Source organism: Salmo salar, chromosome 26 (genome assembly GCF_965601325.2).
Source record: "Salmo salar chromosome 26, fSalSal1, whole genome shotgun sequence".
In the NCBI taxonomy this organism is placed as follows: domain Eukaryota; kingdom Metazoa; phylum Chordata; class Actinopteri; order Salmoniformes; family Salmonidae; genus Salmo; species Salmo salar.
In genome coordinates this window covers 1,035,721-1,107,809 of record NC_138316.1, presented here as the reverse complement: position 1 = coordinate 1,107,809, position 72,089 = coordinate 1,035,721, and the positions used below count along the sequence as shown (strand labels likewise).

General features: G+C 42.0%; 1 protein-coding gene across 1 annotated transcript; it reads right to left on the bottom strand.

Moving 5' to 3' along the window:
- Positions 1-20,284: 20,284 nt before the first annotated feature.
- surf4l (surfeit 4, like) lies at positions 20,285-49,428 on the bottom strand. The gene is made up of 6 exons (XM_014174788.3): positions 49,210-49,428; positions 43,061-43,247; positions 32,270-32,346; positions 32,075-32,118; positions 22,386-22,572; positions 20,285-21,698 (listed from the first exon to the last, which is right to left on the bottom strand). Exons 1-6 carry the CDS (start codon positions 49,255-49,257, stop codon positions 21,432-21,434), a joined length of 810 nt encoding a protein of 269 aa, XP_014030263.1. The 5' UTR covers positions 49,258-49,428; the 3' UTR covers positions 20,285-21,431.
- Positions 49,429-72,089: the final 22,661 nt, after the last annotated feature.

The window sequence follows — 72,089 nt, the reverse complement described above, 5'->3', positions numbered from 1 at the left end:
GGCGACAAATATGAAGCGAGGGCCAGCCAACGAGAGCATACACGTCGTAGTGGTGGGTAGTATATGGGGGGCTTTGGTGACAAAATGGATGGCACTGTGATAGACTGCATCCAATTGGCTTAGTAGTGTTGGAGGCTATTTTGTAAATGACATCGCCGAAGTCAAGGATCGGTAGGATAGTCAATTTTACGAGGGTATGTTTGGCAACATGAGTGAAGGATGCTTTGTTGCGAAATAGGAAGCCGATAGGATATGAAATAGGAAGCTTTAAAAAAGCATTTTTAAAGCACATTTCCTGTAAATCTACACATAATGCCATTGGGCAGAGTGAAAGAGTTGGAGTTTTATAACTAATCTCATGCTATTCTACGCATTTTGCTATTCTACACAACCTACATGTTTTATTTTTGGGGGTCAAGTAAATGTGTCTGAGATACAAAGAATAAGGTCATACACATAACGTTAGCTAGTGACCCAGCCAGCTAATGTTAGCTAGCTAAAAGTACACTTGAAATGAAACCACTTTGTGAAAATTAGAAATATGTAATATCTGAAAATGTAGCTAGCTAGACCATCTTACGAGTATACATCATGGTTGGACGCGTCTCCTGTCTGGTGCCATGCACGATGTAATCCAGTGTGGAAGGACCACCAGAGGGCAGGCTGGGCTCACGGATAGTAGCCCAGCCAGGCATGTAAGTCAAGGTGATCAGAGGCAATTAAGCACAGCTGACAGTACTAACGACCTATTCTCTTTCCCCTACAAGAGAGAGGAGGGAACTGGCAGTGAGGGAGGGGAAAAGAAAGAAAAGAGTGTTTGCTCATCCAAAGGAGAAAACGAACCTTTCGGAAGGCGAAAAGAAGGAGAAGACAAACTACCTCTGGGGATGGCCAGCACGAGAGAGGAGCTATCTACAAACTAACCATTAAGACGGTGACAAATCCGTGATTTTTGTTATAGTTTAAAGATACTCGTCTTGTGTTCCTTTTTTGTGTAAAGAAGAAGATTTATGTTTTCCTTGGGAGATCATCATTGATTGTGTTGGAGTGTTTGAGTTGAAAGAAATCCCTCAGAGAACTTTGTTCAATTAAGAAAACCTACTCCTGACTCGTTTATTCCACCTTTCCAGTTTAGAGTAACACCAAATTACTTGGTCCGCTCACACCAGACTGGTGTTTTATCCATCTCCTTAGCTATCATATTCGAATTCCACTGATTTCAAAACTCGGTCCTCCAGAAAGTGGAGAGCACACATAACGTTAGCTAGTGAGGCAGCTAACATTAGCTAGCTAACAGTACTGTACACTTTAACTTGACATTAGGTTTATGCAGTTTTACTACACGATACATTTTTTTAAAAGCACCTAGACATTCTGACCACCTCCAATAGACAGACACGTGCTATATGGCAGACCAATCCAAACTCATCTCTCGGCATGTCCAGCCAACTCATTATCTTTGCCAATTATGGCAAGCGGGAATATTGCTCTCTTTTTTTGTAGCTAAACCAACTACGCTCGTAACTTAATAATTGTATTCGTATTTACAGATGGCATACAAGTTTGATATTAATAAGGCACATGAAAGTTCACTTGTTCGAGAAGGCATTTCTTCCAACGAAACACATTTTGATATAAAAAATATTTTTCAAACTGCTCTCCTGTGAAGTCGTGACTTATGCCTAGTTTCCTCAATCGGGTCACAAATGTGGAAAAAGTCAAAGGGTCTGAATACTTTGCGAATGCACTGTATGACTGCTTGTGTTTTTTCCTCAGTGTTAAGACTAATTGTGTTATGCTGTTGCCAGTGGCGTACTGCAGTTTCTCACTGCAGTTACTCGGGGGGCCCACAAGTTCTGAGGAATGGCCCCACCCCCTAAACCCATGGTGCAAAGAGATAAAATGTGCTATTTTAAAATAAAAAAAAATTTTAGATTAAAATGCTATTTTACACATTTTTGCCAATGAGGCTGAGAGAGAATTTAGCATTTTTAACTTCTTATGGAACAGCGAGACGCTAGCGTCCCACCTCGACAACATCCGGTGAAATTGCAGAGCGCCAAATTAAAATTAAATTACTATAAATATTTAACTTTCATACAATCACAAGTGAAATACAACAAAATAAAGCTTATCTTGTTGTTAATTTAGCTGCCGTGTGAGATTTCAATAATACTTTACGGCGAAAGCATACCATGCGATTATCTGAGGACAGCGCTCAGCACACAAAACATTAAACAGTAGGAGGAGTAACAAAAGTCAGAAATAGCAATAAAATGAATCACTTACCTTTCATGATCTTCATATGGTTGCACTCACAACATTTCAGTCATTTAGCAGACGCTCTTATCCAGAGCAACTTACAGTAGTGAAGGCATACATTTCATTTTTTTTTAATTATTTTTTATTTTTCTCCCCGTACTGGTCCCCCGTGGGAATCGAACCCACAACCCTGGTGTTGCAAACACCATGCTCTACCAACTGAGCCACCCAGTTGCCCAATAAATGTTTGTTTTGTTCGATAAAGTCCCTCTTTATATCCCAAAACCTCCGTTTTGTTAACGCGTTTTGTTCAGTAATCCACTGTCTCAAACAACATCCGGTGAAATTGCAGAGCGTGAAACTCAACAAAACATAAATTCTCATAATTAACATACATAAAAGATACGAGTGTTATACATCAGCTTAAAGATAAACTTCTTGTTAATCCAACCGCTGTGTCAGATTTCAAAAAGGCTTTACGGCGAAAGCACACCATGCTATTATCTGAGAACAGCGCCCAGCAGACAAATCATTACAAACAATAACCAGCCAAGTAGAGGAGTAACAAAAGTCAGACAATAACCAGCCAAGTAGAGGAGTAACAAAAGTCAGAAATAGCGATAAAATGTATCACTTACCTTTGATGATCTTCATATGGTTGCACTTCCAAGACTCCATGTTACACAATAAATGTTCATTTTGTTCGATAAATTCCCTCTCTATGTCCAAAAACCGCCATTTTGTTGGTGCATTTTGTTCAGTAATCCATTGGAACAAAGCGCGGTCACAGCAGGCAGACGAAAAGTGAAAAAAGTACCATAAAAGTTCGTAGAAACATGTCAAACGATGTTTATAATCAATCCTCAGGTTGTTTTTGTCATAAATAATCGATCATATTTCAACTGGACAATAGCTTTGTCAATAGAAAAGGAAAAACAAGAAAGGTGCGCTCCCGGTCATGCGCAGGACTCATGTCTGGTAATTTCCACTGTCCTCTCATTGAAAGTGGTGTTTCTCCCTCATTTTTCAGAGTAAAAGCCTGAAACAATGTCTAAAGACTGGCCACATGAAGTGGAAGCCATAGGGATCGTGAACTGGGTCATAAGTGTTTATATGGTGGATAGGCTTTCAATGGAAAAACAGCCATTTCAAAATAATAGCACTTCCTGGATGGATTTTCCTCCGGTTTTCGCCTGCCATATCAGTTCTGTTATACTCACAGACCCCAGAGCTACTTCTGTGAATGTCTGAACATTGCACCCAAAAATAAACTGCTCACATTGAGGACACAATTTGTAAACACTGTTTGAGCAAAATGCTTCTGTGAAAAAAAAACTGTGGCCAGCTCAAACACTGACTTTGGCGTCAATCAAAAGTAGACGTTCTAAATAAGTGTTCTAATCACACCAGTTTGAGTCTATGCTGCAAGGACCACTGTAGAACATTCACACCCACTCAGCATGCGACTTCCATGGGCTTTGAATTATGGACGATATGGACAATATCAGGTCCCTCTGTCGTGGCCATTATTTCACTCAATATAGCCTATGATTATTTTTGTGGACGCGTCTCCTGTCTGTACTAAACAGCTAGGTTGCTGCGGTCAGGCTGATCTTTGGCAAAAAGTAATTTTGATTAAATTATGGTGGCTTCATGAAAATATCAACAATAAAAATTCATACAATATATTTAAAAAATAGTAGTTATAGTTTGCCTGTAATTTAACAACTGATTTTATTACAAATGTATTTTAACCGCTATTTACTTTGTGACATTATCTCCTCTCACTACCACACATAAGCCACACAGCGATGACTTTCAAAAAGTTGAAGACAAGCGAGAGAGGGGACTGTAATTACACATTTTTGTCTGAATAATTGTTTTTAACATTGTCATTTGTAATCTGTTCAAGTTAAAAAATATTATTTTTCTCTAGACTCTAGGCTAATGTTAGTTACTCTGGATAACTGCAGATGCTAGCTAGCTAATTTTAGCTAGCTATGTGGGAAAGCATAACTAACTGATTTACTAACTAACTAGCTTGCTGTATGAGTTAACTACCTATCTAACTAGCTATCATTGCTTGTGAGAGAGGGGCATTAATAAGCTACTAAGAAGGGGGTTGAGGAAAATGAGTTGGCAAAATTTTGCTAGCTACTGCTGGTGATTAGTTATTGGTGAGTATGTGCGTTTAACTAGCTAATGTTAGCTATGTAGCTAGCTAGCTAACATTAGCAAAACATGTTTATCTCAAGCAGCTAACATCAGGAAACATAAGGAACGTATCATTCATATCAGCAAGAAATCATTTTCAAAAACCAAATTGCTACACACTTTTATAGGGTGTTATAGCCGTCACATTTATGGGCATGTTACAGCAGTGTTTAGGAGGACATAGGACAGAGGAATGTGTAGTTTAGCTGGAAAAAGTTGTGTGTGTCAACTGCCCATGTTGCTGGGGATCGGAGGTATCCGATGCGAGAGAGGCAGGTTGAGGTGGCCAGGGTCAGAGTAGTGCAGAAGATGTCGTATGCTGAGGCAGTGAAGAAAGTAGAAGAGGGTTGATCAAGGGTGGGAGATTCTGAGAGGATTCCTTTGAGTAGCAGATCTCTGCCAGCACAGAGGGATAGGCCAACGAATGATATATGCTTCAGTAAGGTTGGCTTCTTAGCATTCATAAAAATGATTATCTCACGGTGACCGCGAATGCGTGAAAGTTGGTAGCTCTGTGCTCCATATAAGAGCAGGACTGCACAAACAAAATAAGTAGTGAAGGCAGCCAAAAACATTCTGGGGATTTCTGAAGTTACGGTAGAAATGATAAATCGGATGCTGAACCAAAATTCTAATGATGATCAGGATAATAAATAGTATCATTAGCTCATTGTTATGCATGTATCCACTAGAAAACAGCTCAAACAAATGCAAATGCAACTACTCTGCGTTTTTTCTGGGTGCACTTTTTGATTTTGAAGTGACTAAGTTAGCCGTAGTTGGCTAGCTAGCAAGCAAGAGATAAGAACGTAGCCAGCCAGTATGGCAGTGGAACATTTAAAATGAACGACTGGGTCGCGTCCATAGATACAGAAAAAAAAGACTGAAAGACTGGGTCACGTCTCTAGCAACCGAACCGATAGAACGAACGACCAGCCGGCTTGGGTAGCAACCCTAGATTTGTTTCGGGACTATATCTTGTGGAAGGATGAAATAGTATGAATAAATTAATCCAAATAATGTTTTTATTGAAAATATGTCAATCGTTATTTTAATATGTTGGTAACCCGTTGTATAAAAGTGATAATGCCCTCTAAGCCTGTGTTTGGAGGATATATTGGCACGTTTAGCAGGCTCTCGACTTCATCTCGGGCCTAACAACACCCATGCAAATATTTCCTCCAAATACCGGCTATTCAGGCATTATCACTTAATTATAAAATGGGTGGGTCTAATCCTGAATGTTGATTGGGTAAAACTGCATTCCAGCCAATGTCTATTCCACAAGTTACCACCGGCTAAATCTATGACGTTAAAATGCCGACTTACTCTGTTCCATCTGACTGCGCAATCCACTCTCTCATCAGCCCAGCCAAGCAATTTATAAATATCCACTATAAAAAGCATCAAGACATTATCTCACATTTCTTTTAGACTAACATTTAGTTTTCAACAATGGAGATTTGTATAAACCTTGCTGTCTGTCTTTCCTGACATTTGCAACATTGTTTCAATATTCAAATTGGATCTCCAGCTGTCCCATAGTAATGAACATGTCGGGAGTCGGGACAAGACAGACAGACGTTTCTCAGCCAGTCTAAATCATGAATCAGCTGGCATCAAATTTATAGATATATTCAAAGAAATGTCAACTGAAAAAAAAGGAAACGAAGTGCAGCTAGTTTGCAGTCTTTCCAGCTTCAGTTTGAAGTGATTGTGTTAAACTGTGTTGTTGGCTAGCTCCTCTGAACAACAGCATCCTGACGAGTGAGCACATTTTCTATTCCAGGCGAAATCGCGCCTCATTTGTTCATTGTTATGAATGTATCCAAATAAATGTCACAAGAAAACTTTGTCTCGGGCTCAACAACACCTGTGCCAATATATCCTCCAAACACCAGCTTCTTGGGTATTGTCACTTAATTATGGTGTTCCTTGTTGTTCAATGGAACGCTAGGAGTGTGATAGCCAATGGACAATAATTTAAGAAGTTTATACATGATTTAGATGTTTTACCGGACATGCATGGTGTGTATACAAGAAACATGGCTTAAACCTCAATTGGATTATATTATACGTGTTTATTTCTGTGAAAAGTGATAGAGAGTTCGGGTAGTGGGTGTGCTACATTTATCAAAGAAGGTGTAGCACATTGAGGGATTAATGATTTCAAAGAACATGAATGTGTGGCAGTGGAGATTTGTAGAGAAGAGGGTAATATCACGCTGTTTAATTACTATAATCCTTGTAAGCCCATCTCTGTATCTGAATTAGACGTAGTTGCGAAATCCAGTTCAGGTGATAAGGAGATATGGTGTGAAGATTTCCATGCGCATAACAGCTTGTGGGGCAGCAATACCACAGATGCCAATGGTTTAGTGGTTGAAGATTTTATGGAGCGGAGGGGACTAGATTGTACAGTGAGGGAAAAAAGTATTTGATCCCTTGCTGATTTTGTACATTTGCCCACTGACAATGAAATGATCAGTCTATAATTTTAATGGTAGGTTTATTTGAACAGTGAGAGACAGAATAACAACAAAAAATCCAGAAAAACACATGTCAAAAATGTTATGAAATGATTTGCATTTTAATGAGGGAAATAAGTATTTGATCCCCTCTCAATCAGAAAGATTTCTGGCTCCCAGGTGTCTTTTTATACAGGTAACGAGCTGAGATTAGGAGCACACTTAAAGGGAGTGCTCCTAATCTCAGTTTGTTACCTGTATAAAAGACACCTGTCCACAGAAGCAATCAATCAATCAGATTCCAAACTCTCCACCATGGCCAAGACCAAAGAGCTCTCCAAGGATGTCAGGGAGAACATTGTAGACCTACACAAGGCTGGAATGGGCTACAAGACCATCGCCAAGCAGCTTGGTGAGAAGGTGACAACAGTTGGTGCGATTATTTGCAAATGGAAGAAACACAAAAGAACTGTCAATATCCCTCGGCCTGGGGTTCCATGCAAGATCTCACCTCATGGAGTTGCAATGATCATGAGAATGGTAAGGAATCAGCCCAGAACTACACGGGAGGATCTTGTCAATGATCTCAAGGCAGCTGGGACCATAGTCACCAAGAAAACTATTGGTAACACATTACGCCGTGAGGGACTGAAATCCTGCAGCACCCGCAAGGTCCCCCTGCTCAAGAAAGCACATATACATGCCTGTCTGAAGTTTGCCAATGAACATCTGAAAGAGGCCCAAGTTCCCGACTTGGAATTCAGAGTTGGCTGATCATTCAAAACTTATTTTCAAGTTGGAGCTCATTGTTTTCAGAGTTCCAAGTTCTCTTGAACTCACTGAAGTCTGAGATTACCTAGTTCCGATTTTCAGTTGTTTTGAACACGGCAGAAGTCATGCTGGATTGACAGCATGGCTAATATATTCAACCTTTTCTGGCCCATGGCATGTGAATGTTTATCCATTTAACCTGTTAGGGACAGACGTTCGGTAGCGGAACGTCTCACCAATATCCAATGGTATAGAGTGGCGCGAATTACAAATACCTCAAAAATGCAAAAACTTCAATTTCTCAAACATATGACTATTTTACACCATTTTAAAGACAAGACTCTCCTTTATCTAAACACATTGTCCGATTTCAAAAAGGCTTTACAACGAAAGCAAAACATTAGATTATGTCAGGAGAGTACCCTCCCAAAAATAATCACACAGCCATGTTCAAAGCAAGCATATATGTCACAAAAACCAAAACCACAGCTAAATGCAGCACTAACCTTTGATGATCTTCATCAGATGACACTCCTAGGACATAATGTTATACAATACATGCATGTTTTGTTCAATCAAGTTCATATTTATATCAAAAACCAGCTTTTTACATTAGCATGTGATGTTCAGAACTAGCATACCCACCGCAAACTTCCGGTGAATTTACTAAATTACTCAAGATAAACTTTCACAAAAAACTAATTATTTTAAGAATTATAGATACAGAACTCCTTTATGCAATCCATGTGTCAGATTCTAAAATAGCTTTTCGGTGAAAGCACATTTTGCAATATTCTGAGTAGATAGCCCGGCCATCACGGCTAGCTAATTTGACACCCACCAAGTTTGGCCCTCACCAAGCTCAGATTTACTATAAGAAAAATTGGATTACCTTTGCTGTTCTTCGTCAGAATGCACTCCCAGGACTTCTACTTCAACAACAAATGTTGTTTTGGTTCGAAATAATCCATAGTTATATCCAAATAGCTCCGTTTTGTTCGTGCGTTCAAGTCACTATCAGAAGGGTGACGCGCCGGTGCATTTCGTGACAAATTTTCTAAATATTCCATTACCGTACTTAGAAGCATGTCAAATGCTGTTTAAAATACATTTTTTATGCTATTTTTCTCGTAAAATAGCGCTAATATTCCAACCGGGCGACGTTGTGTTCATTCAAACACTGAAAGAAAAAAATGGAGTCGTCTCGTGTACGCGCGCCTCAGTGTCATTGTTCTCAGAAGGACCACTCACAAAAACCCCTGCTGTTTTTCGCCCAGAGACTGGAGAGCTCTCATTCCACTTTCTGGCACCTTCCTGGAGCCAATGGAAGCCTTAGAAAATGTCACGTTACAGCAGAGATGCTGTATTTTTGATAGAGATGCCCTAGAAAGAGAACAAATTGTCAGACAGGGCACTTCCTGTATAGAATCTTCTCAGGTTTTGGCCTGCCATATGAGTTCTGTTATACTCACAGACACCATTCAAACAGTTTTAGAAACTTTAGTGTTTTCTATCCAAATCTACTAATTATATGCATATTCTAGTTTCTGGGCAGGAGTAATAACCAGACTAAATCGGGTATGTTTTTTTATCCGGCCGTGAAAATACTGCCCCTATCCCAAACAGGTTAAGCTTGGAAAAGAGACCCTTAAACGCAGACATGGACCACACACCCACTCCACTGAATAACAGGCTAGTGATTGCTTTGCAATGCTTGCAGTTAGCCACTGATTCCTTCCAAACCACTCATTGTTGAATTTGCGATTTCCAACTTATTGTGTAATGTTTATGTCCAATGGCCGATGAGCACCGATATATTTGATCTATAATTTCTCTTCATATGACATTTACATTGACATTTTAGTCATTTAGCAGACGCTCTTATCCAGAGCGACTTACAGTAGTGAATGCATACATTTAATTTCATGCATTTTTTGTTGTTGTACTGGCCCCCCGTGGGAATCGAACCCGCAACCCTGGCGTTGCACACACGATGCTGGCGTTGCAAACACCATGCTCTACCAACTGAGCCACAGGGAAGACTGGATGACAAGGATTGAAAAGGATTTGCCAGTAGATTGTCGACTTTATTCATGATGATTCATGCCCGCTTGTCTAGCTTGATAGCTAAGACTTTGAAAGTATGATGTTGAGATGATCAGTCCAATCAAAGCTACAGTAGATTTTATCTGTAGCAAATTACCTTGAGCCTTCTTGTATGGGCACTTCTAATGCAAATCTATGGCAGCAACCAAGGGGCTTGAATATTTGAGCACTCCACGTAGATCTTGCGGTGATGTATTGTCCCTATCAGTGACAGAACACAGAAAATCACGGCGCAACTAGAAAACATTACCAACCCCTCTATGCTCCGTATTTTCTGCTGGCTGTCCCACTACCACAGAATGCACGGAGCTAGGCTGAAACACCTGCATTTTGGAGCTGCTTTACTCAAGAAAGCAAAAAATGTTTATATGCGGATTTATTAACTTGTAACGTATACGTAGGAAGTCAGGAAACAGGTGCAGAAGGTGAGTTTAATAATAAGAAACATGAAGATAATCAAAACAGGAGTAGCGTACTGAATGTAAACAAAACAAATACTGCCTAACGACTTAGGCTACTGAGGGCTAAATAAATGGAGAGTAATCAGGGTTATGATGAAGTCCAGATGTGCGTAAAGATGGGGAGCAGGTGTGCGCAATGATGGTTACCAGGTGTGCATAATGTTGGTTTCCAGGACTGGGGGTTAGTAGACCGGCGACGGCGAGCGCCAGAGCGTGAGAGCAGAAGTAGGAGTGATAGTACTCCCTTCCTGATACGCGTCTCCAGCAGCAGGAAGACGTCGACCAGGAAAATTGACCCGAGGGCGTGTAGTTGGCCGGTCCGGACAACGGAGGTGGAAATCCCGGATGATGTTGGAATCCTGGATGTCGTCCACCAGGACCCAACAGCGCTCTTCTGGACCGTATCCCTTCCAGTCCACCAGGCACCTTGTCAGTTCGGGGATTTGAACTTGCAACCTTTCGGTTACTAGCCCAACGCTCTAACCACTAGGCTACCCTGCCGCCCCAAGACCAATGCTCCCTCTGTGTTCCAGGCATTCATTAGCTGTTCTGGGACATGCTCGGGCGCCAGGTGGTCAGACATCCTGGTCTACTCGGCCACCTTGGAGGATCACATTGCCCACATCAGGGTAGTCCTGGAACGCCTCCTGAAGAATCACCTGTATGTGAAAGCGGAGTGCCAGTTCCATCAGGTCGCTGTCTCATTCTTAGGATACCAGATCAGTCCACAGGGAGTGAAGATAGAGTAGAGGAAAATTGATGCAGTCAGATCATGGCCAGTGTCGTGTCTTTGGCTATGCCGGATTAAGTGATAGACATGCTAACCTATAAAATTCTTTCTCTGTAATTAATATTACCTGATTAAGCTAATCATGTAAATGTAATTAACTAGAAAGTCGGGGCACCACGGAAGAACGTTTAGAGCCGTTATCTTCCGAATAAACTCTTAAAATACTTAGTAATATTTTACATCGATAGCAGTCAATATTAACCCTTATCTTATTTTCAGTCTCATAACGAAAGTTGTAAATTCTTGGCTATCTTCACGAACCCTGGCTAACAAGTTGAATCAGCAATATAAAATTGGGTTTAATTATTTATTTACTAAATACCTAAACTAATCACACAGAATTACAAATACACAGAATACAAATGATGTCATACAGAAAACGTCCCTGGTGGACGGAACCTGTATGATGGCTGGTTACACAAAGGAAAGGGGGTTGGGCTTGAATGAAAGAGCGGGAAGACTTAGGAACAAGGAAACAGCAGCTATGCTATCGTAAATACATTATCTTATGCATTACTAAATTACCGCCCATTTGGAAAAGGAAAATGCAATAAATATTTACTCTGAGCTGCGCTTCGGTATATTGGTCGTAGATGCTGGCCGGGTTGGCCAACAGATCTTCCTGTCCTCGGAAGAATGTCTCTGGTGGTAAATTGGATACGTGGTGGTATCTTCGTCTGTGGTAGACTGGATCCGCCGTCCGTCCTTTCCTAGCCCACGTCTACAGCGGCCGCTGCTAACTCAATGGCTAGGAAGTATCACTTCTGTAGTGAATAAGCTCAAAGTTCATACCATTCGCCACCAAAGCTCACGCCGAGGTTGGCTTAGTTCTGTACTTGACGTGTGTCCTTCTAACATAGAGGCTGCAGACCTCACGTACTGGAACATGTGGTTATCTTTTCGTCAAAGGCTTATATAGTGGAGAGGGGGAAGGATGTGTTTCATCGTTTATAACCCCTGTCTCTTCACAGGGGCGGGCCACTGATCAAGCAGGGCACTTTCTTTATGAAGACCAAATTCTCTCATTTGGAAGCTAAAATTACATTTAATCTCTTAAACAATTTCAAACATTTCAATTGCATAACAATTCCATGTGACTCTGATAACTAGAGGGTGTATACTTTCCCAGGTACAGATTATGTCATCCTGTCATCAGTCATAATGTCTCAGATGACAACCGAACTGACATCCATACTCATTACGTTCCAAAGCATATTTCCAACTGGTTTTATTACCAAAATATGGTTCCTTTTACCCATTTGTTTGATGTTCCCAGACTCTCTATATTTAACACAGGCTATTCAACAGTCCTTCAGTAGGGTCAGAAAGAGAGGGGAAGGGAGAAAGGTATTTATGGGGGGGGTCATAAACCTTACCCACAGGCCAACGTCATGACACCAGTCTCAACCACTATAAAGGGGCTACAGTGGTTTTGGGGGTTTGCCAACTTCTACAGCTGCTTCATTAGGAACTTCAGCTCCATTGCCTCTCCTCTCACCTCAAGGGTGGTCCCCGTAAGTTGGTGTGGAGTCCTGCAGCCGGTGAGGCCTTCCGTATACTAAAGGTGCATTTCACCTCAGCCCTGTTGTTGAAACACCCAGATCCTACGCTGCCCTTTGTGGTGAAGGTGGATGCATCAGAAGTGTCCCAACGTCAAGGTAACCAACAGAAATTGTATCCATGTACATACCATTCCAAACAAATGTCTCCTTCAGAGAGGAACTATGACGTCGAAGACCGGGAACTCTGGGCGGTATATTTGGCATTATAGAGGAGTGGAGATATTGGCTGGAGGGCGCCGATGGACCCATTTCTCATCCTCACTGAACATCGGGATTCGGGAGAGGTTCCTGTTCTGAGTGTTCCCATCATTCTGCCCTCTCTCTCGCTGGACACCCAGGTATCACCCACACTATTCAATCCATCTCCGGAAAGTACTGGTGGCCCACCTTGGAGCAGGACGTTACTCGCTATGTCAACTCCTGCGCCATATGTGCCCAAACTAAATCTCCCCAGCACGCTCCAGCAGGAAAACTCCTTCCCCTTCCCGTGCCTCAGCGGCCTTCATCCCATCTGTCCATTGATTTCGTCACTGATCTCCCATCTTCTGATGGTTTAGGCAGCTAGGCAGGTTCGTTAGGACTCACTGCCATGACCGGCAGGGGGAGTGGGCCCAGTTCCTCTCTCGAGCAGCGTTTTCCCAGAATTCACTGCATCACTCCACCGGGCTGAATGCCTCCGAGTGTGTTGTGGGATATCAGCCAGTCCTGGCTACATGGACCCCAAGCCAGACCGAAGCTCCTGCGGTGAACGAGGGGTTCAGGCACGCAGAGGAGGTTCGGAACGATGCCCACGTCAGGCACCAGCGCTCCAGAGGGTCAACGAGGTAACCTATAGATTAGTCCCTCCTGGACTCCCGACATTGTGGGGGTCGGCTCCAGTGCCTGGTGGACTGGAAGGGATACGGTCCAGAAGAGCGCTGTTGGGTCCTGGTGGACGACATCCTGGATTCTGTTCTGTCCCTGAACAAGGCAGTTAACCCACTGTTCCTAGGCCGTCATTGAAAATAAGAATTTGTTCTTAACTGACTTGCCTAGTAAAATAAAAAACCATAAGGCATCACCAAGTACTCGTAGTGGCCAGACATCGTGCTGAATACCGTTTTCCATTCATCCCCTTCCCAGATACGGATCAGATTGTAGGCACTCCGCAGGCCCAATTTGGTAAAAACCTGTGCCCGCAGAGCTGTTAGATTGCGGCTGGCACCAATGGGAGAGGGTGGTGGTGATGGAATTGAGGCCTCTGTCCTCGATGCACTGGTATAGACCTCAATGGTTAGTAGTCTGGCGATGTCGAGTGTCGGAGCGGGAGTAGGCGTGACATAATTATTATATATTTTTTTACATCATTTGCAAACTGATATGTGACACGTATTAAGGCCAAAATAACATGGAAAACAGGCAACAACAAAAACGTTTTTCTTAGCTTAACAGGTGGCACTCAATACAGGTGGGGCTCTGCTCCACTTGCCCTGAATGACGGGTTGCCACTGTTCGGGGTACACGGGTAAAATCTCTGTAAATTAATGGAAAAGTATATTGTAGGCCGATGTATTATCTGGAACATAGGAGTCTATTAAGGCCAGAGTGGATTCAAAAAAGGAAGGACTATCCTTGATGCATTAGTTAAAGTTAGTTCTGAGGTGACCAAAGCTTTGGCATGGAAGGAAGTGATGTCAATAGTATACTTTGATACTGGATGACGGGTTGCCACTGTTCGGGGTACACGGGTAAATGTGACTAGAGGTACATCGTCATGTTCAAATCTTACATTGGTGTCCTCCTCCATTGCTCGCGTGGGATGAGAAGATAGAAGGTAGAAGGTTGTGGTGCTTAAAACCCACACGGGGAGAGTACATTTACCCCTGCTTCTCTTCTATTTTCTTTCACAGAAGATAGAAGATAGGCAGTGATCATTTCCCAGACATGTGCAACATAGATCTTTAGGTATGTTTTCAGAAAATGGAACTGGTTTCAAATTGGTGCTTTGACAAAGCAAAACTGGGACATTTTTTACACTTTGTGTGAAAAGGAGAGTAATACATTTTCAATGGAAGGGTTGGTGGAAGACTGTGCTGCATCTGTATATTCAGTCATATTGGATGCTGCCTTACTGGCTATTCCAATCAGAGGGGGGATGGTAAACCAAAGATAGTTCCTTCGTGGACTGAAGCATGCAATAAAGCCCCCAATGATTGAGATAAACATTTTAAAACTTTGAAGAATAATTCGACATTTGATAGCATGACAGTCGTTAAGAGAAAGAGCGTTGGCTTGGAAAGTCATTAGGAACGAAAAGGTAGGTGCCTGGCGGGAATTCTGTTATTTTATAGGAAGGTAAACACAACTGGGGGATGTGTGGAAAATATTAGAGGATGATAGGGAAAGGAAAGACAGTACAGATACCTGTGTTAGCTGAGGAAGATATGACTGTTTCAAACAAAGAAAAGCAGATGCTCTTGGAAGAGCTTTTGCAGCAGTGCATAAAGTTGACAGTCTAAGTGATGAATGTAAAAGACAAAGAAAAAAGCTAAGAATGCATGAAGATGTATACCATAAGAAGTGTGATTCTGGAGAATCACTGTATGCTGAATTCACCATGTTTAAAATAACGAGGGCTTTGGAGGGGTGTGGTTGCACTGCTCCAGGTGAGGATCAAATATGCTACATTATGTTTAAACATCTGCCTACAGAAGTTTTTGGAAAGATTTTATTTAAAAATATGGAGGAAAGGAGTGCTACCATCAGGATGGAAATGTGCTGTGGTTTTGCTTTTTGTGAAGCCTGGTAAAGATCCATCCAGTCCTGCTAGTTATAGACCTATTGCACTTACATCACATCTCTGTAAATTATTGGAAAAGTTTATTGTAGGCCGATGTATTATCTTGAACATAGGAGTCTATTAAGGCCAGAGTGGATTCAAAAAAGGAAGGACTACCCTTGATGCATGAGTTAAAATTAGTACTGAGGCGACCAAAGCTTTGGCAATGAAGGAAGTGATGTCAAAAGTATACTTTGATATTGAAAAAGCATATGATACGATGTGGAGGGAAGGTCTACTGAATAAATTGAATGGAATGTGTATTAGTGGGAGAATGTATAACCAGATTATGGATTTCTTGTTTGACCGAACCTTCCAGGTCAGGGTGGGATTATCAAGAGAATATGAGGTGTAAAATGAAACTCTACAGGGTAGTGCTATTAGGCCTATCTTATTCACGATGATGATTGATGATATCTTTGGGGATATCAGACAGGTTATAGGGGTGGCGTTATATGCAGATTATGCTGCCTTTTGGAAAAAGGGAAGGAATCTTCCTTATGTAATAGGTGCTGTTATAGCAGTAGAGGAATGATCCTTATCATGGGGTTTCAAGTCATCTAAATCTTGCCACATGTTGTTTGCCAACAAAAAGATTAAGGAAGATGTCAGTGTTCAATTATATGGAGAACAGATGGAGCGGGTAACAGAATTGAAGTATTTGGGGCTATGGTTTGATGAAAAGCTTACATGGAGACGTCATATTACATGTATTGAGACTTAAAAGTAGTAAGAAATTATTACATCTTATGAGGACAATAGTTGGGCATGATTGGGGGGGCAGAATATTTATCTTACTTTTATGAGATTATCCATAGATTATGGGTGCTTTGTATATCATTGCTGTGCCTTGATAGGATAAAAGCAAAGGCACTGCGATGGTGCATTAAAACTACACCAGTTGAGGCTTTACAAGTAGATACTGGGGAAATGTCACTATCCCTTAGAAGAGTTAAGATAGCCCTGGCATACTGAAGGGTATTATGGTAGATCATCCTACACTGACAGTATTGGAAGACTAAGAATGGTATTGAAATTCAGTTCTGTTGGATTCCGGCTCATACAGGTGTTTATGGAAATGATATAGTAGATATAATAGCAAAAAGGGCAGTGAAAGAGAATATTATGGATATTAATAATAACTAATTCGGAAAAAATGTGTTAAGATCTCTGCTAGCAATGGGAGGAAATTCGTTTTTATAGCAGACTTTTTATAGTACAAGGAAATCTGTACGGGACATACTGTCATTTAATGGGAACAGAAGGGAGGTTATGTTGAATAGGATGAGATTAGGGCATACGGGATTTAATTCATCTTTGAAATTGATAGGGAAACATGGTACTGGAATGTGTAATGGAGAGGAGACGGTTGAACATGTACTATTATTTTGTGAACTGTATGATGTAGAAAGGGAGAGTTTGTTTGACACGGTCAAAGAGGTTGGATGGGAATAGGGAGTGGGTGGTATTTTGGGTGGGGGTGATGGGAGTAGTGAGGTTTTAGAAATCCAGGGTTAGTTAAGAGAATATAGTGGTATAGATAGGTCGTGACCGGCCTCACACTCCAGGACTGTAGGTGGTGGTGTATGCACCTGTCAGTTGGTTGCGATTCGCCAGTAAAACTTAAAGAATAAGACAGAATGTGCCATCTAATGAGCCATCCTAGTGATGGATCTGTACTGCTGTTGCTCATTTCATGGCAAAGTATGCAAATAATAGATACAAATGATATACTTACTCATGATATACTTCTGCCAGGTAAGCCTACTTTGCTGTTAACATTTAATTTAAATGTTTTGGGGAAAGTATTTCTTTCAAAAAACAAGACGGTTATCACCAGTATTCCCAAAAATGTTTTTTCATCACTGAGCACATTTCAGGTATGCTGAGCGCAAACTTGAAGGTTGTGAAAATTTTGTGCAACTTCCGGCGCGCATGTACTGTGAACACTGATACCCACTTTAAGTGAAGTGAAAATGCATCCCATAACATTTTAACATGGAAATACTGTAGCTGTTCTATCGTTCAGCCTACAGAAGCAGCCAATGTGTCGTGTTCAATGTAGGCCTACATTCCATTAAACTTTTGAAAAAAACATGCAGGGCTTGACATTAACCTGTTTATACACTTATCTTTCAGACACGGAGGTGACTGAAAATGTTGTTTGATGCAAGAAACCACTTCACAAAATATAATGCATCATTATTCCTATACCAGCCCCATAGCAAGCATCCAGACTGAACTGTGAGCTCGTTTCCCCTCACTAGGTAAGGTTTTAGGCTGTCCGACAGGTCTCCTCCTTTCCCACGAGTGACATTGTCCATGACCTCAGATGTCACTGAATCAGTGTGGGTGAGCCTTTTCACTTGGACAGACGTAACTGGGGCATTTGACACTTCCTTGAAGTAGAAGATTTTATCCTGGGAGTGCTCAGTGTGTGCGACCGGTAAGGGAAGCCTTGAGAGGCTGTGCTGCTCAGACCTTCTGTACTTCATATCGTACTGGTGAGCAGATAACAGTAATGCCCATCGCTGCATGCGGCTGGCTGCGAGGGACGGCATTGGGACCAAAGATGGAGGTGAGGGGTCTGTGGTCTGTCAGCAGTGTGAATCGTCAGTCAAACAGAAACTGATGAAATGTCTTAACTCCATACACGATGGCGAGGGCTTCACGCTCTCTGTGCATAATTGCTCTCGGCTTTACTTAAGGTCCGTGATGCGAAAGCAGTTGGCCTTTCTTCACCTGATGGCATGATGTGTGAAACAGCACCATTGCCATAAAGCCATGCATCACATGCAATGGCAAGTTGGGGTTGAAGTGGGTTAGGGCCTCTGATTGAGCGAAGGCTGTTTTCACTTTATTGAAGACCTCAAGTTTGTCTGTCCACTTCCACTGTTTGGTTTTGTTCAAAGATTCATGCAGTGGCTTTAACATGCTAGCTAGGTTCGGCAAACTTTGCGTAGTACGTCAGTAATCCTAAGAATGATCTCAGATGACTCACGTTCTGTGGGTATGGAGCTTCCGCAACGGCCTTCACCTTTGACGGTGCCTTGCAGAGCCCCGAACTGTCGATGACATGGCCCAGGTACTCAACAGAAGGCCGGAAAAACTCGCATTTGTCCTTCCGGACCCTCAGTCCGTACTCCTCCAGTCTCTGTAGTGTTGCGTTCAGCTTTCTTAAGTGCTCCTGCTCGTCTTTGCCGGTGATGAGTAGATCAAGGTAACATTGGACCCCGGTGAGCCCGCTCACTATCTGGCCCATAGCTCTCTGAAACAAGGCCGGAGCTGAGGTGATTCCAAAAGGAAGCCTCCGGTACCTGTACAGTCCTTTGTGAGTCACTATGGTCAACAGTTCTTGTGACTCTTGGTCCACATGCATCTGTAGATAGACTTATGTTAGGCCTATCTTACTGAATTTATGTCCTCCAGCTAAACCAGAAAAGAGGTCGTCAATGCAGGGTAGTGGATATTTTTCAGCAGTCAAGACTGGGTTAATCGTGACTTTAAAATCACTAGAGTCTAAGTGATCCATCTTTTTTTATGACTGGATTGACAGGTGTAACCCATTCACTAGATCCAATACTCCACTCTAGAGCTGTCTGTTTAGCTCAGTTTCAACTTATGGTTTTATGGCGTATGGGACAGGTCTAGCTTTGAAGAATTTTGACTTGCTGTCTGGTTTCATGGTCACTAACTATTATGTCCTTCTTACTGCTAACAATCACACTTCCTCTCACTGGAACAATCTCACCGGTGTATGTTCTCAGCGTCCTCTTTGTGGGCTGTGGTGTGAGGTGATGTAGTTTCTCCTTGTATACAGAAAAGATATGGCTGCTCCAGTGTCCACTTGCATCCGTACTGCTTTTCCATCCAGTACCGGTGTCACCCAGTATCCGTGGCAGTTGTCTGAAATGGACAAAACACACTAAGATTATTCCCCTTCCGACAGGGTATCTATCACTTTGTTCATCCTCTGTGTGCTCCATTTTATGCACTTTCTTTTATGTACTTTCTGAAGTCGCTTTTTCTTTGTTCACTCAGCTCCAGCAGTCAACCTGTTTGACCCTCTGTTTCAGCACAAGGGCTGGTCTGGCACGGCTATGCTGGAGCTCAACAGGCTATGCACTCGCCTCTGCCACACAACACCCACCTCAACTGCCTGGTGCCAAGAGAAGCTGTCAGTTCATAAAAGGTGATGTCAGGTCAGTCTTAGTGAAGCAGCCTTGTGTACGCTACTAGACCACAAAATGGACTCCTTGAAATGTGATGACAGAGACAGCCTGGGAGGAGATTGCAAACCTAAACTGATGCCCCCTTATGGTCTCTTCCGCAGTGTTCCTCAGGGTCCGCGTTGACAGGAACTCCTGATTGCTAGTATTAAGTCAGTGGGAGGACTCGGCTACTCAGTTATGCCAATAAAACCACTGTGGCCGTAACTTCAGATTTGTCCAGTAGATGGCACAACTAACTAAAAGATTAACAGTTGAGCCCCAAATTTAAAAAAGATATGGTTTGAACTAGAATAAAAAATGTAACATGTATGCGTTTATCAACTCATGTCTTTATAGTGCATTTAAATATTTGATGCACCCATCATGAAACAGAAGTGGAAAATCTAGCAGTCACGAGTTATGAGGACAGTGGAAAAAAATCATACTTTTAGACTGCCCTCAAAATGTCAATTATTTCCTGATATCATGGGAGCCTTGGGATTCATGGTGGAAAAAAATTGCACGGAGAAACACAGCCATCTACACAGAGCCATAATAAACACACCAGAGTTTCTGCTTTTGTTTATGATTTATAAACATTCAAAAACAATAGAAAAATCATTCTTTTTCTCATACTTTATTAAATGGAAAAACACTGAGTGAGACCAATGACAGAGGGCTTTAAAGCTAAATGGCCCTGTTGTGCTTGATGATATAGAATAGTATAATTAACCAATTGTAAACTTGACAATTGACAGCACTCACATTTCTCATATGGAATAGTTTAACATGCTATGCGGACTCATGCTTGTGCCAAATTTGAAATAAAGAACAGAATAGAAATCCTGTGATGTGAAAGTGTCTGTACATTAAATGGGTAGGCTTGACGTGTTCTTGGGAGTCTACAAGGCATTTGAATAGGCACACAGAGAAACTCAGAACGTGGACCAAGACAAATACAGTAAAAAGCAGCTAATAGTCAGTTAAGAACCAATTCTTATTTACAATGAAGCCCTAGGAACAGCGGGTTAACTGCCTTGATCAGGGGCAGAACGACAGATTTTTACCTTGTCAGCTCGGGGAAACTTTCGATTACGGGCCCAACGCTCTAACCACTAGGCTACCTGCCGCCCCAGTTCATTGAACTGTCAAATTATGTGACTAGCCAAAGGTACTTTTTTTTTTATCCCTTGTTCATCCTAACTTAAAATATTTGATAGAAAGTACTGCATTTGCCCCTTCATAGAAACCTACCTGACCATAAATAAAGTAATATATCTATTCTGCGCTAACTCAAATCAGCACAAAAGCAGCTACCATCATTTACACACAATAGTGTAAAACATGTCCTCTAAAACAGTGGGTTGTGTCTTTAGTTAAGGGCTGGCATTATCGAAAGCATAGACAAACGCTGCACACAAAAAAAATAGCAAAAGAAGCATGAAACAATTACAGTATATAAATTGTACAAATACACCATTAAAGACAATACCTTAAATTGTTCACTAAAAAATAAAAAACATTAGTGATGTCTTGGATATCCCCAAATCGAGAGATGGCCATGTCACGACGAGCTCAAACCATTTGTAAAAGTGCCTGTGGAGGACAGTCACAGAAAAGTTAGCGAGGGAGAGTGAGAGACAGACGGAGAATGAGACAGTGCTGAGGGGAGGGGGGTAGAGGGAGGAGGTGCGTACTGCTTAGGCCAAGTTCGGTAAAGCGTGGGGGGGGTCCCAGTCCTGTTGGTCCTGGTAACTAGGGTCGAGTCTCACCACAACTTCTTCTTCTCGTCCATGGACACCCCACCGGGCCCCAGAGCCACAATCAGTAGCAGCCCACCGATCACCGACATGGTCTGGAAGAAGTCGTACTTCAGGAAGTCGTGCATGGGCTTGTAGGCGGGCACCATCCAGAAGGCATTGAAGTATACGTTGATGGCAAACAGCCACAACACCAGCGTGAGGGCGGCCAGCTTGGTCTTGAAGCCGATTGCCACCAGCACGATCAGAGCTGTGCTCACCAGGTTCTGCAGAATCTAAAATGAGGGGTAGGTGTACAGTAGGACAGCAGTCAATGTTCATTCAAACTCGTACCAGGATTACAGAAGCATGTTGATATGGTTGCATCCCAAATGGCACCCTATACTTTATATAGTGCACTACTTAGTCAAAAGTAATTCAATATATAGTAGTTTTAATAAAACGTTAGTAAATAAATAAATAAAATAAAAGGAATACGGTGCCATTTGGGACACAGCCTATGTGCCTGAATCCCTATTGACTTTCGCAAATGCACTGGATCTGATAACACTCAAAAGGAATTTTGGAAGAGCACTCTCAAATGTTTTCATGTATAACAGTTGTAGTGCTATGTGACAATATGTACCTACACTACTCCCTCTGTGTCCAGCTCTTGAATTATGATGTAAAGATGCATTTCAGAGCCAATACACTGCAACTACACTAAATGGTATGCATCTGTGCAGCCAGCCACAAGCTGACTGCCTGAGACAAACAGGTTAGACCTGGGTTCAAATAGAATCAAATGTTTTCTTTCAAATACATGATGTGCTTGATTGAGCTCGCAATGAAACCAATGGAAGTCCCAAAAGTAAAAAAATAAATAAAATAAACACGCTCATCCAGGCAGGTTCGATCAAATGCTGAATCAAAAGTAAAGAATAAATGCGATTTGAATCAGTCTGCAGGAGCTCAGAACTCACAGAGATGAAGCTGGGGTCAAAGTGCAGCAGGGTCATGAACATGAGCACCAGGAGAACCCGTCCACCCAGCTGCATGTACTGCTTGGGCGAGTGCTCTCCCATTGACGGCACCCCAGCAAACATGCTCTTCCCCTCCCCACGTAACTCGGCTAGCAACAGCAGGAGCCCCCCGCCCAGGGCCAGGTTCCTGGAAAGGAGGAGGCAGAGTGAGAGAGAGAAAGAGTTAAGCAGTGTATTTGCAGTTTTGCACAGATGTACAGTGGTTCCTCCTTTAAAAGTTGCGTCATACTGCGGCACACCTTGCGTGCTGCCTCAGCGTTCTGTAGCACGTCATTTAATTCTCAGACATTTATTTCTGTTACTGCAAGTTATTGCTAGTTTGACCACCAGAGGGCATCTCTGAAAAGCATTTGATAGTCTTCCATATTGCAGACACAAGGGAGACCGGGGTTCAATTCCCCAACGGGGAGGAAGGAGTAGGCTGTCCTTGTAAATAAGAATGAGTTCTTAACTGATTCCATATGTGTTATTTCATAGTTGATGTCTTCAATATTATTCTACAATGTAGAAAATAGTAAAAATATAGAAACATCCTGGAATGAGTAGGTGTGTCCAAACGTTTGGCTGGTACTTGCTTAATATCGTGTTTTTATTCCATGAAAAACAAAAAACCCTCTGGGTAAATTCAGACCGTTTTGCTCTCGGAGCACACACTGGAAGTTCGGGCCGAGGCATTCAAGCACCCAAGCTAACGTTGGCTAGCTTGCTAGCTACTTCCAGACACAAATGAGACCCCTGACCATTTTACTCACCCAAGCAGAGCTGGTTAGGCATGTTCTGTTAACCAGAGAGTTGGTGACTGTAATTGTGCTGCGGGAAACAATTTAATTACACATTTTTGCCGACGATTACTGACACCGGCCATAATCAACGAGTGTTGAGCGCTCATAAATTAATTATTCCCGAGCTCTGGTCCACTCAGACGAGAGTGCTCTGAAATCGGAGAAGATAGCCAGAACGAATTTACGAAAGCACTAGAATGTCCATTGAGGACGCACACCGACAATACCATTTAGCTAAGCTAAGAATGAGAGGAATAATCAAGTCCATAAACGTTGGGTAGTTAGATGTCAAGTTTGATGTATAATGACTTACGTTAGGTAGATAGCTAACATACCGGTACATACTACTGTAATGATATGCTATGTGGTTCGTAAGGACAGCGTAGCTAACAAATTGTCAGCCAACAAAACATGTAAGATGACTTTTTAATTAAGTTATTACTTTATTTCATTGAGTTGCAAGCTACCGCAAGGACGCGCTCTATCGACTCTGCGGACACCTACGAAGGACTGTGTGATGGCATCTCAGGTAAGCAGCACTGGGCATTCTTCCGTCCAACTTTTACATATGAACCGACACTGAATCGTAGGAGCTAACATTATACTATATTACATACCGTAGAATAATAAATCATGCAATTATTATTCTCAAGCTAAACAAAAGCATTTAGCTACGAACGCCTGTTCTCACCATTTTAAGATTAATTAATCTAACTTTTCCATGGCAACTCATAAGCAGGCCATGTCGTATTTGTTTCATAGTCGATATAGAATCATATTTCATGACAGTGTAACAGTAGGCTTTGTTTACAAAAGGATGAAAGAACAATGTCTGTCAGGGAATGCAAGGATGCCCCATGTGGGCTTTAGAATGGTCAAAGGAAGTCTCAGAGCAACGGGCCATCATGTACAATGGCGAAGAGTCTTTGCAGCGTGTAGGTGGTGCAGGTATCATTGCCAGAATGATCCAGCTACGTTGCATTGCTTGACAAAAAACACTCGGTTCCTGCACCCGTCTCTCGTCCACATTGATAAAAATCATAAATTGATAAAAATCATAAATTGATAAGGTACTAAGATGTAAACTCAGCAAAAAAGGAAACGTCCCTTTTTCAGGACCCTGTCTTTCAAAGATAATTTGTAAAAATCCAAAGAACTTCCCAGATCTTCATTGTAAAGGGTTTAAACACTGTTTCCCATGCTTGTTCAATGAACCATAAACCATTAATGAACATGCACCTGTGGAACGGTCATTAAGACACTAAAAGCTTACAGATGGAAGGAAATTAAGGTCACAGTTATGAAAACTTAGAACACTAAGAGGCCTTTCCACTGACTGAAAAACACAAAAAGAAAGATGCCCAGGGTCCCTGCTCATCTGCGTGAACATGCCTTAGGCATGCTCCAAAGAGGCATGAGGACTGCAGATGTGGCCAGGGCAATAAGTTGCAATCCCCGTACTGTGAGATGCCTAAGATAGCGCTACAGGGAGTCAGGACGGACAGCTGATCGTCCTCGCAGTGGCAGACCAAAGGGTAACAACACCTGCACAGGATCGGTACATCCGAACATCACACCTGCGGGACAGGTACAGGATGGCAACAACAACTGCCCGAGTTACACCTGGAACGCACAATCCCTCCAATGCTCAGACTGTCCGCAGTAGGCTGAGAGAGGCTGGACTGAGGGCTTGTAGGCCTGTTGTAAGGCAGGTCCTCACCAGCAACAACGTCGCCTATGGGCACACACCGTTGCTGGACCAGACAAGACTGGCAAAAAGTGCTCGTCACTGACAAGTCGCTGTTTTGTGTCACAGCATCATTGGACTGGGCCCGTCATTGTAGGAAATCTCAAAGCTGTGCGTTACAGGGATGTCATCCTCCTCCCTCATGTGGTACCCTTCCTGCAGGCTCATCCTGACAGGACCCTCCAGCACGACAATGCCACCAGCCAAACTGCTCGTTCTGTGCGTGATTTCCTGCAAGATAGGAATGTCAGTGTTCTGCCATGGCCAGCGAAGAGCCCGGATCTCAATCCCATTGAGCACGTCTGGGACCCGTTGGATCGGAGGGTGAGGGCTAGGGCCATTCCCATCCAGAAATGTCTGGGAACTTGCAGGTGCCTTGGTGCAAGAGTGGGGTAACATCTCACAGCAAGAACTGGCAAATCTGGTGCAGTCCATGAGGAGGAGATGCACTGCAGTACTTAATGCAGCTGGTGGCCATACCAGATACTGACTGTTACTTTGATTTTGATCCCCCCTTTGTTCAGGGACACATTATTCAATTTCTGTTAGTCACATGTCTCTGGAACTTGTTCAGTTTGTGTCTCAGTTGTTGAATCTCATGTTCATACAAATATTTACACGTTAAGTTTGCTGAAAATAAACGCAGTTGACAGTGAGAGGACGTTTCTTTTCTTTTGCTGAGTTTATAATGTCTCCATCAAATCTAAGAAGTTATTTAAACTTCTTTATTCTTACATCATTGAACATTTGTCTAGGAATAAGTATGAAATTGGAGTTCTTCAACTGGTAATACATAAATAATGAAAAAGTTAATAGGTTAAACTTTACACTTTAAATTCCAATGCTTTTTTTTTTTTTTTTTTTTTTCCAAGAGGTAAGTATATTATTTTGTATACATATTGCATATTTCCCATCACCTAATGAACAACCACAATACCAGTCTGGTGTTAAGCTTTCTGTGCTGTATTGACGTATCCTGAAAACTACATCTGCTGCTTTAGATTGAACGGTCATCTCAAGTTATTGTTTTCATATCTACAAAAAAAAAAAAGCTATTTTCTGTACTTTCAGAGTACGAGCTGATCAAGGGGTCGAAAATGTAGGTATTGCCAGATGTTCACTGTCCGAGGAACAGGCCGAGGAACAGGCCGTGGAACCGTTATTGCTGGGAAAAGTGTCCATAACCAGATGTAATTAAAAAATGTTCTGTGTTCTTTTTCTCTCTTCCTCTGCCTGTCTTGTTGTACATGGAACCTGTCTCACATGCACAGTTTGGAGGGAGGAAGGAGGATACATTGACCTGCCGAATTCTATACACCTCTTCTCTGTGGGATATGTTCCTACCTCATCTACGGGCAAATCGGCAACATTTCACAGAGTTGGAATAATCACCATTTAAGTAGAGGCGAACCTGACACCTCACCAGCTGTGGCATATCGGAATGCTCCAAACACCTGTGCACATTTGAGTTTTTTGCCTTAGCACTACACAGCTGATTCAAATGATCAAGTCATCATCAAGCTTCAAGTGGCATTTATGTCTAATGACATCTATTTTTTGTCCTCATGTGTCTGTTTGTCAGCATAAAGTACTCTTTGGCCACAGCGACGGTGTGAGACCACACACACAATAAACACTCTCCTTCACTTCATCCATCTCCCTAAATCCTCTAGGTTATATCAACTGTGTCGGTGAACCCCTCCCGCATCTGAACTGGCTGACAGAGGGCACAGCATGATCATATGTGAGATGTCAGGTCAACAGGAAGTATTATTAAAGAGATGCATTACATTAAAATACAGATAGAGATGTATTAGTCCCAGAGTTTATGATCCAAGATCAGTTTTGCATTTCACCTCCTGATGACTGACCGTGTTAGAATAAAAAAAAACAAGGCTTTAATTATGCTCTCTCTATCCATCCGTCTCTCATCTGCAGGTATGTTTTGATGTGAGAGAGGAATCCAGTCCCATCATCGCCACCTCAACCACTCTTAAGATAACCTTCAGGCCAACTGGTGGCCCAAGGCTGGTTAGGAAACACTGCTAGAGACACTATGTAATTGTGATGAACTAAGAGAATATTAGGGTAGCACTGTAATTCATTAATCATATGCTGTCTACCTCTGTTCTTACCTCTTTCCCTTTCTGTCTTCTACACATCTCTCCCCACCTCACCTTTCTTGTTTTATAATGCACACCTTATGTGCATTTAAGTACAGCTTGAACTTGTATTTAGGCTACAATGTAGGGATTGCATGCGCGGTAATAACTACAGTACATGTATATAGGACTTGCATCCTTGGCACAAAGTTATTACAGTTGAAGTTGGAAGTTTACATACACCTTAGCCAAATACATTTAAATTCAGTTTCACAATTCCTACAATTTAATCCCAGTAAGAATTCCCTGTCTTAGGTCAGTTAGGATACCACTTTATTTTAAGAATGTGAAATGTCAGAAAAATAGTAGAGTATGATTTATTTATTTCATCACATTCCCAGTGGGTCAGAAGTTTCCATACAACCAATTAGTATTTGATAACATTGCCTACAAAATTGCTTAACTTGGGTCAAGCATTTCTGGTAGCGTTCCACAAGCTTCCCACAATAAGCTGGGTGAATTTTGGCCCATTCCTCCTAACAGAGCTGGTGTAACCGAGTCAGGTTTGTAGGCCTCCTTGCTCACACACGCTTTTTCTGTTCTACCCACACATTTTCTACAGGATTGAGGTCAGGGCTTTGTGATGCCACTCCAATACCTTGACTTTGTTGTCCTTAACTTGGGGTCATTGTCCATTTGGAAGACCCATTTGCGACCAAGCTTTAACTTCCCGACTGAAGTCTTGAGATGTTGCTTCAATATATTCACATAATTCTCCTGCCTCATTTTGTTAAGTGCACCAGTCCCTCCTGCAGCAAAGCACCCACACAACATGATGTTGCCACCCCCATGCTTCACGGTCGGGATGGTGTTCTTCAGCTTGCCAACCTCCCCCTTTTCTTCCAAACATAATGAAGGTCATTATGGCCAAACAGTTCTACTTTTGTTTCATCAGACCAGAGGACATTTCTCCATAAAGTACGATCTTTGTGCCCATGCGCAGTTGCAAACCATAGTCTGGCTTTTTTATGGCAGTTTTGGAGCAGTGGCTTCTTCCTTGCTGAGCAGCCTTTCAGGTTAAGTCGATATAGGACTTGTTTTACTGTCGATATCGATACTTTTGTACCCGTTTCCTCCAGCATCTTCAAAAGGTCCTTTGCTGTTGTTCTGGGATTCATTTGCACTTTTCGCACCAAAGTACGTTCATCTCTAGGAGACAGAATGCGTCTCTTTCCTGAGTGGTATGAAGGCTGCGTGGTCCCAAGGATGAACCAGACTTGTCGCCGTCTACAATTATTTTTCTGAGGGCTTGGCTGAATTCTTTTGATTTTCCCATGATGTCAAGCAAAGAGGCACTGAGTTTGAAGGTAGGCCTTGAAATACATCCACAGGTACACCTCCAATTGATTCAAATGATGCCTATCAGAAGCTTCTAAAGCCATGACATTTTCTGGAGTTTTTCAAGCTGTTTAAAAAAGGCACAGTCAACTTAGTGTATGTACGCTTCTGACCCACTGGAATTGTGATAAAGTGTATTATAAGTGAAATAATCTGTCTGTAAACAATTGTTTGAAAAATGTCATGTACAAAGTAGCTGTCCTAACCGACTTGCCAAAACTATAGTTTGTTAACAAGAAATTTGTGGAGTGGTTGAAAAACGAGTTAATGACTCCAACCTATGTGTATGTAAACTTCCGACTTCAACTGTATATTCTACTCAATCCATAGGCTTCATTAATGCCATTCAGACTTGAAGTTGAGACAACAACTATGATAGCTGAGGTTCATAGATTGGTTTGAATATTAGTTCAGAGCCTAACGTTTTGGGTTCCATACACAGATCAGCTACATACTGTAGCTCGTTACACATCCATAGGCATACAGTTATTTTATCCTCCACTACACAATAAGCAAGTATAACAGAACTCATATGGCAGGCAAAAACCTGAGAAAAAAATCCAACCAGCAAGTGTGGAAATCTGAGGTTTGTAGTTTTTCAAGTGATTGCCTATCTAATACACAGTGTCTGTGGGGTCATTTTGCACTTCCTAAGGCTTCCACTAGATGTCAACAGTCTTTAGAATGTTGTTTCATGCTTCTACTGTGAATGGGGAGAGAATAAGAGCCATTGGAATCAGATGACTGAGAAAATGACATGAGCTCAATCGCGTGCCCTCACGTGAGAGTTAGGTGTGTTCCTTTTCATTTTCAGACAAAGGAATCGTCCAGTTGGGATATTATGGAAGATTTATGATAAAAACATCCTAAAGATTGATTCTATACATCGTTTGACATGTTTCTACGAACTGTAATTTAACGTTTTTGACTTTGTCTTAACTTACTGCGCGAGCACAGTGCATTTGGATTACTCCACTGAATGCAAACCAAATGTAGGTATTTGGACATAAAGATTAACTTTATCGAACATTTATTCTGGAACTGGGATTCCTGGGAGTGCATTCCGATGAAGATCAAAGGTAAGTGAATATTTATAATGTTATTTGTGACTTCTGTTGACTCCAAAATGGCGGGTATCTGTATGGCTTCGTTTTGTGTCTGATCGCTGTACTCAGATTATTGCAAAGTTTGCTTTCGCCGTAAAGCGTTTTTCAAATCTGACACCGGTTGCATTAAGGAGAAGTGTATCTATAATTCTTTGAATAACAGTTGAATATTTTATCAACGTTTATGATAAGTATTTTTGTAAATAGATGTGCTTATTCACTGGAAGTTTTGGGAGGCAAAACATTTCTGAACATTACACGCCAATGTAAAATGGGGTTTTTGGATATAAATATGAACTCTATCGAGCAAAACATACATGTATTGTGTAACATGAAGTCCTATGAGTGCCATCTGATGAAGATCAAAGGTTAGTGATTAATTTTAGCTATATTTCTGACGCCTCTCCTTGCTTGGAAAATGGCTGTGTGGTTTTTCTTGTCTAGGCGCTGTCCAAACATAAATGTAATGTTATGCTTTCGCAGTAAAGCCTTTTTGAAATCGGACAGTGTGGTTGGATTAACGAGAAGTGCATCTTTAAAATGGGATATAATAGTTGTATGTTTGAGAAATTTGAATTATGAGATTTGTTGTTTTGAATTTGGAACCCTGCTTTTTCACTGGCTGTTGGCGAGTGCGTCCCACATACCCCAGAGAGCTTGACTCGTTATGACTTTATAGCTACTTACATCTGCTTCCCCCGTAATGTTTTGTCAGCCATCTTCGTTGAAGAAAGCCACCAGGGATGGGCGGCTAGCGTCAAATTCGTCATTGGAACCACTCGATGGGATTGATCAAATAAAAACCTTGGGACCCAAATGCATAATGAGTGCTCTAACTCCCCCTTGCGGTGGTCTGGAGCAATGAAGCCGTGACGCTGGGTACCGCTAAGTCCCACGGTCTAAGCTCGCAACTTTTAACTTCTATGGGCTACGTGGGACGCTAGCGGGACACAGCCAGTGAAATATCAGGGCAGCAAATTCGAAAACAACAAAATGTCATAATTCAACTTTCTCAAACATACAACTATTTTACACCATTTTAAACATACACTTCTCCTTGATGTAACCACATTGTCCGATTTAAAAAAGGCTTTACAGCGAAAGCAAAACATTAGATTATGTTAGGAGAGTACAGACACAAATAATCACACAGCCATTTTCCAAACAAGCATATATGTCACATAAACCCAAACCACAGCTAAATGCAGCACTAACCTTTGATGATCTTCATCAGATGACACTCCTAGGACATTATGTTACACAATACATGTATATTTTGTTCGATAAAGTCCATATTTATATCCAAAAACAGCATTTTACATTGGCGCATGATATTCAGAAAATGTATTCCCACCAAAACGTCCAGTGAATGTGCACATCAATTTATAAAAATACTCATCATAAACGTTGACAAAATATATAACAATTATTTTAACAATTATAGATAGACTACCCCTGGATGCAACCGCTGTGTCAGATTTTAAAATAGGTTTACGGAGAAAGCACATTTTTCAATAATCTGAGTACATAGCTCAGCCATCACAGCGAGCTATACAGACACCCATCAAGTTCAGGGCAACCTAAACTCAGAATTAGTATTAGAAATATTGTCTTACCTTTGCTGATCTTCATCAGAATGCACTCCCAGGACTGCTACTTCCACAAGAAATGTTGTTTTTGTTCGAAATACTCCATATTTATGTCCAAATAACTCTGTTTTGTTCGTGCGTACAGATCACTTATCCAAAGGCATAACGCGCGAGCGCGGAACGAGAGACGAAAAGTCAAAATGTTCCATTACCGTACTTAGAAGCATGTCAAACGCTGTTTAAAATCAATCTTTATGGAATTTTTAACGTAAAATTGCGATAATATTCCAACCGGACAATAGCATATTCATTCAAGAAGAAAAAGGAACGGCGCGCTTGTGGAACCGAGCATATCCAATCCCTTTGTTGCCAAGCAGTACACTCAGTAGCTGAGCTCTAATACTCTGCCCAGTGACAGGAGAATGCTCAAACCACTTTCTGAAGGCTGTTGACAGCCAATGGAAGCCTTAGGAAGTGCAACGTCACCCCACAGACACTGTAATTTCGATAGAGACTCAAAAGAAGAACTACAATTCTCAGACTTTCCACTTCCTGCTTGGATCTTTCGTAGGTTTTTGCCTGCCATATGAGTTCTGTTATACTCACAGACACCATTCAAACCGTTTTAGAAACTTTAGAGTGTTTTCTATCCAAATATACTAATAATATGCATATTCTAGTTTCTGGGCCAGAGTAGTAACCTGTTTAAATTGGGTACGTTTTTCATCCGGCCGTGAAAATACTGCCCCCTACACCCCAACAGGTTAAAGGAGGAACCACTATCATTTGCTGGGGCGTGTTGCTCTGATCTGTGCTTCACAGAAAGATTTTTTTTTAAAGACATATGACCACTAACTTGGCACTCATTGGTTCATATGAAAAAGACAAACAATTAAAGGACTCACCTCATCAAGAATTTAAGATCCCATAAAATGCTGTAGGCAATAGTCTGAAATGGTAAGATGATTTAGTGAGAGTCTGGTTTCCCTTATGTATTTAATTAACTATAAATATTGGAAACAGAATATAGTATCATGAATGGCTTCATCTTCCGCTGGATTCAGCCCATATACAATTAAGAAAAACAAGTTTAGACTTACCTGTAAAGAAAGGATTCCAAATAACGCAAAGCAAGCATACTGGACAAAATTCCTACTGAGGATAAGGACACAGCCACCTGTTTGAAGGAGAGATGAACAATAAATGTTTTTTTTTATTTAATTAGGTAAATCAGTTAACCTCTATGGGCTAGGTGGGACGCTTGCGTGATATTCAAATACCTTAGAAATACTTCAATTTCTCAAACATATGACTATTTTACACCATTTTAAAGACAAGACTCGTTAATCTAACCACACTGTCCGATTTTAAAAAGGCTTTACAACGAAAGCAAAACATTAGATTATGTCAGCAGAGTACCCAGCCAGAAATAATCAGACACCCATTTTTCAAGCTAGCATATAATGTCACATAAACCCAAACCACAGCTAAATGCAGCACTAACCTTTGATGATCTTCATCAGATGACAATCCTAGGACATTATGTTATACAATACATGCATGTTTTGTTCAATCAAGTTCATATTTATATCAAAAAACAGCTTTTTACATTAGCATGTGACTAGCATGTGACTAGCATTCCCACCGAACACTTCCGGTGAATTTACTAAATTACTCACGATAAACGTTCACAAAAAACAATTATTTTAAGAATTATAGATACAGAACTCCTTTATGCACTCGCTATGTCCGATTTTAAAATAGCTTTTCGGTGAAAGCACATTTTGCAATATTCTGAGTAGATAGCCCGGCATCACAGGGCTAGCTATTTAGACACCCACCAAGTGTGGTACTCCCCAAACTCCGATTTACTATTAGAAAAGTTTGATTACCTTTGCTGTTCTTCGTCAGAATGCACTCCCAGGACTCCTACTTCAATAACAAATGTTGGTTTGGTTCAAAATAATCCATAGTTATATCCAAATAGCGGCGTTTTGTTCGTGCGTTCAAGACACTATCCGAAGGGTAAATAAGGGTGACGCACCCGACGCGTTTCGTGACCAAAAAAATTCTAAATATTCCATTACCGTACTTCGAAGCATGTCAACCGCTGTTTAAAATCAATTTTTATGCTATTTTTCTCAGAAAAAAAGCGATAATATTCCGACCGGGAGTCGTCGTTTTCGTTCAAAGAGAGAGAAAGTAAACATGGTGTCGGCTCGTGCACGCGCCTCCTGTCTCATTGTCCTCGGATCGACCACTTTCCAAATGCGCTAATGTTTTTCAGCCAGGGGCTGCAAAGACATCATTCAGCTTTTTCCCGCCTTCTGAGAGCCTATGGGAGCGTTAGAAAATGTCACGTTATGCCAGAGATCCCCTGTTTTGGTTAGAGATGATCAAGAAGGCCATGAAATGGTCAGAGAGAGCGCTTCCTGTTTGGAATCTTCTCAGGTTTTGGCCTGCCATATGAGTTCTGTTATACTCACAGACACCATTCAAACAGTTTTAGAAACTTTAGGGTGTTTTCTATCCAAATCAAACAATTATATGCATATTCTAGTTACTGGGCAGGAGTAGTAACCAGATTAAATCGGGTACGTTTTTTATCCGGCCGTGCAAATACTGCCCCCTATCCCCAACAGGTTAAGAACAAATTATTATTTACAATGATGGCCTATCCTGGGACAATTGGGTCCTCATCCCTCATCTGCTAGATAGTGATGGGGAACAAAATCGATACAGTAACGTATCAGGATATTATATCAATATTTGACTGATAGGTAGTGTTAGCAAGCGCTAGTCGGCTGTACCTGCGTCAAAACTCGGGTATTATTCATCCTTTAGCCTTTTCTCAATCTTTGTTTTAAAGTGAGCCAACATGTTTTCAGCACTTTTATTTCAATGACTGATCAAAACTTATTTTAACATGCTTTCTCATCTCTCTGCAGCAGACATATAGTGAGTAATATGTTTGGAACGTCAAATCACAATATCGAATCGCAATACGTATAGAATCGTGAGAATTTCAATACATATCGTCTCGGCACATAAGAATCGTAATAATTGTATCGTGATGTCCCTGGCAATTCACAGCCCTACTAGCAGTCTCCCCAGGCAATGCCAGAAACGGCACCACCATATTCACTACATAGTACACAACAAGCCTCTCACACCTGGCTGTCCTGGTAGGTTCAGTAGCTAACCTAGCTGCTCTAGAACATTTAGTAACTCACCAACACCAAGACTTTGTCATTTCAAGTGTTTCACAGCATGAATGCTTTAGACACTGTACTATGGGTATAAAGCTCAGAAAAATACTATGACTAATTGTTAGCCTCATGTAAAAATTTACCTAACACTAATTAACAGTTATATCTTATGCCTACTATAGATTCAAATAATCAGTCTCAGGCGCCAACCTCATGCTGTCGGGTGAGACGCATGACGCTCAGACTATTTTAGTAAATATCTTTAAGTGGAAGAATATTTTCAGCAGCTACCTTGATTTGTTTATACACTGAACAAAAATAAAATTTCCAAGACTTTACTGAGTTACAGTTCATAAGGAAATAAGTCAATTGAAATTCATTACGCCGTAATCTATGGATTACACATGACTGGGAATACAGATATGCATCTGTTGGTCACAGATACAGTACCTTATTAAAAAAAAAAGAAAGTAGGGCGTGGATCAGAAAACCAGTCAGTATCTGGTGTAACCATTTCCTTCGCATAGAGTTGATCAGGCTGTTGATCGTGGCCTGTTGTCCCACTCTTCAATGGCTGTGCGAAGTTGCTGGAACACGCTGTCATACATGTCGATCCAGAGCACACCAAACATGCTCAATGGTTGACATGTCGGGTAAGTATGCAGGCCATGGAAGAACCGGGACATTTTCAGCATCTAGGAATTGTGTACAGAGCCTTGCGACATGGGGCCTTGCATTATCATGCTGAAACATCAGGTGATGGCGGTGGATCAAATGGCACAATGGGCCTCAGGATCTCATCACGGTATCTCCGTGCATTCAAATTGCGATCGATAAAATGCAACTGTGTTCATTGTCCGTAGCTTATGCCTGCCCATACCATAACACCACCATAGGGCACTCTGTTTACAACATTGACATCAGCAAACTGCTAGTCCACCCGACGCCAAACAAAAGGCTAGTCCACCCGACACCATGCAACCTGCTTGGTACAGTTCATCTGTAAAACCACACCTCTACAGCGTGCCAGTGGCCATCGAAGATGAGCATTTTCCCACAGAAGTCGGTTATAATGCCAAACCGCAGTCAAGTCAAGACCATGGTGAAGACGACGAGCATGCAGATGAGCTTCCTTAGATGGTTTCTGACAGTTTGTGCAGAAATGATTCGGTTGTGCATACTCGGTTTCATCAGCTGTCCGGGTGGTAGGTCTCAGACGATCCCGCAGGTGAAAAACCAGATGGAGGTTCTGGGCTGGCGTGATTACACGTGGTCTGCAGTTGAGGCCGGTTGGCCGTACTGCTAAATTCTCAAAACTGACATAGAGAAATGAACATTCAATTCTCTGGCAACAGCTCTGGAGGACATTCCTGCTGTCAGCATGGTCCCTCAAAACTTGAGACGGTTCATTCGGAAAGTATTCAGACCTCGACTTTTACCACATTGCAATTTAACAGACTTGTTCTAAAATTGATTAAATGATAGTCCACCCCATCTACACACAATACCCCATAATGACAAAGCAAAACAGGTTTAGAAATTTTTGCAAGTTTATAAAAAAAACGACTGAAATATAAAATGTATTCACGCTTTACTAAGTACTTTGTTGAAGCACCTTTGGCAGCGATTACAGCCTCGAGTCTTCTTGGGTATGACGCTACAAGCATGGCGCACCTGTATTTGGGGAGTTTCTCCCATTCTTCTCTGCAGATCCTCTCCAGCTCTGTCAGGTTGGATGGGGAGCGTCACTGCACAGCTTTTTTCAGGTCTCTCCAGAGATGTTCGATCAGGTTCAAGTCCGGGCTCTGGCTGGGCCACTCAAGGACATTCAGAGACTTGTTCTGAAGCCACTCCTGCATTGTGTTGGCTGTGTGTTTAGGGTCTTTGTCCTGTTGGAAGGTGAACCTTGATACCAGTCTGAGGTCCTGAGCACGTTTTCATCAAGGCTCCCTCTGTACTTTGCGCCGTTCATCTTTCTCACGATCCTCGAATAGTCTCCCAGTCCCCGCCGTTGAAAAACATCCATAGCATGATGCTGCCACCAACATGCTTAAACGTAGGGATGATGCCAGGTTTACTCCGATGTGACGCTTTGCATTCAGGCCAAAGAGATCAATCTTGGTTTCATCAGACCAGAGAACCTTGTTTATCATGGTCAGAGTCCTTTAGGTGCCTTTTGGCAAACTCCAAGAGGACTGTCATGTGCCTTTTACTGAGGCACGGCTTCCGCTTGGCCACTCAACCAAAAAAGCCTGATTGGTGGAGTGCTGATGAGATGGTTGTCCTTCTGGAAGATTCTCCTACCTCCACAGAAGAACTCTGGGGCTCTGTCAGAGCAACCATCGGGTTCTTGGTAACCTCCCTGACCAAGGCCCATCTCCCCCAATTGCACAGTTTGGCCAGGAGGCCAGCTCTAGGAAGAGTCTTGGTGGTTCAAAACGTATTCTACTTAAGAATGATGGAGGTCCCTGTGTTCTTGGGGACCTTCAATGCTGCAGACATGTTTAGGTACCATTCCCCAAATCTGTGCCTTGACACAATCCTGTCGTCTCGGAGCTCTACAGACAATTCATTCGACCTCATGGCTTGGTTTTTGCTCTGACATGCACTGTCAACTGTGGGACCTTGCATACAGTTACAAGAAAAAGTATGTGAACCCTTTGGAAATACCTGTATTTCTGCATAAATTGGTCATACAATTTGATCTGATCTTCATCTAGGTCACAATAGACAAACAGTCTGCTTAAAACTAATACCACATATTGACGTTTTCATGTCTTTATTGAACACACCGTGTAAACATTCACAGTGCAGGGTGGAAAAAGTATGTGAACCCTTATTTAATAACTGGTTGACACTCCTTTGGCAGCAATAACCTCAACCAAACGTTTTCTGTAGTTGCAGATCATTCCTCTTTATAAAACTGTTTCAGTTCAGCAATATTCTTGGGATGTCTGGTGTGAACTGCTCGAGGTCATGCCACAGCATCTAAATCAGGTTGAGGTCAGGACTCTGACTGGGCCACTCCAGATGGCGTATTTTCTTCTGTTGAAACCATTCCATTGTTGATTTACTTCTGTGTTTTGGGTTGTTGTCCTATTGCATCACCCAACTTCTGTTGAGCTTCAATTGGCGGACAGATAAAGACATTTTTCAGAATGTAAGGCTAAGTTTGGGAATTCATTTTTTTCCATCGATGATACCCCCAAACCATGATGCTCCCTCCACCATACTTTACAGTTGGGATGAGTTTTTGATGGTGTGCTGTGCCTTTTTTTCTCTCCACAGTGTTGTGTGTTCCTTCCAAACAACTCAACTGTAGTTTCATCTGTCCACAGAATATTGAGCCAGTTGCGCTGTGGAACATCCCGGTGCACTACTGCAAACCTCAGACGAGCAGCAATTTTTTTTTGGACAGCAGTGGCTTCTTCCGTGGTGTTCTCCCATGAACACCATTCTTGTTTAGTGTTTTACGTATCGTGGACACGTCAGAGATGTTAGCATATTCCAGAGATTTCTGTAACTCTTCAGCTGACACGCTAGGATTCGTCTTATCCTCCTTGAGCAATCTGCGCTGTGCTCTTGCAATCATCTTTGCAGGACGGCCACTCCTAGGGAGCGTAGCAACAGTGCTGAAATTTCTCCATTTATAGACAATTTGTCTTACCGTGGACTGATTAACATCAAGGCTTTGAGATACTTTTGTGACCCTTCCCAGCTTTATGCAAGTCAACAATTCTTAATCTTCTGAGATCTCTTTTGTTCGAGGCATGGTTCACATCAGGCAATGCTTCTTGTGAATGGCAAACAAACTTGTGAGTGTTATTTATAGGGCAATGTAACTAACCAACATCTCCAATCTCATCTCATTGACTGGACTCCAGGTTAGCTGACTCCTGACTCCAATTAGCTTTTGGAGAAGTCATTAACCTAGGAGATTACATACTCAACGCTGTGCGTTACAGGGAAGACGTCCTCCTCCCTCATGTGGTACCCACCCTGCAGTCTCATCCTGACATGACCCTCCAGCATGACAATGCCACCAGCCATACTGGTCTTTCTGTGCATGATTTCCTGCAAGATAGGAATGTTAGTGTTCTGCCATGGCCAGCAAAGAGCCCGGATCTCAATCCCATTGAGCACGTCTGGGACCTGATGGATCGGAGGGTGAGGGCTAGGGACATTCCCATCCAGAAATGTCCGGGAACTTGCAGGTGCCTTGGTGGAAGAGTGGGGTAACATCTCACAGCAAGAACTGGAAAATCTGGTGCAATCCATGAGGAGATGCACTGCAGTACCTAATGCAGCTGGTGGCCACACCAGATGTTACTTTTGACCCCCCCCTTTGTTCAGGGACACATTATTCCATTTCTGTTAGTCACATGTCTGTGTAACTTGTTCAGTTTGTGTCTCAGTTGATGAATCTTATGTTTATACAAATATTTACACATTACGTTTGCAGAAAATAAACACACAGTTGACAGTGAGAGGCCATTTCTTTATTTGCTGAGTTAAAATACAGTTGAAGTCAGAAGTTTACAAACACCTTAGCCAAATACATTTAAACTCAGTTTCACAATTCCTGACATTTATTCCTAGTAAAAATTCCCCGTCTTAGGTCAGTTAGGATCACCACTTTATTTTAAGACTGAAATGACAGAACAAGAGTAGATATAATTATTTCAGGTTTTATTGCTTTCATCACATTCCCAGTGGGTCAGAAGTTGACATACACTCAATTAGTATTTGGTAGCAGTGCCTTTAAAAATTGTTTAACTTGAGTCAAGAATTGTGTAGCCTTCCACAAGCTTCCCACAATAAGTTGGGTGAATTTTGGCCCATTCCTCCTGACAGAGCTGGTGTCACAGAGTAAGGTTTGTAGGCCTCCTTTCTCACACACGCTTTATCAGTTCTGCCCACACATTTTCTATGGGATTGAGGTTAAGGCTTTGTGATGGCCACTCCAATACCTTGACTTTGTTGTCCTTAAGCCATTTTGCCACAACTTTGGAAGTATGCTTGGGGTCATTGTCCATTTGGAAAACCCATTTGCGACCAAGCTTTAACTTCTTGACCGATGTGCTGAAATGTTGCTTCAATATATCCACATGATTTTCCTTCCTCATGTATGCATTCACTACTGTAAGTCGCTCTGATAAGAGCGTCTGCTAAATGACTAGAATGTAAATGTAAAAAAATGATGCCATCTATTTTATGAAGTGCACCAGTCCCTCCTGCAGCAAAGCACCCCCACAACATGATGCTGTCACCCCCGTGCTTCACGGTTGGGATGGTGTTCTTCAGCTTGCCAGCCTACCCCTTTTTCCTCCAAACATAACGATGGTCATTATGGCCAAACAGTTCTACTTTTGTTTCATCAGACCAGAGGAGATTTCTTCAAAAAGTACAATCTTTGTCCCCATGTGCAGTTGCAAACCGTTGTCTGGCTTTTTTTAATGGCGGTTTTGGAGCAGTGGCTTCTTCCTTGCCGAGTGGCCTTTCAGGTTATATCGATATAGGACTCGTTTTACTGTGGATATAGATACTTTTGTACCTGTTTCCTCCAGCATCTTCACAAGGTCCTTTGCTGTTGTTCTGGGATTGATTTGCACTTTTCCCACCAAAAAACGTTCATCTCTTGGAGACAGAACGCGTCCCCTTCCTGAGCGGTATGACGGCTGCGTGGTACCTTCAGGTGTTTATACTTGCTTACTATTGTTTGTACAGATGAACGTGGTACCTTCAGGTGTTTGTAAATTGCTTCCAGGATGAACCAGACTTGGAGGTCTACACTCTCTCTCCCCCCCCCCCCAGGTCTTTGCTGATTTTTTTTGGGATTTTCCCATGATGTGTGTAACCGAGTCAGGTTTGTAGGCCTCCTTGCTTGCACACGCTTTATCAGTTCTGCCCACACATTTTCTATGGGATTGAGGTCAGGGCTTTGTGATGGCCACTCCAATACCTTGACAAAGGGGCACTGAGTTTGAAGGTAGGCCTTGAAATACATCCACAGCTACACCTCCAATTGACTCAAATGATGTCAATTAGCCTATCAGAAGCTTCTAAAGCCATGAAATAATTTTCTGGAATTTTCCAAGCTGTTTAAAGGCACAGTGAATTTAGTGTATGTAAACTTCTGACCCACTGTAATTGTGTATCAGTGAATTATAAGTGAAATAATAAGTCTGTAAACAATTGCTGGAAAATTACTTGTGTCATGCACAAAGTAGATGTCCAAACCGACTTGCCAAAACTATAGTTTGTTAACAACACATTTTTGGAGTGGTTGAAAAACGAGTTTTAATGACTCCAACCTAAGTGTATGTAAACTTCAGACTTCAACTGTAGATCCATGACTACATGGAACTCTATTCCACATCAGGTAACTGATGCACGCAGTAGAATCATATTTTAAAAACACAGGTAAAAATACACCTTATGAAACAACGGGACTGTAGAGACAAATGGGTAAAGACCCATGCAATTCTGGGATCTTCTTTTTTAGCTCATGAAACATGTTACCTACCAACTAGTGATGCACCGATATGACATTTTTGGCCGATACCGATATCGAATGTTTTCCTTGACAAAAAATTCCTGCGGCCTTTTAAGCATTCTAGTTCAGTTTATTTATTTCACTGTGTACAGCCTTATCTATGGATTGTGGCTCAATGACATGGGTTATCAGTCTGCTCAGTGACACCCAGAGAACATTAGCATCATAGCTCAGACTCTGAAATAACTGAATTGAGCCACATTTATTTGCAACCGATGTGTATTGAACACTATTCGAGGAAAAACAATACTGTGTGGATGTTTAGGAGCCTGATAACTCTGAGGACGCTGGGAAAAAATATATTGGGTATTGAGTAGACTGTTACCCCATTTCATTGATCCCCAATCCTTAGGTAAAGCTGTACAGTGCAATATGAATGTCAATACACTCAATAGGCTGACTGGGGAGGTGATTTCACACAAGTCACAGTCCCGCGATAAGAGCTACAATGCTAATATTTGCATAAACTCTCCACAGTTGTGTTCCCGTGGGTGTCACAGAGTAGACTGAAACCCCATTTCATTGCTTCACATTCCAACCTTGTTTAACAATATCTAGTCTAAATATGGCATGATTCCACCAATTGTAACCTTCTGCATCACTTTAAAAGAGGTACTTTTATTTTGAAGGCAAACTCCCCTATTGTGCCTAGCTTCACAACACACAACCCTGTCAGGTCGAGCCTCACTAGCCAGATGAAGCTACCTGGCTGCTTATAACGTTAGCTTTGGGCAACAGGGTTAATTAACTGGCTAGCTATTTAATTTTCATTAACTGAACTTTCAATAGGCGAACAACTAGTGGCTACCAAGCTAATACTTACTCACAAGGATTACTAAATCATTGCTAAGAATAGTGGAAATGACTGCAGTTTCTACTGGTCATTGTTTTCAGGCTGGTTGTATTGGTGCTACTAGGTACCAAGCTAAAGCTAGCTAGCTACCCCAGAACTTGCGGTCAAACAAATAATGCTTCATTACCTACGCGGTATTGTAAACACATTGTTCGTGGCCAATGTTTGCAGACTTTTTTTTTTTTACAGCTTTGACAGTGCTACTGATAGTAGTGGTGGCGCTTGGCTTGCATGTGCAAATTCAGAAGACAACATTCTATAATAGAATGGTGTTATTTGACGTGTCAAATTAAAAGCTTCATTAACGCATCAAAGTGTTATTGGCAAATAGTGTTATTTGACGTGCATCTTTTTTGACACGCAAAGACCCAAACGGTGTTCCATAGTATGTCGTGAAGCTAATAGCAGTGATGCTATTAATGTGTAACTCTGGTATTGGCAACATCTGAACAATAGCGCACGTGGTAACGTTAGTGTGTACCGGTGCTCGACCAGTCGTGAAAGCCAACATCACCCACGACAAAACGGTTGATTGTCAATGGCAATGAATTCCATTATCTTGCCATTAATGGATTTCGCCTTTGAGTTGTCTCGCCGAAATATTCTTACTCTTTCAAATTAGTGCTCGATCCACACAGCAGACATTGTGGGCGAGGTTAGGAATGCTGTGTTGTGTAGTGCAAATTTTATGTGGCGTCATTAGGTCATGTACCTACGTTATATAGGTATGCACGTAAGCTTTGACATTGGTTTTAGACATCGGCCGATACTGATGTTCGCATTTTTAGCTAATATCGGCCTATTCCGATATGTTCACAGATATATTTTGCATCCCTAGTACCAACACTTTACATGTTGCATATATATATATATATATATATATATATATATATATATATATATATATATATATATATGCACACACTTTGTCCCATCTTCACGGTTCATCTTGGGTTAATTCAAACCAGGAATCTGTACAGCCATATATCCAATATAGTTTATGGAATCAATTGAACAAATGCAAATAAGACTGCTATATACACCTATTTCAAACCCAGTAAGGAAAATAGTACTGTCATAAGGAAATAAGGAATAATAATAATAATAAATAAGGAAAATAGTACTGTCAAATACATTACTGTATTTTGCTTTACAGCAGAGATGCTGTATTAAGCTGGCAACTCTGGTGCCAGTATAATGCTGTAAATGTACAGGGAAAAGCTTTACAGTGCAACTGCTCTAGTAGGTTCAGTAACAGGTTCAAGTAACTCACCTAGCTGTCCTAGCAGGTTCAGTAACACAAAGCAGGCGGCCAGAAAGTAGCCACAGCTCCAGGTGGCCTCAATGTAATCCCGCTGCTCATTCCACTGGAACCACATGCGGATGCCGTCCTCCAGGAAGGTGCTGATCAGACACAGGCGCGCCACGTGAGGAAGGTATTGTTTGGTCACTCTCAGGAACTGCCAGAAAAGAGGAAGTGGTTGGTTAAATGGTTACAGTCAGAGAGAGTAGCTCAGTCACAACACATGCAGTTGCAGGTTTGAGGTTAAGTTTTCCCTAGGTACAGATCTAGGATCCCTCCCTCAATCCAAACCTTAACCATGAGTGGGGAAAATGCTAAAATGACCCAAGATCAGTATCTAAGTTCAACTATTGTAGTCATTAGTGGCGTTTCAGGCAGGTCGTCTTCTGTCCAGTCACAAGTGTTGAATGTCTCAGGTTAATATGACATCTTCTGAGATGCGTTGGCATAGTAACAGACAACCTGGAACGCCCCCAGCATTGCCACTGGTTGGAGCAAGGAGAAGATGATTTGCTTACCGGGTATGTATTCTTATAAGCAGATTTACGAACTAGTCGGTTGTGTCTACAGGGGAACGGTGAAGGGAGGGAGCACTGTTGCAGTAGGGCTTGTACTGTCCCTCTGATGTTAGGCTATAAGCTTGGATATATCAGTACACTAGAAAGTAGGCTAATAGTAGTGATGGGGCAGGGTGGGGGGGGGGGGGGGGGTGGAGGAAAATCGATAGTTACATATCGAAGTTAGGGTTGCAAAGGATCGTAAACTTTCTGGTAAATTTCCATGGGAATTTCAGCCCGTGAATTTGGGGAATTTTGCTTAACCTGTTAGGGCTAGGAGGCAGCATTTGCACGTCTGGATAAAAAAATGTACCCGATTTAATCTGGTTACTAATCCTACCCAGTAACTAGAATATGCATATACTTATTATATATGGATAGAAAACACTCTAAAGTTTCTAAAACTGTTTGAATGGTGTCTGTGAGTGTAACAGAACTCATTTGGCAGGCAAAACCCTGAGACATTTTCTGACAGGAAGTGGATACCTGATGTGTTGTATTACCTTTAAACCTATCCCATTGAAAAACACAGGGGCTGAGGAATATTTTGGCACTTCCTATTGCTTCCACTAGATGTCACCAGCCTTTACAAAGTGTTTTGAGTCTTCTGGAGGGAGATCTGACCGAACAAGAGCCATGGAACGATGATGTCCCATTAGACACCTGGCGCGCGAGTTCATGTTGGGTACCCTCGTTCCAATACGTTATAAAAGAGTATGCATTCGTCCACCTTGAATATTATTCATGTTCTGGTTAAAAAAGGCCCTAATGATTTATGCTATACAACGTTTGACATGTTTGAACGAACGTAAATATATTTTTTCCCCTCGTTCATGACGAGAAGTCCGGCTGGCTTAGATCATGTGCTAACAAGACGGAGATTTTTGGACATAAATGATGAGCTTTTTTGAACAAAACTACATTCGTTATGGACCTGTGATACCTGGAAGTGACATCTGATGAAGAGAATCAAAGGTAATGGATTATTTACATAGTATTTTCGATTTTAGATCTCCCCAACATGACGTCTAGTCTGTATCGCAACGCGTATTTTTCTGGGCGCAGTGCTCAGATTATTGCAAAGTGTGATTTCCCAGTAAGGTTATTTTTAAATCTGGCAAGTTGATTGCGTTCAAGAGATGTAAATCTATAATTCTTTAAATGACAATATAATATTTTACCAATGTTTTCTAATTTTAATTATTTAATTTGTGACGCTGACTTGACTGCCGGTTATTGGAGGGAAACGATTTCCTCAACATCAATGCCATAGTAAAACGCTGTTTTTGGATATAAATATGAACTTGATAGAACTAAAAATGCATGCATTGTCTAACATAATGTCCTAGGAGTGTCATCTGATGGAGATTGTAAAAGGTTAGTGCATCATTTTAGCTGGTTTTATGGTTTTGGTGACCCTGTCTTTGACTTGACAAAACATTACACACAACTCTTGTAAATGTACTGTCCTAACATACTCTAAATTTATGCTTTCGCCGTAAAACCTTTTTGAAATCGTAAAACGTGGTTAGATTAAGGAGATGTTTATCTTTCAAAGGGTGTAAAATAGTTGTATGTTTGAAAAATTTGAATTTTGACATTTATTTGGATTCAAATTTGCCGCTCTTGAAATGCACCTGCTGTTGATGGAGTGCACCACGGGTGGCACGCTAGCGTCCCACCTAGCCCATAGAGGTTAAAATAAGTGTTCATTCAGTATTGTTGTAATTGTCATTATTACAAATAAATAAAAATTGGCCGATTAATCGGTATCGGCTTTTTTGGGTCCTCCAATAATCGGTATCGGCGTTGAAAAATCATAATTGGTCGACCTCTAGTAAAGTCTACTCAACAGGGTTTGGGTCAAATCCATTGTGATTACAGTCAATTCAGAAAGTAAACCCAATTCCAAATTGTCCTCATTAAAGAGAATTTAAATATTAGTGTGCTTTCCGATTTGTCTGGAATTGGAAATGACCCCAACCCTGATACTCATACCCGTCAGTAGGCAGAATTTAATGTATGATTTAACTATAACTTCTGTTCTTGTGCCAGTTTCATTGATGTACAAAATTGTATGCATTACAGCTTAGATTTTGCCATTGAAAGTGCTACCTTTCAATCTACCCTTCTAAGCTAAATTATAAACAAATTCATAGATTTGTTTGTCTACCTGTTGTCCGGATGTTCAACAAAGCTGACCAAAAAGATACCGCGTCTGGCCCGCAAGGATATTCATGCTGAGAACCTGCTGTCAGACCAGGCGTGATTACTGCAGGTACATAGTACTTTTATAAAAACAATCTCAAAATGTTTATCCACTTTGACTCTGCACTAACTCTTACGCACCCAGATAAAAAAAGGCGACATGGCCGATGGTGCTGCCAATACTGCTATCACCACCAATGTACAGAGCTGGGAGGAAGAATGTCCACTCAACCATCTTTGAGGCCAAGCACACCTGATTCAACTTGTCATATAATCATCAAGCCTTCAATGAGCTGAATGAGATGTATATGTCCAGGACTACAACAAACATGTGTACTGTTGGGGGTACTCAAGGACCAGGGTTGGGAAACACTGCTCTAATAGACAGGTTGGAACCAACATGGCTGAATACCTCTGGCGGGTGGCAAAGAAACCCGACCCCTCTGGAGGTGCAGTTGTAAATCTCATAGGCTGACCACACCGCTCGCTTCGCATGCGCGTTGCAAAATAAATGTAGAAATCCATGTTATTCAATTATTGCACCCACACAGCTCGCGCGCGCCAACAAGGGTCTACGTTGCCAAGGGCTTAAATAGAAGGCATTCCTATTTCCTACCTGTCCCATCTCCTCATTGGTTTATAGAAACAGGTACCCACGTGCCATCTCCTCATTGGTTATACCCACATGGGTGATTGAAAGACGAACTGTTTTGCCGGTCATAATACTATGAAAGTTTAGATGCCAATCACCATATAAGTTCAATGACGAAAAAACCTGGAAGGAGGAGAGACGACTAGAAACGATTCGGTTGACCGTTTTATGTGTGGATTAATTGTCGGAGTAGAGGACCTTGTGCATTTCAGGTAAAATAACTTATATCCCAGGACAAATTAGCTAGCAACAGCATGCTAGCTAAATAGGACAAATTAGATAGCAAATGCAAGCTAACTAGCTAAATTGCCATACATTTAATGCTTTCCGACCTGTCCCCAAATTAATGTAATTGGTTCAGAGTTTGTTTTGATATTTTAACCTGCGGGTCGTGATCGCGTTTGGTGTAGGGGGACAACATATATTTATGCACGATGGCGCACGCGCGCAGCAGGTTTGGGTTCCGTGTCAGACTGGTGCTAAAGTATGCACCGTACAGACACGAGGGAGACAAGGGGATAGTGTTCTGGTTGGGAAGCACACCATCCTGTGTAGACAGAGGAGACTGGCAGTACTGCAGTTTAACTGACACGGAGTCCAGAAGACACCCCCAGAGAAGTCAATTTTCAAAAGTAGGCACCGGATAGACACAATGGAGTGGAGGATGGCCACTAAAATAAGTTGATGCTGCTGTTCTTGTTTGGTTGGGTTCATTTTGTAATATAATCTCCTCCCCCACAGTTAATCATTTATTTGACTTAGAAGCTGTATTTATTTATTTATTGATGTGATTTTTTTTATGGTTGAACAAAATAAATGTTCAACAGTTATTGTGAATGGAACCCTAGGATAATTTGGCTATTTTAAATAGGCAATTTCATTTTTGTCAATAATCTCACCATTGTCATAGTAGCTGGATATTGTGATAGTGGTGTAAAGTACTATACATATGGACTGATTTATAGGCGGTGTCAGAGGAAAGCCCATAAATTTGTCAGACTCCAGAGACCCTAGTTATGGACTGTTTTCTCTGCTACCGCACGGCAAGCGGTACCGGAGCGCCACGTCTAGGACCAAAAGGCTCCTCAACAGCTTATACCCCCAAGCCATTAGACTGCTGAACAATTCATTACAATCGCCACCGGACAATTTACATTGACACCCCCCCTCCCTTTTGTACACTGCTGCTACTCGCTGTTTGTTTGTTACATATGCATAGTCACGTCGCCCCCACCTACATGTACAGATTACCTCAACTAGCCTGTGCCCCCTGTATATAGCCTCGTTATTGTGTTACTTTTTTATTTTAGCTTGCTTGGTCAAGAAGAAATTATTTAACTGCACTGTTGGTTAAGGGCTTGTAAGTAAGCATTTCACGGTAAAGTCTACACTTGTTGTATTCGGCGCATGTGGCAAATAAAGTTTCATTTGCAGTGTACATTGCTGCTATGAGATAAATGAGTACAGCATTACACGAGTAATATTGGCAGGTCATAAAAGGATCTTATTTTGGTTGGATATGAGTTATAAGGAAGTCAGAAATAGGATGTCTTATTCAGGTTGGATTCTGATTGCATATCAATGTTTTTTTAGACATCATATTGACAAATCTGACAGTCATACTACCTCGGGTATGTGTAAGTGAAGTGGGTTCATAAAAACTTAAGTATCCATCTTAGAAATATTTCACATACAAACGTTATATGTCCAATCTCAAAATCAAATAAGATAAACAAAAATAACATTGTCTCTGTGGTAGAATGTTTCTTTTGATTGGCGTTTTTCTTAAACGTATTTAAATCCCATCAGGTAGCCTGATTTCAGATTTCCATGTGAACAGGATTATAATATTTCTTGCAAAGCATGTAAACGTTTTAAACAAACTATAATATTAATCTGACTATCCATGGTACTGTGTTTACGGCAAACAGCCCGAGGTAGACAATTCATAGACGCTAACTGATTTAGCGGTCCACCGCTTACCTGTTGATGATAGTATATTCTGACTGGGGGAGTTTTGTTAAGAGCCCGACACTAGTCTAAACATGAACATATTGCATGCGGTACGTTTTTGGAAACATAAGGAACGTATCTTTCATTTAAGCTTAAAGATTTTCTAAAACTAATGGGTAAACTACGACACACCTTTATATGGTTTGTGTTCCCACACGGCCATATCTCCATGTTTACATTGCTTGTTTCCAAAAGACTGGTGGAAGACATAGGCGGCCACGTGCTAATCAGCCATATAGCTTGCGCTGAACACCTGTGTGTAAGCATAACTGCTACAGTAACTATATATGTTTTTATTACAACAATTCTGTCAAGGGCAAATCAGCATATGTTTCGAAAACAATGATTGTTGACGTTTCTAAGAGTATAAACACAGCGTCGGAAATGTACCAAATGCGTAAGAATGTAACCGCTGAAACTCATACATATGGAGGAGCAAAAGTGTTTTCGAAAGCTAAACCAGAGGTACCCACTACTGCAACTGTTTCGGCTTCATGACTGTACGATTGAAGAATAACTCAAACGGGAAGGGACTACACCATCATTGTTCATTCATTTACATTAACTTTTTTATCCACATTCTAGTTTCGCTATCATGAAAAAGTGAGAAGACTCCCTCCCCCTTATTCAATGATGACTCCGGTCTGGTTCTGCTGTGGCCGCGAGGGCCTTGTCGGTGCACTGCTTACCTGGTCCGCCACGTCCTCCGCATTGCTCATCAGATCATTCTGCCCCATGTCACGCTCTGAGTCTGGTACTGCTGGTGCCACTGCAGTTTCCTAAATTTCTAACTGACAAAAATCTGACCTGTCGCCTTGGGTTCTTTCAGACGCTAGCTCCTCTTCATCGAAGAAGTGCAAGCGCTACCTCCGCCCCATAACACAGCTCCCTCTGTAGGCAGTAATTGCCATAGCGTGCCACGTATACTGAACCAAGGGGCTAGTGTTCCGGTTGGGAAGCACGCCATCCAATGTAGACCGAGGAGACTGGCGGTACTACAGTTTAACTGATGCGGAGCCCAGAAGACGCCCCCCAAAGAGAAGTCAAATTTCAAAATTATTTAAAAATAAACTTTCATCATCACCTTTGTCTTCGAGGCCAATTTTTTTCCATCAGTCACAGCCGAAGTTTTATATTTTACATTTTATATTCATGCTGTTAGGGCTCCTGAGTGGCACAGTGGTCTAAGGCACTGCATCTCAGTTATAACAGTCCCTGGTTCAAATCCAGGCTGTATCACATCTGGCTGTGATTGGGAGTCCCATAGGTTAGTGCACAATTGGCCCAGCATCGCCAGGGTAGGCTGTCATTGTAAATAAAAATGTGTGTTTAACTGACTTGCCTAGTTAAATAAAGGTAAAATGTGTCACATGCGCACACAGAAGGAAAAACTCTTTAATCACTCATGCAATCTCCTCTGGTGTTATAATGGAAAGTGGGATCCATTGGACGTCCCTACCCTAAACTCTAAGTTAACTAACCTTAAGCCTAACCAGTGGTGAACCGTCTTCCAGGGCAGGTGGGGCATTGAATTGAACCTGTTTAGCTAAAAACAAGAATTTGAATTATTATTATATATATATTTTTGATGTGCCTGTTTTGCATGTTATTTTGGCATTAATATGTGTCACATATCAGTTTGCAAACAATGTAAAAAAAAAAAAAAAAAAAAAAACTATAATAATTGAGGTTAATTGAGCCCTGTTGGGGCTCGGGGGCAGTATTGAGACATTTTGAAAAAAATATGTGCCCATTTTTAACTGCCTCCTACACCAACTCAGAAGCTAGGATATGCATATTATTAACACATTCGGATAGAAAACACTCTGAATTTTCTAAAACAGTTTCAATGGTGTCTGTAAGTATAACAAAACTCATATTGCAGGCAAAAACCTGTGAAAAATAGATCCAAAAAAATGTGAATTTTGTGACTGTACTATTTAGTGTCATTGTTTTATAGATACCATAATGAGAAAGGATTCATTTCGCAACACCTACGGCTTCCACTAGATGTCAACGATCTTTATAAAGTTGTTTGAAGCGTCTATGATAAACAGAGAGCAAATTAGAATCCAAGGAAGTTGACATGTCATCACTTCATTTTTTTGCGCCTGCGCATAAATCTGAGAAACGTGAGTTTGTCATCATTTTTTATCTAGACATAGGATAGGTTGTGTGAAAATATTACTGATGTTTAACGTTAAAAGTGGACCAAAAGATTAATGCTAAACAACATTTGACATGTTTGAACGAACATAAATATATTATTTACTAGTTTTTTTTAGCTTTTCGGCGTGATTTTACCAGCCCCCACCACGTTTTGTGGGAGCATAATGAACGCTAAGTACTTGGTGTTATTTGGACATAAATTATGAACTTTGTCAAAAGAAACCACATTTGTTCCGGACCTGGAATGCCTTCCGGACCTGGGATCCTGCCTTCTGATGGAGATAATCAAAGGTAAGGGGGTATTTACAATGTTATTATCGATTTTAGATGATGCTAACTGTATAGCATAGCCTGTTGTTCTTAGCATAGCACCCCGTTTATTGCAAAATGTGATTTCCCAGTAAAGTTATTTTGAGATCTGGCCATTCGGTAGCAATTACGAGATGATAATATATTATTCTTTGAATGACAATATTATAATTTACCAATGTTTTCGAATAGTAATTTTGTTATGTTCACCGGAAGCATTTCAGAGAAGAAAAAAATCTGAATTTCACGCTACTGTAAAATGCTGTTTTTGGATATAAATATGAACTTGATGGAACAAAAAATGCATGTATTGTATAACATAATGTCCTAGGAGTGTCATCTGATGGAGATTGACAAAAGTTAGTGCATAATTCAAGCTGGTTTCTGCTTTTGGTGACGCCTGACCTTGAATTGAAAATGGATGTTTGTACTTTTGTGGCTATGTACTGTCCTAACATAATCTAACTTTATGCTTTTGCCGTAAAGCCTCTTTGAAAATCGAACAATGTGGTTAGATTAAGGAGATGTTTATAATTTAAATTGTGTAAAATAGTTGATTGTTTGAGAAATTGAAATTATTAGATTTTTGATGTTTTGAATTTCCAGCCTTGTTAGCAATCCCGGCTCGGGGTTCATTGCTAACCTGTAGCCCCAACAGGTTAAAGCCGGTCTCTATTTGGTCTCTATTTTTTGGGGCTGACATTCTGCACATTTTCTCCTCGATGAAACAGTTGCTCTCAATACAGTTTTCTGTTCCCAAATCTGTTTTGAACAGAGTGGACTAAGTTTTGTAGACTTTACCCTAAGCAAAACTTTATAAAAATCGCGCTGTGTAGAAGGAACGCAAAGGCGAATTGAGTTATTGCAAGCACACTACAGAGTAGGCGTTCCCTAACGGAAATATGCAGATGGAGCTAGAACACGCCAATAGGATCTCGCTAGCGTGTGCTTGGCTCTGCCCACATCCTTGCTTGTTCTGCTCACTATGACTCATTTGATCCCATTGAAAATGACAGGCAGTGGTGTATCTTGGTTTAGTTATAAATCTTTGGCGTAGGGGTTGGTCGTTTTCTCTAGTTGAGCCGTGATTGGCTCAGTGTTCTGTCACTCATGGGGATACTACATCACTGCAAAATGTACAAGCAGAACAAAATAATTCAGGCACCTAGTGCGCTGCCTTAGAGTTTCGTTAGAAGTGGCGATCCAAGAAAGCTCAAGGTCATTCATTGGCCACAGATAAAATTACATCAAATCACATTTTTCTACAGTGATTTTATCTTTGATTGGACAAGCTAGCAGTTATCATCTTGAATCAAGTCGACAATCTACTGGAAAATCATTTTCAATCCTTGTCATATGAAGATAAATAATGAAGAGAAATTATAGGTAAAACGTTTCGGTGCTCATCGGCCATTGGACATAAACATTACACAACAAGTTGGAAATTGCAAATTCCATAATGAGTGGTTTGGAAGGAATCAGTGACTAACTGCAAGCATTGCAAAGCAATCACTAGCCTGCTATTCAGTGGAGTGGATGTGTGGTCCAAGTCTGAGTTTAAGAGTCTCTTTTCCAAGCTTAAAAGGATAAACATTCAACATTGGCCATGCTGTCAATCCAGCATGTCTTCTGCCCCTTTCAAAACAACTGGAAACTCGGAACTGGGAAAACTTCAGTGAGTTCAAGCTCCGACTGGGAAAATACATTTTGAACGGTCATCCAAATCGGAATTCCAACCTGCCTTTTTCTAGAACTCCAACCTGAAGATCACTAACGTCATGATTCAACCTTGTTTTTTTCTGAATCACCAGTTGTCTTGAAAGCACCATAAATCCAGAGAATGCCAGACTGATGACAAAGTTTGATGCCAAAATTTGCCGACAAAGGAACGTTGTGCCACATTCCTGTTCAAGTAAACACAGCACAACAACGTGAGTCCAGAAATGTATATCGTGCTGCTGTAAAAATTATGTAATATGCCAGGGAGATATGTATACTGTAGCTAAGAAAGTAATACTAATGATATGTTGGATAGTAAGCTGTTAGTAGCCTCACCCTAATAATTTGGTCCCTTTTCCCCTCATAATTTAGCCTACTGTTCTGACTTGGTGGTGCACATGTAGCTTATAGCCTGTTTCAGAGAAATGTCATCATTGAATATTGTAAGAGCTTTCATTGTAAGCTTACATGCCCCCTTTATTTATCCTATTTACTTGGTATACAGGGAGAATACTGTAAGAACGGCCCATGTTCTGAATTCTGTCGCTGCACATTTCAAACGTGCTGAACAAATAGTTATATAGACCACGTCTGTCCTAGCATGCTCATTAATGTCTTAATCAAAATTACAGATTGCCTTTTATCCGCTCATCGTCCCCTTATGCCATAGTTTGTACATCTCAATTTTCAGTGGAAACCACATTTGTTTAAGCAAGTCAGCCATATCAGCTATGTTTTTTTAAAGGCAGTAAATGAGGCTGAATGAACTGTTTCGCTGCCAGACAAGGCTTCTCTGATAGCCAGGTTGATTTGTGGTAAGGTGTTGAGATTGCTGTTGGGACTCTGCCATTGGGACAGCTTTATGTAGGCCCTAACAGTTTGTGGGAGCCATTTGTCACCGTTATAGTCCAATTAATGTATTGTTTATTGTTGTGTTGTGTAGTGGCTTTGCTGGCATGTATCTAAAACATATATATTTTAGTTTTCCCCACCAAGATTTACAAGCTAAAATCGCCACTGACCCTAACCTTAACCATTAACTTAACTATATTAAATGTCAACTTCAATGGGGTAACTTCAGAGTTGGGACATCCCAAGGATTGTAGATAGCGTGGATCGTGTTATGATACTGGTGGTTTGTCAACACTGATTATTTGTAAAGGGACACGCTGGAAGAAAGAACAAGAAAGGGCTGTCATCAGAAAACGGGAGGCGTGGAATTTTTCTCTTTTCCCCTGTTAAAGATTCTTAGTTTGTCCGATTATAATTACATTTGCTTGTCTGCATATCGCCCACCTCACTTGTTTTATTTGATACATCAACACCGAAATCATATTAATGGTTGGTAGAGCATGGTGGCTCAGTTGGTAGAGCATGGTGTTTGCAACGCCAGGGTGTGGGTTCGATTCCCACGGGGGACCAGTACGGGGGAAAAAAATAAATAAAAAATGAAATGTATGCATTCAATACTGTAAGTCACTCTGGATAAGAGCGTCTGCTAAATGACTAAAATGTAAAATGAAGTGAACATAATGTATTATTGGCATCAGTCAAAATATACTTGGTGTGTGACAATGAAGACTGAAACATCGAGCAGGCCTGCGTAGGTCTATGTGTTTAATTTTCCAGTCTTCGTATTTTCTTATAATAATGGATATTTTATACCACAACCTTGTCGTAACTAAAAGTACACTATTATGCACAAACCAACATGTGTTAACTTTAACCAACAGGCAATGCTACACTACAATAAATGGTGGTGGGGTCGGGGACTCAGAGAAATCAACTTGTTTTTTACATTTTAGTCATTTAGCAGATGCTCTTATCCAGAGCGACTTACAGTAGTGAATGCATACATTTCATACATTTTTTTTTCTTTCTGTGCTGGCCCCACGTGGGATCTGAACCCACAACCCTGGTGTTGCAAACACCATGCTCTACCAACTGAGCTACAGCGTGGTTGTGAGCTAGCTGTTCATCACTACTGTACTATGTAGGCGGTGTAGGTCAAATTTTTCTCCAGCAGGTTGAGTGATATTGCGGCTAGGAATGAGCATCACCAATAATTGTTTTATTTAATTTGGCAAGTCAGTTAAGAACAAATTCTTATTTTCAATGACAGCCTAGGAACAGTGGGTTAACTGCAGTGAAACAGACAAAATTAACAGAGCACAAGGAGATAGAGAATGGAGATGGGGAGACAGCTAAAGGGATGAGAAGGAAAAAAGCTAGCAGACAGGGGCAGAACAACAGATTTCTACCTTGTCAGCTCTGGGATTTGATCTCGCAACCTTTCAGTAACTAGTCCAACGCTCTAACCACTAGGCTACCTACCACCCTAAATCACAGTTCAAACTTGTAGTATGTGTAATTGTAGTTTTTACCTGTCTGTAGAATGCCATGCATTTTCAAGGAACAACCAACATATGACCCTCATCAGCAATTGGCCTAAAAGGTATTCACAAGTTGATCATGACATTTAGCAATATAGGTGTATTTCACCACAGGATGGGCAGTCTGTTCACAGGATCAATTTAGTTTTAGGCGTGAACAAAATTTGGAGGTGTGATCAGTGTCTCTATTCTGAATATTGCTTTCTTAGTTCAACCCTTGGTCCCAAATGTGATATAATAAATTAAATAATTTGTTCCAGATTGGTATTGGGATTACACTATCGCCAAAAGGTTACAATTGTAAAATTGAAGTCATTACAATATTCTCCAGTTTCTCTGTCTCTGTTTCTCTGTCTGTCACACACTAATTTCACACCACCAGTCAACTACTTCCATCATAAAACTTTTAGACAGCTTCAGTTAGCATAGTGTCTTCAGATATCTAATTAATGATTTGATGGAGGGTTACACCCAAAAAGGTTTTGGTGATAATAATCCTTGACCCATTTTTTCCTGCAGGTAGCTCAATGTCCAGTCTGCCAGGGGAAAATAACTGTTTTGAAACAGACATCAGATTACACAGATTACGGAGCAACAACCTCTCCTTCAACGTAAGCAAGACCAAGGAGCTGATCATGGACTACAGGAAATGCGGGGGGGGGGGGGGCAGTGGGGCAGCAGTGGAGCAGGTAGACAGCTTCAAGTTCCTCGGTGTCCAAATCACTAAAGACTTAAAATGGTCCAAACACACTCGCACAGTCTTGAAGAAGGCATGACAGTGCCTCTACCCCTTCAGGAGGTAGAGCATATTGACCGGCTGCATCACTGCTTAGTATGGCAATAGCACCGCCCTCGATCGCATGGCTCTATCACTGGGGCCGAGCTCCCTGCCATCCAGGACCTCTATATTAGGCGGTGTGAAAAGAAGGCCAGGAAAATTGTCAAAGACCCCAACCACCCAAGCCATAGACTATTTTCTCAGCTGCCGCACGACAAGAGGTACCGGTGCATCAAGTCTGACAACAACAAGCTTTTGAACAATTTCCATCCCCAAGCAATACAACTGATAAATAGCTAACAAAATAGCTACACAGACTGAGTTATTGAGTTATCTTTATTGAATTTTTATTTAAATATTTGCACTGTTTCTATGCACACTCACATGGCCCTACACACTCACACACACTGTCACTCCAACACACACACAAACACTCATTCCATCATTTGCTCATTCACACATACTGTAATATGCACATACATGTATACTGATTCTACACACCCGCACACCGCGTCGCATGCAAACTGCTGCTATTCTGTTTATCTTATATCCTGTTACCTTACCCCTTACCCCTATACATATCTACCTTCATCACTCCAGTATCCCTGCACATGTAAATATGGTATTGGCACTGACTTTTTTAATATTACCTGTATGCTTACTTACTTTGTGTATTTCATATTTCTTATTCTTATTTCTCTTGTGTTTTATTCTAGTAATACATTGTTATTGATTATTGTATTTTGGGGTTTTGAGTTTGCAAGAAATGCATTTCACTGTACTTGTGCACGTGACATTAAAACTTGAAACCCCAATAGTGGTAATTTCCTCTCCCCGACCCACACATTTCCAATGCCTTTGAACAATGGATATGCAGATTTAAAGTTGTTTTTGTCTTTTCTGCTTTGTTAGGTAATGGAACCATGGGAGTTGGTTGGGATGGACCTAACCAGGGCATCTGAGGGGTACCAGTACATATGTGTAATGATGGATTACATTTCAAAATGGACAGAGGCTTTCCCCTTAAAGACAAAACGTGCAGAGGAGGTCACAGACTGCATTGTGAAATTGTTCTACAGGTTTGGCGTCCCCAAAATAATTGTAACTGATCAAGGGAAGTAATTTGTGAACAAGGTAAGTTTTAGTCCAAACATTACTAATACTTTTCAGTCTAATGCTTAGCATTTTGCTTAAATTGACCTGCAAATTCCAGGTATCCTAATTTCTCATTGACATGTTTTCCACATGCTTTAACATTGACATTAGAGTGGAACATTCAAATTAATTATTTGCCCACTTTGAAAGATCAACAGAGATGTCTGTGAGAGGCTGGGAATATAACGTAGCTTTTGTTCCCTGTACCACACTCAAACAAATGGCTTGGTGGAGATGATGACTGCCAAGATTGAAACGTATTGCAAATATAATTTATACATTGTGATGACATTGGAATTACATAATCCTCAAATGTCTTTATATCTTTCAGGACCCTTAACAAACAGGTGAACCTGAAAGCAGAACAATGGAACAAATTCCTGGATGCTACCATTTTTGAAATCAGAACAAAGAAAAAATTATGACAAAGTTCTTCCCATACTTTTTGATGTTTGGCCAAAATGCTCTATATCCTTCTAAGATGCCAGTACATTATGAAGTAAGTCTGGAATTCATTCCCTTATATGATTATCGTGTATCCTTGATGTAGACCTACACAGTTGACATATTCACATTTATTTTGATATAGGCAGATGCAAGTGTTGAGGATGTCCTGGCAAATGAGATCCTGGCAGAGGGTCTGAAAAGGCACTAAGACATTTGCAGAGAACACAGGAAGAAGAATGATAATTTAATTACCATAGTGAATTATTGTAATGTTTGTTTATGTGTCAATTAATCCCATAAGGGATGGGATGCCAATTGGCGATTTGACAAAAGAAAAAAATCATAATACAGAATAGTACTAATAGAATGTGGAGAAGGAGCAAGAGAAGGTGAGGAAGAGGAAGTTGACACAGGGAAATTAAGTGACCTTTGCCATTGGAGACCAGGTCCTGAGAAGGAACATCCGGAGCCAGCAAAGGAAGTGTGGCATATTGGACCATGACCAGTTGGGCCCATATATTATTGCCAGAATTGATGGGAAGAATGCAGACCTGCTTTCTAAGGAACGGATGTTGACCCCAACGATAACACTAACCACCTGGTCATGTTCAAAGAGGAAAAGGAAAGAATCCCACACAAATCCTGTCGACTTACTACCCCATCTGCTGCCTCTTCTGCTGGTCACACTGCTGCGTCTTCTGCTGGTCACACTGCAGGTCCCTCTGTTTTATCTACAGTGTATTTTGTTCCCCTTCATTGTTCTTTTGTTGTCCTTCCTGATTAATTTACTTCAACCATCTCATACTTTATCCTTCCTTCACCAATCTTGTCCCCTTTTGCCAACCTCCAAAAGCAGTTCCCCACCATAACCGACCTCAGCCTGCCACCATCACTAGACCTCAGCTTCTGCCTTCCACCATCACTAGACCTCAGCTTCTGCCTTCCACCATCACCAGACCTCAACCTCTGCCTGCCACCATTACCAAACCTCAGCTTCTGCCTCCCATCATCACCAGACCTCAACCTCAGCTTCAGCCTCCCACCATCACAAGACCCCAGCTTCAGCCTCCCACCATCACCAGACCCCAGCTTCTGCCTGCCACCATCACCAGACCCAAGCTTCAGCCTCCCACCATCACCAGACCTCATTCTCAGCTTCGGCCTCCCACCATAACCTGACCTCAGCCTCTGCCTGACATCATTGTCTCTGCTCCCATCATCCCCCATCTCTTATCCTGTTTCCCATCCTGTGTTGCCAGCCTCCACCATTAGTGCCTCAAGGAATGCATCTGGGATGCATCTGGCCTCAAGGCTACTGATATAGAGTGTGAGTTCTGACTCAAAGTAACACATTTATCCACATTCAAATTAATAAATGGTCACAGCATCTTGTTTCCACCAGGGCTGAATGACATCTAGGCTGGGAAAGCTGGGGGCATTTTGTGGAGTAGAGTGACCCTATAAACTTTTGTCATGGAAATTACCACCAGGGACACCTGAAGTCAATCTTAAATTAATCATTCTTTATTAACAGCAAGCTGGAGAGGTCACAGTCAAACTTAGATGCATAAACTACAGGTCTGAAGTGAGCTCCACCGGGGCAGTCCCGTTAGTTCTCTTATATGCTGCTTACACAGACAAGTTATATTTGCATGATTTTGCTTTTTCATAATTCATAATTAATTCATCAACAGTTGGTTCATGCATGTGACCGACCAATACCTCATGACAATTCTTCTCTCTTCTCTATCTCCTTGAAACTGAGATATCCTTTTCCATTCTCAAAACAATGTTGTGGGCGTACTGCAAAATTGCAGTTACTGATAGTGACGATTCCTCCCAGGCACGATCAATCAGTCACTTGCATGAACCCAGTTAAATTGGTTATTAGAAAAGCACATTCCCTCCTCTTATCACTTCTGTGATAATAATCTTTCAATTTTAAGGTAAGCATTAGATTATAGCTTCTATCAAAATGTTATATACTTCTATTAAAGTAAGGGAAATCAACACATAAAACCAGACACTTCATCATTTAAAATCCTTCATTCTGGGTTTTACAATCTAATTAGTATGGTATGACTATCATCATAATAAAGGTTATACTTCTATTAACAGGAGTGAATTTATCAAAAATACACACACATACACAGCATGTTAATAACACAATTAGGCAAACTAAGAAAAAAACACACACTGCAGCCCATTTAGAAATTTGGGATCCCCAAATTCCAAACAGGGATTCCAACCATGTTGCAACTTTCACTCTGGTTGTGGGGAATTATTCTTAGAAACAGTGTATTTTGCGAGATCAGTCGTATTAGAAGAGTGATCTGGGACAAAAGTACAACATTCATCGCCAATGATTGCACGAGTGCCCCCTTGTCCTGCCAAAAGATAGACAAGAAAGATAGTCTCTGTTTTGCAGGGACAATTTACGCAATTCTTTAAGCATTTCCACTTTTCTCCACGTGTCTAGAGATCTCCCGAATTTGATCTAGGGCACATGCAACTCCATACCCAGGGGAAAACACTCCAAAGAACCTGGAAGCAAGTGCCTGAGTGTGTGATGTCATATCTCTTCTCATTCCAGGAGGTCTCTTAAACAGAGCCTTCAGATCTTCTCATTCTTTGGAACGGTTCTCATAGCTGTCACCACAAACCCAACAGCGCAAGCATTTTATCCATTAAGATTCATACGACATTGTTGGTCATAGTCTTAAAATGAATTTCTTGCCAATTGTTAGGCTCTAAATGAACCAAGTTTATTCACCAATTGGGTCGATACAGCTGCATAAGACAAAGACATATTGACACAAGCACTGATATTTAACCCTTTATCTTATGCTGAGTCACCTCCTACACATCTGAACAGCCAATGCATCTCTGTTGCTAGACATAACCTTAGTGATATCTGTTCTTCCTCACTTTATCTGACCTGACCTCTGCCCCAAAGTATTCACTCCTCCACAACTCACGGCTGTCATGTTGACTCGTACCAGACTGTGTGTCTATTTTCCTCCCATAAGATCCCTGATGACTAACAATAACATATCCGGACAGAATGTAAACATTATACCTTCCCCTCTCTCCCTCAGTGACATGAATAAGTACATTTCATATTCTCATAACCCAACACAATGCTATACTAAAGTTCACCATCTTAGCCCTTTCATGCGTGAGGTCCAAATATCTCTAACGGTCGCCCTAGCGTGTGTGTTTTTATGCACGTGATGTTAGAATGTTCTCTCCATTCCAGAATGTGATTGTTACACAACAGTACATTTAATCCGCGCTGCCCTCAAACCAAGGCACCGCAGCCTGTTTTTATTTATAGGCTGTTTTCAACTTGTCAATTTAAAAATATTTTCTAACAAGTTTTTTATTTTCTAAGAACAGTTTGAATTAAGGTGTGTTCCGCCTCATTCATTCACATAAAAGTAGTCATTTTTACTTTTGCGGAGCAATACATTTTTTTTACATTTCTGACCCGGACAAAATTCCCCAAACACTTCCCAATTGTTAGTGCAGTTGAAGTCTGCAGACATTTTCTCATCTCCCATCCTACACACATGTTCACATTTCCCGTCTGTTGCCTGCATCGCAGTCATAGTTGTTTTCGTAACCAATAATAACTTTGGAGATGTGTGCGTTCCTATCAAAGTAAGTGCCTTATTACGTTATAATAGTTTCTGCATGTCGTTATGTCGTTTCTACTGTAGCATAATATTTTTGTGTATATTGCTTATAACCGCGGACACATGAGGTAACGTTACTCATTTCATAACCTTTATGGTGTTATAGTCAATCGTGCTTAGGTAGTTAGCTACATTGTTCTATTAGCTCTGGAAAACAATGCTAATTGCGTCAGAGAAATATTAGCATGTGTTGTATTTTGAAACTACCCTGGCCTTATGATGCCCAAGTGGCGCAGCTGTAAGGAACAGCGTCTCAGTGCTAGAGGCGTCACTACAGACATTCATGTTCAAATCCAGACTGTGTTTCTATCAAAGTAAGTGCCTTATTACGTTATAATAGTTTCTGTATGTCGTGTTATACTGTTTCTACTGTAGCTCACTGTGTGTATGGAGCATAATATATTAGTGTATATTCCTTATAACCGCAGACACGCGAGGTAACGTTACTAATTTCATAACCTTTATGGTGTTATAGTCAATCGCGCTTATGTAGCTAGCAACATTCTTCTATTAGCTCTGTAAAACAATGCTAATTGCATCAGAAGTATTGGCTTGTTGTATTTTGAAGCTACCCTAGAAATGTTTTAACATGTTAGGGCTAGGGGGCAGTATTGACACGGCTGGATAAAAAACGTACCCGATTTAATCTGGTTACTACTCCTGCCCAGTAACTAGAATATGCATGTAATTATTGGCTTTGGATAGAAAACACTCCAAAGTTTCTAAAACTGTTTGAATGGTGTCTGTGAGTATAACGGAACTCAAATGGCAGGTCAAAACCTGAGAAGATTCTGTACAGGAAGTACCCTGTCTGACCATTTCTTGGCCTTCTTTGCCATCTCTATCCATTACAAAGGATCTCTGCTGTTACGTGACACTTCCTACGGCTCACATGGGCTCTCAGAAGGCGGCAAAAAGCTGAATCGTGGCTTTGCAGGCTCTGGCTGAAAAAAAGTAGCGCGTTTGGGTATTGGCTGGTTACAGTACTGTGAGACTCAGGCGCGTGCCCGCGTCGACCGAATGCTTTGTTTTCTTGCCTCTGTTTACCTAAACGGAGATTCCCGGTCGGAATATTATCGCTTTTTTATGAGAAAAATGGCATAAAAATGGATTTTAAACAGCAGTTGACATGCTTCGAAGTACGGTAATGGAATATTTATAAAGATTTTGTCACGAATTGCGCCATGCTCGTAACCCTGATTTACCATTTCGGATAGTGTCTGGAACGCACGAACAAAACGCCGCTATTTGGATATAACGATGGATTATTTTGGACCAAACCAACATTTGTTATTGAAGTAGCAGTCCTGGGAGTGCATTCTGACGAAGACAACAAAGGTAATCAAACTTTTGTAATAGTAAATCTGACTTTGGTCAGGGCTAAACTTGGTGGGTGTCTAAATGGCTAGCCGTGATGGCTGGGCTATCTACTGAGAATATTGCAAAATGTGCTTTCATCGAAAAGCTATTTTAAAATCGGACACCTCGATTGCACAAAGGAGTTCTGTATCTATAATTCTTAAAATAATTGTTGTGTTTTTTGTGAACGTTTATCGTGAGTAATTTAGTAAATTGTTAGTAAATTCCCCGGAAGTCTGATACTTTTTATGATTTTTATTTTTTGCTAGTTCTGAACGTCACATGCTAATGTAAAAAGCTGTTTTTTGCTATAAATATGAACTTGATTGAACAAAACATGCATGTATTGTATAACATAATGTCCTAGATGTGTCATCTGATGAAGATCATCAAAGGTTAGTGCTGCATTTAGCTGTCTTCTGGGTTTTTGTGACATTATATGCTAGCTTGAAAAATGGGTGTCTGATTATTTCTGGCTGGGTACTCTGCTGACATAATCTAATGTTTTGCTTTCGTTGTAAAGCCTTTTTGAAATCGGACAGTGTGGTTAGATTAACGAGAGTCTTGTCTTTAAAATGCTGTAAAATAGTCATATGTTTGAGAAATTGAAGTAATAGCATTTCTAAGGTATTTGAAAATCGCGCCACGGGATTCAACTGGCTGTTGCGTAGGTTAAAATATCTTCTTATAACACTTGGTCGTTTTCTGAGTGCATTCCACAAAGCTGTTTATCATGTCCTCCTTATCCACTGCCCCCATTTTGAGGTTATAGTCAAGCACACAGTCTGGTTTGATTTTTCTCTCTCCCGTCAGGTGGTCCACCTTCCCTGTGGCCGACATGGTTGCTGTATGGACAGTGGAGAGGACATGGATGTCTCGTTTGTCATGCCACTTTACTGCCAGCTGTTGACATTTCTTATTTTGTATAACGGGTCATTTAGAATGGCAGTAGCATTGTTGATGAAATGCAGGGAAAAGAGGGTGGCAAAGAAGGGATTTGCAAACATAGGATCTGTGCTCCAGTATTCTTTTAGGTAGTTCTTTACTATCCCCATGAGGAGGACTGTCACCAGGAAGGTATACATTTCACTAATTGTGATTGTCCCCCCCCCCACTCCTGGCTCTCTCTTCTCCTGTAGCTCCAAGGCATAGCGATTGGTCTCTGCTATGTCTCCCACCAGCTCCTCTGTCAGAAAGAACAGATGGAAATGGCAAGGGGCGTTGCACTCCAGACTGGGACTCATCAAAGCAAACAGCAGGGCCAGGAGGGGTGAAGTGGCTGGCAGCCTTCCAGCTACCACAGAACTCCTGTACTTCATCCACTATCGCTCTGCCTCCATCACCACCAGCATCTTCAAAGGGAACTGGGACTTTGTCAGTGGTCAAGGGGTCCTCAGATTCAGGGTTCTCAATGGCTGGGGGGCAGCTCCTCACTGTCAGAATCTGATTCCTGACCTTCAGACTCATTGTCAGAATTGTTTTAAATCTCAAGAATTTCCGCATTTGTGAGTTGTCTCCTTTCGAAAGACATTTCTAATGCTACAGCTTAGCTTACTAGCTACATGCATAGACAACAACACTGAATGGCTCCGAGTGAGAGGTTACGTGATTGACTGCCTGCACGCGCCATTTGTATCAATAAATCACTATCAGAAAATATAATTATTGATGTATTTACTGTATTATTCTCATGTTGTTCAATTACTGGTGATAAATCATGCATTCCGATTCTTGCATAGATTGTAATGGGCACATAGTGTGTGTGTAAAATACTTTTTTGAAGGTTGTACTGATTATGATGAGCTAAGCTAATTCCAACTATATGTGTGGAGCCATGTTTGTTGACATACAATGCATTCTGGGGTTCACGTAATCGTCTATCGGACCAAAGATGCTATAACAAAATGAGGTGAGTAACGGTTCACTCATTTTTTGAGAACTTCAGGAAGTGAATGGTGGGATGTGAACGAAGGTAGACGACACACCCCTTCAACATGCATACTATAAACAGATCAAACTCATCTTGTCGTCTCTTATTATCTTTAGTTTCTGTGAGGGAAAAAAGCATGGCTACGGACTGAAACTAATCATCGTCGGATTACTTTCGATTTCTAGAAAGTGTTTTACTCAATTATTTTGATCAATGGTGAGCTCACCATGAGCTCACTCAAAAATAAACTGCTCACATTCTGGACATAACTTTGTAAGGACTGTGTTTGTGTAAATAGTTACTGAAAAAAAAGTGTGGCCAGTTCAAATGCTGATTGTTGCATCATTCGCAACTGGCCATTCTAAATAAGTGTTCCAGGACCCCCAGTAAAGGGCGGAAGGAGGACGAGAAACTGAGAGCAAGCCCCAGCAGTAGGTAGCCACGGTAACAGAGAAGCCGTGGATGCTTCCGTATGATGCTGCGTTCCAAGCCTTGGTTACCGTGGCCACCAAGACCATCCTCCCGCTGCACGCGGAGAGTGAGCAGTACAACGCCTTAGCCAGGCTGGTGAGTGAGGTGATGGGCGGGGCGGTGGAGGTGGACAGACAGCATGACTTCCTGTGGGAGCTCCACCCCAGTGAGCTGCGCTAGGAACTACAGTCCAACATCATCCCCATCGGACAGATACGCAAGGGAACCTACTACCACAGGCCTCTGCTTTATAAGGTGTTGGCTGACCGTATAGGTGTTTGTTGTAGCCTGGTGAGGGGGGAGTATAACCGGGTGTTATACTCCCCACTACCCAGGGTGCCAGCCCCAGCCCAGAGCTCACCTGGTGGACCTCATACACCAGCCTGGGAAGCTGCTGAGAGCCAGTACACCCCAGGCTATACAATACCAGACTATATAACCACACGTTAAAATACAATTTATAACTACACGATACCAGACTATATAACCACATGTTAAAATACACTTTATAACTACACCATACCATACCCTGAGAGGCTGCTAACGTCCACCATACAACCCCAAGTTATACAATGCCAGACTGTACTGTACTTTATAAACAACACCAGACCTTAAAAACTGTCTGAACTAGAAAAAAAAAGAAAAAAATATTGTTCTAAATAAGCGTTAACTTCTTGGCCACTCCAGGCTTGCATTGGTCCCTTTGGCTCATGACTCCTACGATTACCATCTCACCCGTATAGAAACATATCTCAGAGACAGGCCCCCTTTGTACTTTGCCTCCGGCCACAAATACATTTGCACATAAATCATTCCATCTAACCCATAAGACATGATTTGCTCCACATATATAGTTACAAACATACTAAAAATTTGCTCAAGCAATTAGTCAGTTACAAAAAATGTGTCAATTTCTGACAATCCCTGATCTGGAACAATGTTCACTCACATGTTCAACACCACCTAGAAACCATATTGTCTTTCACAGGGAAGAGAGAGAACACGTGTTATAACAGTTTCACACCAACCTTGATAAAAATGAGATTGGTGCAAGGTTAGCCCAAGCTACAACCTAGTGGCTCTCCTCACATTTTAGGGGCATCGCTCTGTCTCTAGAAGCCTTGCCTTTCCAAATCATAATAAGAACTATTAATAAATTATCCAACCCAAATTTAGAATGACAGTCCTTAGTGCTTCACGTTGGTTCTATCACTTGAATTTAAAACCCTCAATTTAGCACACACCGACACTGGCAGAACGTACATTGACAAAAAGTATATTAATCTTATATTTCTAGCATTAACTTTTCTCATCACACTTTTCTCATCACAGCCCTCATTTGCGGTAATGACAGATTGGTATCTCAATGCATTCTTAGTCTAAATTACTGTAAATTCTGCAGTGTGCAGACCTCCACAAATCAACCTGATACCCCAAATAAACAATTTAGGATAAGCCTATTGACCCCCCGTTCACGGCACGCATTCTTCTGTTTTTTCTTTAAATTCTTCTTCAGATAGCTTTACAGTTTGTCCTCACAATGGCACACATGTTCAAAGTAGATGGCACTTGATAATGTCCTGATTTCAAAATCTGGTGAATAATCAGATTTTCCCAAGCAGACGAATCTCTCACCTGAGCTGCTGTCCTTTACGGTCCATTATGTTCATTTTCCTACCAGTACACCAGCAGCGTGAGAGAAGTTTGGACAAGATCTCTCTCCATGCTCACTCCACGTGGACTCATGTCGCACTCCTGAGAGAAAAGGCAGTTGATAGCTTCGACTAGATGCTGTGTACAGGTAGCTGGCTTTGACTCAGGTTTCAGGTAGAAGTGGTGAAGGACCATAGTGAACGCCATTGTCGACTTTACTTCAGTGGGTTAGAGGGGGTGAGGCTCACACTGTTCTTGGTCAAATTATCCCTTCCATGCATCTAGATACCATCTGTGGTCACCTTCGCCATAACCTTGAGTGAACAACAGTTTAGTTTAGGGCATTTCTGATTCAGGAAAACCAGACAAACTATTCACTCTATGACAAATTATTACTTCTACCAATATTCTTAATGCAAATGTCAAAGACAAATATCAAAGATAATAACAACACACAGTTGAAACCATTTTTTCAAATTGGTTTATACTCCCCCATCCTATTAGTTACCTCACCGCAGAGTTACAGGGTCAGGGGTCATAGGGCTAATCCTTAGGGAGAAATCCCGACCATCCAGCAGACCCAATCTGATGAGATTTTAATTGAAGCAAGACAAAAAAACAGAAGCAAGACAAAAACAAAACAACAGCAACAATACACTTCTTCCCTTTTGACACATGGCTCACATTGTGATTCATATTTAAAACCTCTTACATCTAGACGTTCCGCAAGCAGAACACCTGCTCCAATATCCAATGATGGGTGTGGCGTGAAATACAAACTCCTCGAAAATCTGAAAACTTCCATTTTTCAAACATATGACTATTTTACACCATTTTAAAGACAAGATTCTCCTTTATCTAACCACACTGTCCGATTTCAAAAAGGCTTTACAATGAAAGCAAAACATTAGATTATGTCAGGAGAGTACCCAGCCAGAAACAATCAGACACCCATTTTTCAAGCTAGCATATTGTCACGTCCTGGCCAGTATATAAGGTTAATTGTTTTGTAGTTTGGTCAGGGCGTGGCAGGGGGTATTTGTTTTATGTGGTTCGGGGTGGTGTGTTTGTGTAAAGGGTGTTTGATTTAGTATTTCCGGGTTTTGGTTTATGTTTAGTTAATTCTATGGTTAGTCTAGGTTGTGTGTTTCTATGTTTGGTTGATTGGGGTTGGGACTCTCAGTTGAAGGCAGGTGTTGTCTATCTGCCTTTGATTGAGAGTCCCATATATTAGGGTGTGTTTGTATGTGTGATTTGTGGGTGATTATTCTGTGTATAGCCTTGTGCCTTACCAGACTGTTTATTTGTCGAGTGTTCGTTTTTTCGTGTTTTGTTATTTTGTATGTTCATTTTTAAGAGTAATTAAAAATCAAGATGAGCATTCACGTACCTGCTGCGTATTGGTCCACATTTTCTGATGACGATTTCGCATTATCGTCAGAAGACGAAGACAACAATTGTGACAGAATCACCCACCACCAAAGGACCAAGTAGCAGAGGAAGGAGCAGACGGAGTTCGAGTTGGACTGGCGGGAGAAGTGGACTTGGGAGGAAGTTCTGGACGGGGCCGGACCTTGGCACCAGGCTGGGGATTATCGACGCCCGCAGTGGGAAATTGAGGCAGCCAAGGCAGAGAGGCGGTGGTACGAGGCCAAGTACGCGCTGAAGGAGAAGCACGAGAGGCACCCCCAAGAAAATGTTGGGGGGGGGCACACGGGTAGTTTGGCTAGGCGTAAGAAGAGCCGGAAGCCAGCTACTCGTGGTTATATGGAGGAGCGTATGGGGTGGAGAGCGCTATGTTTCGCTGAGGAGCGCACTATCTCACCCATACGCACGCACAGTCCGGTGCGCGTTATTCCAGCCCCTTGCAGGTGCCGTGCTAGAGCGGGCATCCAGCCTGGTAGGAGGATGCCTGCGCAGCGCATCTGGTCGCCGGTACGCCTCCGAGGACCAGGCTACCCAACTCCCGCTCTACGCACGGCTACCATCAGGCCCCTGCACAGCCCAGTCTGCCCTGTACGGGCACCCCGCTCGTACAGGGCTACTAGTTCCATCCAGCCAAGACGGGTTGTGCAGGAGGTAAGATCGAGACCGACTGTGCGCCTCCATAGCCCTGGGTTTCCAGCTCCTGTCTCTCGTGCGGACCCGGAAGTGCGTCAACCCAGTCCGACTCGTCCTGTTCCCGCTCCCCGCACTAGCCTGGAGGTGCGTGTACATAATCTGGTAAGCCCAGTACCAGCACCACGCACCAGGCTACAAGTGCGTCAACCCAGCCTCGCCAGTCAACAGTCTTCATCAGAGCTGCCCGCCAGTCAACAGTCTTCATCAGAGCTGCCCGCCAGTCAACAGTCATCATCAGAGCTGCCCGCCAGTCAACAGTCATCATCAGAGCTGCCCGCCAGTCAACAGTCATCGTCAGAGCTGCCCGCCAGTCAACAGTCATCGTCAGAGCTGCCCGACAGTCAACAGTCATCGTCAGAGCTGCCCGCCAGTCAACAGTCATCGTCAGAGCTGCCCGCCAGTCAACAGTCATCGTCAGAGCTGCCCGCCAGTCAACAGTCATCGTCAGAGCTGCCCGCCAGTCAACAGTCATCGTCAGAGCTGCCCGCCAGTCAACAGTCATCATCAGAGCTGCCCGCCAGTCAACAGTCATCGTCAGAGCTGCCCGCCAGTCAACAGTCATCGTCAGAGCTGCCCGCCAGTCAACAGTCATCGTCAGAGCTGCCCGCCAGTCAACAGTCATCGTCAGAGCTGCCCGCCAGTCAACAGTCGTCAGAGCTGCCCGCCAGTCAACAGTCGTCAGAGCTGCCCGCCAGTCAACAGTCGTCAGAGCTGCCCGCCAGTCAACAGTCGCCAGAGAGGTCAGACTGCGCTGAACTGCCGGAGTGGTCAGACTGCGCTGAACTGCCGGAGTGGCCAGACTGCGCTGAACTGCCGGAGTGGCCAGACTGCGCTGAACTGCCGGAGTGGGCAGACTGCGCTGAACTGCCGGAGTGGCCATACTGCGCTGAACTGCCGGAGTGGCCAGACTGCGCTGAACTGCCGGAGTGGCCAGACTGCGCTGAACTGCCGGAGTGGCCAGACTGCGCTGAACTGCCGGAGTGGCCAGACTGCGCTGAACTGCCGGAGTGGCCAGACTGCGCTGAACTGCCGGAGTGGCCAGACTGCCCTGAACTGCCGGAGTGGTCAGACTGCCCTGAACTGCCGGAGTGGCCAGACTGCCCTGAACTGCCGGAGTGGCCAGACTGCCCTGAACTGCCGGAGTGGCCAGACTGCCCTGAACTGCCGGAGTGGCCAGACTGCCCTGAACTGCCGGAGTGGCCAGACTGCCCTGAACTGCCGGAGTGGCCAGACTGCCCTGAACTGTCGGAGTGGCCAGACTGCCCTGAACTGCCGGAGTGGCCAGACTGCCCTGAACTGCCGGAGTGGCCAGACTGCCCAGACTGTCCCGAATTGCCAGACTGCCCAGACTGTCCCGAATTGCCAGACTGCCCAGACTGTCCCGAATTGCCAGACTGCCCAGACTGTCCCGAATTGCCAGACTGCCCAGACTGTCCCGAATTTCCAGACTGCCCAGACTGTCCCGAATTTCCAGACTGCCCAGACTGTCCCGAATTGCCAGACTGCCCAGACTCTCCCGAATTGCCAGACTGCCCCGACTGCCCCCCGGCGATGCCAGACTGGTCCGACTGCCCCTCGGCGATGCCAGAGTGGCCCGACAGCCTGGAACGGCCGGAGCCAGAGCCACCTCCAGAAATAGGTGGGTTGGGGAGGGGGGGTGTAGCACAGTGCCGTCGTTGACGGCAGCCACCCTCCCTTCCCTCCCTTTAGAAAAGGGGACTTTTTGTTGGTGTTGCTTGGGGTTATTTTTTGTTAAGGTGCTTCTGGGGTAGCACCTTTAAGGGGGGGGTACTGTCACGTCCTGGCCAGTATATAAGGTTAATTGTTTTGTAGTTTGGTCAGGGCGTGGCAGGGGGTATTTGTTTTATGTGGTTCGGGGTGGTGTGTTTGTGTAAAGGGTGTTTGATTTAGTATTTCCGGGTTTTGGTTTATGTTTAGTTAATTCTATGGTTAGTCTAGGTTGTGTGTTTCTATGTTTGGTTGATTGGGGTTGGGACTCTCAGTTGAAGGCAGGTGTTGTCTATCTGCCTTTGATTGAGAGTCCCATATATTAGGGTGTGTTTGTATGTGTGATTTGTGGGTGATTATTCTGTGTATAGCCTTGTGCCTTACCAGACTGTTTATTTGTCGAGTGTTCGTTTTTTCGTGTTTTGTTATTTTGTATGTTCATTTTTAAGAGTAATTAAAAATCAAGATGAGCATTCATGTACCTGCTGCGTATTGGTCCACATTTTCTGATGACGATTTCGCATTATCGTCAGAAGACGAAGACAACAATTGTGACACATATAATGTCACAAAAAACAAAACCACAGCTAAATGCAGCACTAAACTTTGATGATCTTCATCAGATGACACTCCTTGGACATTATGTTATACAATACATGCATGTTTTGTTCAATCAAGTTCATATTTATATCAAAAACCAGCTTTTTACATTAGCATGTGACGTTCAGAACTAGCATTCCCACCGAACACTTCCGGTGAATTGACTAAATTACTCACGATAAACGTTCACAAAAAACATAACAATTATTTTAAGAATTATAGATACCGAAATCCTTTATGCAATCGCGGTGTCCGATTTTAAAATAGCTTTTCGGTGACAGCACATTTTGTAATATTCTGAGTAGATAGCGCGGCCATCATGGCTAGCTATTTTGACACCCACCAAGTTTGGCACTCACCAAACTCAGATTTACTATAAGAAAAATTGGATTACCTTTGCTGTTCTTCGTCAGAATGCACTCCCAGGACTTCTACTTCATCACCCAATGTTGTTTTGCTTCCAAATAATCCATAGTTATATCCAAATAGCGGCGTTTTGTTGTGCGTTCAAGACACTATCCGAAGGGTAACGAAGGGTGACGCGCCCGGCGCGTATCGTGACAAAAAAATTCAAAATATTCCATTACTGTACTTCGAAGCATGTCAAACGCTGTTTAAAATCAATTTTTATGCTTTTTTTCTCGTAAAATAGCGATAATATTCCGACCGGGAAACCCTGTTTTCGTTCAAAGACTGAAAATGTAAACATGGAGTCGTCTCGTGCATGCGCGCACCCGTTCTCAGATCGACCACTATCCAAATGCGCTACTGTTTTTCAGCCAGAGACTGCAAAGTCATCATTCAACGTTCTGGCGCCTTCTGAGAGCCTATGGGAGCCTTATAAAGTGTCACGTTACAGCAGAGATCCCCTGTTTTGGATAGAGATGACAAAGAAGGCCAAGAAATGGTCAGACAGGGTACTTCCTGTACAGAATCTTCTCAGGTTTTGGCCTGCCATTTGAGTTCTGTTATACTCACTGACACCATTCAAACAGTTTTACAAACTTTGGAGTGTTTTCTATCCAAAGCTACTAATTAT

What these genes read in the sequence shown, in the direction of transcription:
- surf4l (XM_014174788.3), bottom strand. Translation starts at nt 49,257, where the DNA reads ATGGGGCAGAATGATCTGATGAGCAATGCGGAGGACGTGGCGGACCAG. An exon ending in TTGGAATCCTTTCTTTACAG is followed by an intron (nt 32,119 to 32,269) that starts GTAAGTCTAAAC and finishes TTACCATTTCAG; the next exon opens with ACTATTGCCTACAGCATTTT. An exon ending in GATCTTAAATTCTTGATGAG is followed by an intron (nt 22,573 to 32,074) that starts GTGAGTCCTTTA and finishes CCTCCTTTCCAG; the next exon opens with GAACCTGGCCCTGGGCGGGG.